Source organism: Nothobranchius furzeri, chromosome 14 (assembly GCF_043380555.1).
Source record: "Nothobranchius furzeri strain GRZ-AD chromosome 14, NfurGRZ-RIMD1, whole genome shotgun sequence".
Taxonomy (NCBI): Eukaryota; Metazoa; Chordata; class Actinopteri; order Cyprinodontiformes; family Nothobranchiidae; genus Nothobranchius; species Nothobranchius furzeri.
The window spans coordinates 41,513,805-41,584,960 of NC_091754.1; the positions used below are offsets into that span (position 1 = coordinate 41,513,805).

Here is a 71,156-nt window from a genome sequence, read left to right on the forward strand (position 1 = left end):
ACCAACCGAACCGAACATCACAGTAGGCAACAAACTGAAGAACACGGGAGTGATGATGGATGTCGAGATCCCAAAAGACAGGAACATCAGAAAAAAGGAACATGAGAATCTGGAGAAACGCCCAGTCCTGTAAGAGGACTGTAGAAAGTCAAGGCCTCAGTAGTTTAGACCAACCAGTGTGGCTCCAGCAGATGCAGGGACAACCTCAGAGAACTCTGTCCAGAAGAAAGCTGTTCTAGGAACAGCTAAAATACTGAGAAGAACCCTCAAGCAACCAGGCTTCTGTCTGAGGGCCTGATCTAGGAGTGAGAAGTGGATGATTCCTTTAGACCTTTAAGTCCTGTTTTTATGTAGTGCCTTCTAGAGTCCTGGAACCCCCCAAGGTGCTTTACAACACAGCAGTTATTAAAGAAACATTTCAACGGGTGAACGCTGCTGTCTAGCTGATCGTGTTGTTTTCCTGTTTCCTTCCTTGCTCGTCTGAAACTGCTTTTGTCCTTTTCTTTAATCGTTCACCAGCAGTTTGAAGGTGCGATCACATAAACTATTACAGAGGTTAGTTTAACCTTGTTCAATCGCAACCCTCAGCACGTCACCCAGAGCAGGTGTTTTCCTCTGACACGACTCCTGGATGGTCATTTGAACATCAGGGTCTAGAAAGTCATCTCCATCCATGTCACCAGCCCAGTCTATTTCTCTGAACACGACTCAGGACTGTTGTCTTTATTCCTGAAACGTTCCTCTGAGACGACAGTAGTATTACCTTTTGTTGGCTGAAAACTGGATTTGAAAGACTGTTTTCTATAACTGTCCCTTCCAGCAGCTGGGATCAACGACTATAAACCGATTTCATCCGATTTTCTGACCTCAGTGATCAGTCTCATGCGAGACAGTCACTCACCTGCAATAACAGGCAGCTGATGTGCAGAAACAAAAGTTGTCCACTAGATGGAGCTGTCACATGTAGCTGGTTCAGCTTCTCAAAGGGACATGAACGTTGCAAACATACGCACATCTTTTCATGTTTTTATTATCAAATTTATCGACACGAGAAAAATTTTCTCGATAAGAGTCCGAAATTGCGATAACGATAAATTTTCTATTTATTGGCCAACCCTATTCTGATTGGCTAACAACAACATGACTCTTCTGCTGCCACCTGTCTTGGGTAAAAATGCAACGTTGGTGTTTTGGCTCCACAAATAACTCAAGCCTGCCCCAACATGTTGTGGAGTTGATAATGGTTAGTGTGTGAATGGCTGTTGTGTTGTAAAGCAGCTTGGGGGGTTATAAAACTCTAGAAGGCAGGTCATTTATCTACATGCCATGAGATGCACATCCCTAAAAAAGAAAAGCAGGTTGAGTTTGGAACAGCAGTAGCTCAGGAAGTAGAGCGGGTCGTCCGGGAATCAGAAGGTTGCAGGTCCAACCAGATGATGCTCCTTAGGCAAGACACATAACCCACGTGGTGGTGGTCGGAGAGACCAGTGGCGCCAGTGTTTGGTCGGCCTTGTCTCTGTTCCCAGAGCAGCTGTGGCTACATCGTAGCTCATCTCCACCTGGGTGTGAATGTGTGTGTGAATAGGTGAATGACTGTGTAGTGAAGTGCCTTGGAGGGTTGTAGAACCCTAAGAAGGCGCTATACAAATACAGACCATTTACCATGTTTTGCAGAATATGCATCTGATCCCATTCTGAATGTAGGTCAAACTGCTCTCCAGATCTGCTCTATGAAGGCTAATCATACACGCATTCCTTCGAAATTTCCCCTCAACATGAAATTCTAGCATATCACAAAGCTAGAGCCTTTTCTGACCCACTTCCTTCTGTTCACACTTTATAAGTCAGAGTTTGCAGACGTGTTTCTATGAACAGAAACAACAGCACAGGCCAACCCTGCCATCTGATGGACAGTGACACTGCAGCAGGCTCCTCCTCTGTTCTGTTTGTTTCTGCAGATGAACAACATGCTGATCATCAGGATCAATCAGAATGACTCTGAAAATAAAACACACAGCAGGATATAAAGCCTTCATCCACATGTTCACACTATCACACAATTAGGATAATTACTGAACGTTGTAGGAGAGCTACAGTCAGGTCCATAAATACTGAGACATCGACACAATGCTAGCATTTTTGGCTCTATACACCACCACAATGGATATCCAATGAAACGAACAAGATGTGCTTTAACAGCAGACTGCCAGCTTTTATTTCAGGGTATTTACATCCAAATCAGGTGAACGGTGTAGGAATTACAACAGTTTGCATATGTGCCTCCCACTTGTTAAGGGACCAAAAGTAATGGGACAGAATAAGAACCATAAATCAAACTTACACGTTTCAATACTTGGTTGCAAATCCTTTGCAGTCAATTACAGCCTGAAGTCTGGAACACATGACATCACCAGACGTTGGGTTTCATCCCTGGTGATGCTCTGCCAGGCCTCTACTGCAACAGTCTTCAGTTCCTGCTTGTTCCTGGGGCATTTTCCCTTCAGTTTAGTCTTCAGCAAGTGAAATGCATGCTCAGTCAGATTCAGGTCAGGTGATTGACTTGACCATCGCAACACAGTCCACTTCTTTCCCTTCAAAAACTCTTTGGTTGCTTTTGCAGTATGCTTTGGGTCATTGTCCATCTGCACTGTGAAGCACCGTCCAGTGAGTTCTGAGGCATTTGGCTGAATATGAGCAGATAATATTGCCCGAAACACTTCAGAATCCATCGTGCTGCTTTTGTCAGCAGTCACATCGTCAATAAATACAGGAGAACCAGTTCCACTGGCAGCCATACATGCCCACGTCATGACACTTCCAGCACCATGCTTCACTGATGAGGTGGTATGGTTAGGATCATGAGCAGTTCCTTTCCGTCTCCATACTCTTCTCTTTCCATCACTCTGGTACAAGTTGGTCTTGGTCTCATCTGTCCATAGGATGTTGTTCCAGAACTGTGAAGGCTTTTTTAGATGTTGTTTGGCAAACTCTAATCTGGCCTTCCTGTTTTTGGGGCTCACCAATGGTTTACATCTTGTGGTGAACCCTCTGGTGGAGTCTTCTCTTGATTGTTGACTTTGACACAGATACACCTACCTCCTGGAGAGTGTTCTTGATCTAGCCAACTGTTGTGAAGGGCGTTTTCTTCACAAGGGAAAGGATTCTTCGGTCATCAACCACAGTTGTTTTCTGTGGTCTTCCAGGTCTTTTGGTGATGCTGAGCTCACCGGTGCGTTCCTTCTTTTTGAGAATGTTCCAAACTGTTGTTATGGCCACGCCTAATGCTTTTGCTATCTCTCTGATGGGTTTCTTTTGTTTTTTCAGCCTAATGATGGCTTGCTTCACTGACAGTGACAGCTCTTTGGATCTCATCTTAACAGTTGACAGCAGCAGATACCAAATGCAAATAGCACACTTGAAATGAACTCTGGACCTTTTCTCTGCTCATTGTAATTGGGATAATAAGGGAATCACACACACCTGGCCATGGAACAGCTGAGAAGCCAACTGTCCCATTACTTTTGGTCCCTTAACAAGTGGGAGGCACATATGCAAACTGTTGTAATTCCTACACCGTTCACCTGATTCGGATGTAAATACCCTCAAATAAAAGCTGACGGTCTTCAGTTAAAGCACATCTTGTTTGTTTCATTTGATATCCATTGTAGTGGTGTATAGAGCCAATAATGATAGCATTGTGTTGATGGACCTGACTGTAAACATGAAAGCTGTGGCTCAGCAGTCACCTGCAAATTTAAAGGTTTGATCCAAGAACAAGATCTTTGATGTATAGGCTGAATGGTGAGAAAACAAATCAGCGCCGAGGTGAAGGAACATTTTGTTATTTTGGTAGATAAAATAAAAAGTTCAAAAACATTTTTTTTCATGTTATTTCCTACCAGATTCAGATAAAGTGGTAGAAGAATGTTTGTATTTCAGCTCAGCAGAAGGACTAAATGCAGACTTCCACCTTGTCTGCTTACAAAAAAGCAGAACTTAAAATGGTTAAAAGCCAAATTTGACCATTTGTAGACCTGACTGAGGAATCAGAGCAAAACTGCAGGGTTGGTTGAAGAAAGTGTGTTTATTGTCCATCTTTGCTCTTTTTTGTTATTGTTTTTAAAGGTGCATTATGTAGAATGTAGAAGTAAAAATGGCATCCTTTGCTAAAATGTGGCTACTGCAACCACTTTAAACAACCCTGGGGCTGTCGTCAAATTACAGTTGTCGGCGCTACAGCATTAGCTTGCAGGGGACACGACGCCCCCACACTCACTGATGGTAAACAGTAGTTACGTCCCTCCCCCCTTTGTTTTGAAAGGAGAAAAACGGACAATCCAGACAGCCAGATATGAAACATTTCAGTATAACCTTCCTTCCAAATGCAATGAAACATTAGACTCTTCTGGGATTTTCTCACTGTAAAATTCTCACTACAATATTACATACGGCACCTTTAAAATATATGCTGTCCTAAGTGTATGAAGTTTTTATGTAAAGTAGCTTGTGGCTGAAGCAGCTAGGTTCACTGACAGCACCTTAAAGAACTTTTAAGATATTTGAATGATCTTAGGGAATTATGGAGATGGCTGTTGTTTCTGAGTTTTGAGTCTAGAATATTGAACCTTATCCAATTATTCAAATTGTCTGAGATTCTGATTCTGAATGTGAGGTTTTCATCAGCTATAAGCCACACTCATCACAATTCTAACAAATAAAAGCTGAAACAGCTGGATTTGCCTGGATTGAGTCCAAGGGCGTCAGTTTGTTTTCAGAATTGCTGGGGACAATAACCATACACTTGAGTGGGGTTTAAAAATTGCTGGGGACAATAAAGTAGGCTAGCACAGGGGTCGGCAATCCGCGGCTCTGGAGCCGCATGCGGCTCTTCCATCCATCTGATGCAACTCTCTGTGCTTGTAAAATAATAAATGGATATTTAAATAAAATGCTTTATATTTTACTGCATTAATTTTACACCTGTATGCCAATTCTAAATGTAAAGATTGTCTGCGTAAACCTGAACAGGTCCAACCCGGTCTGCGGTGGTTGACCGGTCACGCTTGTGCGTAATCATATAGGCACTTTATGAGCTGAAGAGGATGTGAGATTCTGGGCTTCTCCTCAGACGGCTCCTGGATTTGTCGCCACATTGGAGCCAGGAACAAGCGCTATTCAGCCAAAGTTTCATCATCAGGGAACATTTTCTAAGTGACAAGTCTCTCTGAGAGACAGGGTTTGGAAAACACTCGCTTTAGTGGGAGGAATCTTCCCGCATGCGCACTGCATGGTTCTCTGCGTGGCTCTGGGGTTAATCAAGTTTAATTGTTTCTCTTTGCAACAATCTTCACAAGAAGGCAAAACAGTTAAACGGCAGGTTACATATATTTCCATTTGACTGTTTATTTTGACAGATGAACTCAAGGATGTTGCTTGGTTTGAAAGAATTACCCCCACGCACACTTATGCACATGGATGAGCTGACATTTTAATCGTTAACGCACACGCGGAGGTAAAATATTCCCATCAGAACATCAGAGCTCTTTATACTGGACACTGTGTTCAGCGCGGCTCGGAGCGCCCCCGGTGGACAGTGAGATGAAGATCTGGGGTTCGCAGTGCAGCGCAGTGCAGAACCACGCGCATGCGATGATTTCCTCCCACTGAAGCGTTCTGGAAACCCGGTCTCTCTGAGGGATGTGTCACTTGGAAAATGTTCTTTTTATGAAATTATGAAACTTTGGCTGAACAGCGCTTGTTCCCGTCTTCCGCATGAAGCGTAGAGACATTTGATCACGCACAAAGTTTATGTGGAACAGAAGCGGTCGGGCCACGGCAGATGAAACGTTCCTAGCCTACATGAAGTGAAACTGTTTAATTGTAACATTAATGTGTTACTGGACACGCTGGTCTGGTTGGTTAGACCAGTGTTTGAAGTGGAAAACACACACACACACACACTCACTCACTCACTCACTCACTCACTCACTCACTCACTCACTCACTCACACACACACACACACACACACACACACACACACACACACACACACACACACACACACACACACACACACACACACACACACACACACACACACACCAATTAAAATATTAAATAATGCTGATAGCGTGGACTAGAAGACAGGTGATGGTTTACGTATTTAAATGATGATCAGGCTGCTGTAAAATGTAATCTCCATCCACATCCAGACACAATTATCCTCTAGTCTTTCTCTAGTCGCTCTGCTCTTGTCTGGGCTGATCAGCTGATGGTGCGCGCGCGCCTAACTAGCGGCTGATGCACATTTTACGCATTTGGAGAGGTGGACTGGATGCTGTGCGTTTACTGGAAGATGGTCCACTTAACGCACGGGTGTAGACTACATATTAATGACAAATGAATGAAAATTAAATTGTGAGTTTTAACTTCATATTTTATAAATAAAAAGGACGGGGGAAAACATTTATGATGTCTTTTTAAACGAAATTTTCTAGCGCGACCTGCCTGCTTCTTAAGGTCCGTCCAAAATTACCGTGGGAAACGGGTAATAATGGTTCTTTGATGGGAACAGATTGCCGACCCCTGGATAAGATCTGAGCTGGTAAAACAAAAATCCTCATCAGCAGGCGTTTTTGAAAGTGGGGGGGACACAGCTGCCAATCACAAATTTTGCCGGGGACATGTCCCCGGCGTCCCCGGTTAAAATGACGCCTATGATTGAGTCTGTCTCATAGGTTAGTTTCACCTTTTAAGCCGGATTAGTGACCTCCACGAATTGATTTTCCTGTTTCACCGAGTTTCACCTGCATGGAGCAACAACAAAAGTGTGACTTCAGGAGTCCGCCTCTAGGAGACGTTGTTTCCATGAAGAAAGGGGCGTGAGCACTGCGCATGCGCCATGTGGAACGTTACGGAGGTCGTGAAGCTGTAAACTGGACCTGCTTGTTCGGGTTCGCGTTGTTGAGCTAGACACGGGTGTTATTCTTGCCTGTGTGGCTGCGGACAAACCCCAAACGCCGCTGTAACTGATGACTTTGGCGCAGCGGATTGCATCCGCCGTGATGTGGATTAACACAGCGGGTATGTTGCTAGCTAGCAGCAGTTAGCTCGTTCGGGCTCCAGCATCCGTCCAGCTGTTCCGTCAATGGCACTGGGGCTCATCCACTCCCAGGCCAGTCCGGGGTAATGTGTGCATGCTTGGGCTTTAACCCACACACGTTCCAGCTCAGCTGTCATGACCCGGTTATTCAGGAGTTCAGCTCTAGCGCCCAGCTTCTAGCAGCCTGAGCTCGCCTCCCCAGCAGGTGAAGAGATGTTTGTCCAATGGAAGTGAAGGGTTGTTCGGCCTGCCGAAGATGACGGGCCGCTCCGAGCTGGAGGCGGATCATGGACACCGAGAGGACCGAACTTCTGAGTGGAAAAGTGTTTGTTGAACATGATGGACGCATCGGGAAGAGAGCCATGTCTGATTCAAGCTGACGTCTGAGGAGCATCAGTCTGGCTGAGAGAAGGAACCTCTCATCCGCAGCTTTAACGCGTCCTGACCTTCCCCAACCACTGCTGCTTCAGTCCATCACCAGATTAGAATGTGCTGGTAGGACACACACACACACACACACACACACACACACACACACACACACACACACACACACACACACACACACACACACACACACACACACACACACACACACACACACACACACACACACACACACACTCATACATACACACACACACACACACACACACTTACACACACACACACTTACACACACACACACTTACACACACACACACACACACACACACACACACACACACTCATACACACACACACACTCATACATACACACACACACACACACACACTCATACATACACACACATACAGACGGTTGTCTTTGTGTTTTTTCAGGTTCCTGTCCAGATCTAACCATGAGTAGGACTGAGAATCCTAAAGCGAGGCCGGTCCCCGTGGCCCTCACGCCCCAGCTGCCTCCCAGAGTCCACCGGCCCCTGTGTGTGTCGGTTTCATCTGACAGCAGCGGCCGATTCAAGGCTCTGGAGACGCAGGAGTGGAAAAACAATCTCAAGGCTCAGGTACATTAACAACTATTATTGTTTAGATCAGTGGTATTCAATTCCGGGCCTAGAGATCCAGTATCCACGTTTTAGTTTTATCTTTAATCAGCAGGTTTCTGCAGAGTCTGATGAGCTGCTGCACAGGTGAGTCAAGTGTGTTGAATCAGAGAAAACACTGAAAATGTGCTGCATGCCGGACGTTCCGGACTGTAATTGAATCCCCCTGGTCTAGATGACTGAAGCTGTTTCACACACATCACACAGGTTTTAATCCCCAAATAATCTCATCTGGTGTAAAGTTTGCAGATGGTTTTCATCAGTTACCTGAAAAGCAAAAGTCTGGTTGGGATTTAAACTCTCCCAGCGTGGTGAAGATGGCAACATGCCCTCCAGCTCCAGGTACCAGTTAAAAACCGAGGCCTCGACTAGCAGCAGCACTCTGCTCTGTGACTCTCACATGTTACTGTTTCACCTCAGCAGCACTAAACGCATCAGCGCAGAGCTTCAGTCTTGGCCTGAGTTTTCTTCATCTCGTCCCAGCATCACCAGCTGGAGGAGGAGCTGAACCCAGGCTGCTAAAGGCTCTGGTTCTGTTTGATGGGACCACAATCTGGGCCCATGCCTGACTTGCTGGGTTACTGTGCAGCTTTTTGGAGCCTGCAACACAGATTGATTCCTTTACTGTCTAAATATCAGTTCTTTTTTTTTTAACTAGATTGATGCTTGTCCAGGCTTAGCATCGGCTCAGTTAGCATAAACACACTGCACATAGAAACACTAAAACCTGTGTGTGTGTGTGTGTGTGTGTGTGTGTGTGTGTGTGTGTGTGTGTGTGTGTGTGTGTGTGTGTGTGTGTGTGTGTGTGTGTGTGTGTGTGTGTGTGTGTGTGTGCAGATGGAGCAGGCCCACAGTGCAGGAGCCGCCAGCAGCACAGGGTCTCTGGAGCGAGCCTCCCTGTTCTGCGCCTCGGCTTCCACGAGTAACTGCAGCTCCAGCCTGCCCAGTCCGGTGGAGATCCTCAACAAGAGTAAAACCTCCAGCCGCTTCTCGCTCTTCTCTCCATCCTGGAACAGCAGCTTTGAGTCTGAATCGACCACTCCGTCCCGCTCCGGCTCCAAGAAGCTGAGGAACTACAGTAGAAGAGCTGCCACTGGGCCGGCCGGAGCCAGGGCCCCTGATGCCCCAGATCCTAAACCCAGCGGCCCTGAACACTTCCAGTACTCTGAACCCGTCATCTCTAAAGTGACGGATTACATCTATGTGGGCAATCTGAACGCGGCGTACAACGGGCGTGCGCTGTGCCGCAACAACATCGACAGCATCATTGACATGAGCAGCGTGCCGGGAGAACCGGGACCCTCCCTGAGCCTCATACCCTGCACCTGCTCCAGAGGGGTTCGGCACAGCTGGTCCCGCCTTAAAGTGGATATTGCTGATGTGCCGGAGTCCCAGGGTGATGGCTCAGCACTCAAGGATTGCTGCTTTGAGGACATCAACGAGTGCATTAATGCCTCCACGGAGAAGAGGAAGCGCGTCCTCGTTCACTGTCGGGACGGTTTCTCTCTGGCGCCCACGTGCATCATCCAGTACCTGATGGTGAAGCAGAACATGAAGCTGATCGCTGCCTATGAGCTGCTGAGAGCCAAGTACCCGGTCAACATCAAAGAGTGCCACCAGAACGTGCTGGTGACCCTGGAGAAGACTCTGCGGCCCGGCTCCAACGTGGACCCCGAGTGCTTCAAACAGGCCATCTCACGTAAAATGGCCTGGATCTGACCCCCCCCGTTGATCCATTTTCCCAGAAGCCAACCAAGGGCAGCTGTACTTTTCCCAGATGTTCCTGGATATTATTGATCCCCATTTCAGTTGAGTGGTTGTGAGAATTTGTTGTATTTGTTTTCCGGGTGTACAAAAGTGGTTTAGTTGTCACCCCCACCCCATAACCTCAGCAGTTAGGCGCTGCAGCGGTCTGACCTGCAGTGTGTACAGCTTCTCTATACAGCAGTAGTACTGTGGTGGGTGTGTGAAGTCTTTGTGTTGTTTTTATTGATCAGGTGAAATTCTTCATGGATGATCTCAGGAGTTTTCTGATGTCACACAGCGTGGGAGCTCCACAAGACCAGGGTTCTCTGAGCCCGTAGGCACATTAGTGAGTAGAATCCACACCTGGACTATAATGTGAGCTGAGAACCAGATGCATCTTTCCACAGAACAATAGGCTACGATCGGGGGGTGGGGGGGTGGAGTTGATGCAATACTGATTTAAGTGGAATTACCTCTCAGGCAAAAAACCCAACACAGAAATGTCAGATGCACTTAAAACAATTGTTCCATTTTTGCTTTTTATGATGGTCAGATATGCTGCCTCCCTTCCCCCGCTGCATGTGTACATCAGGACTACAGAAGGGGGGGGTAATGGTACATGCACATGTACCCCGGTGTCACAGTGCAGGTGTCTCTGGTATCATGACGCATGCACAGGCGAGTGCCTAGTCAGATGTTACCTGAGTGAAAAGGTGAGTCAGCAGCTAGCTCCAGGAAGAAGAGTCTTCACACACAGGCGCTCGCCTAGTGAAATGTTTTTATTTCAAATTTTCACTTTAGAAAACATTCATTTGTGGTTTGCACCAAGTTAAAGCATTTTTCATTTTGTTCCTAGTTTACTGAGAGGTGAGCGTCTGGAGTCCATTATGACACGTTTACAGTTCAGACTTGAGTAGGGTTGGTTTTGGGACTAGGAGAGTTAAATCTCAAATGGAGGCAGACCTGGACCTTGGGCCATGTATACCATTACACCCCCAGCCGGAGGAACATGACAGTTTCATCTCTTCCCAGAACAATGATGTTTATGACAGTAGTTGGGTCATGCCATTATTATTACTGCTACAAGGTGCCAGAGTCTGACTGCTATTAAACTGGACAACAACCTGAAACTCCAGTGCTAGCTCGTCTGGGCGCTGATTAAAGTCCTAGCTGCACTCTCTCAGAATTCACTGAAATATGTGCTGAGCCTGGAAATGTTGACGTTATGTCAGCGTTGGCGTTCCTACCCAAAGTAGTTCTAACTGCAGAGTCAATTGTTTAATGATGCAACATGATTGTTTTACTCTGCAACGGGAGTCGTCGTTTTCCTCTTTGATATCTTTTCATCTCTATACTCCAGTTTGCACATGAATGGTCTTTGCACTGCGTGATGTTTTGAATCATGACAATGTGACCACTTGTTGGTTTTATCCAAAACAAATAAGTTGTAAGTAAGTTGTACAGAGCTGTCAACACACTCCAAGGATTTTTATTTTCTGAAATTTAATACAACAATAAAGGATGTGTGTGTGTGCGTGCACGTTCTTATTGCTACTGAAGCTGGTTTTATCTGGTTCCATGAGGAAGGAAAAACCTGCTAAAACGTTTCTTTTACTATTTTTTATTCTGTCATCAATCTGTGTTAACATCAGACCAGAACCAATGCACACAAATAAGTTACTCAATACAAATAATTCTGAGATGAGAAAGTAAACATTCCAATAAAGACGATCAGTACAAAGTTTCCCATATAAGGAACCCATCAGGTTGCATCAAGTCACTGACTAGTGTCAGAGTCTTTGCTGCAATCCTCATACTAAACAAGCATGTGGCGACAGTGGATAGGAAAACTCCCTTTTTAACAGGAAGAAACCTCCAGAGGATCCTGGCTCAGTATAAGCAGCCATCCACCACGACTCACTGGGGATGGAGAAGACAGAGCAGACACACACAAAATGCCAAGTTGTGTTTCTATGGCTACATTCTGATAGTAAATATTCTATTTAGTAAAAGATTAACTTTGTCTTTATCTCAGTGAATCTATAATGCAACAGGTGGACTAGTAGCACATCCCATGTCAAAGTAAAATGTTATCAGGAGAGGGAAAATGTTAAGTGGTTGGCAGCAGTGTGCAAGCTGGTTACCCCCTCCATGCGGCCCCCACAGCTCAGAACACCAGTGTAGCTTCTTCTGAGAAGGAAAGCAATTAGAATATAAAGTTAACAGAAAGCAGCAAATAATGCAATTAGAGAGAAAAGGATAGAAGAAAGTGGTGTATCCTCCAGCAGTCTAAGCCTATAGCAGCATAACTACAGAGATAACTGGATAACCTAGCCTTTTATTTGGAGGCAGGGCAAGGGAGAGCCGTCTTTACCGACTGTACACTCCACCTCCCTCTACTCCCCCACTTGCCCAGATCTGGGCTAACATCAGTTTCAACCATAGACCCTGTCAAATAAAAATGTTTTAAGCCTAGTCTTAAAAGCAGACAAGGTGTCTGCCTCATGGACTAAAGCTGGGAGCTGGTTCCACAGGAGAGGAGCCTGATAGCTAAAAGATCCGCCTACCATCCTATTTTTAGATATTCTGGTAACCACCAGTAAACCTGCAGTCTGAGACCGAAGTGCTCGGTTAGGAACGTATGGAACAATCAGGGATTAAGGATTACCACAAAGGATTAAGACAGTTCTGAAGGTAAAAGTGGGTCCAACTCGTTACTAGCAAGGTGTACCCAATAAAGTGGCCAGTGAGTGTAACTCCTCAGTAAAAACTCTTAAAAGCCAATGAAACCAAAGTGGAGCAACTGGGCAAGATGGCACAGATCCAACCATCTACATCTAATTAACACACACACACACACACTTCTGCCTTCTTCCTCATCTTTTTCATTCATCACCACAGACATATATAATGAATGAATGAAAGTGAATGAAGGAGCAAGACAGTGTACAGCAACAGGCAGAACTCCCGCAGATTCACCACAATGGTGGTTTTGGTGTGCCACCCTAAAATTTTCTCTGACCTTCTCTGGCAGCCCCCCCAAAACTTTTTGGGGACGCTGCAACACGACTACATCCTGAGAACCTGTACATAAATGCTGAGACAAGGGTGAGTCTCAGCATTCATGCCCAGGACAATCCAGACAGCTTTTCCTCTGCCCAACATGCCTTTTAGCTGATTTTTGGTTTTCTTGTTTATGAAATGACTCAGAAGAAAAGGGCATGTGTTTTCTCTCTCGCCAGCTCCTGTTAGCAGCTTCTTAATAGCATCCATTAAGTCCTTCTTAAATGACACCCCCTCTGACTGTCATCTGCCCTCCACCTGCTGCGTCTCCAACTTTCACCACTTCTACTCCCTGGTCCCTCAGTGAAGAGATGCCTGAGACTCCTACAAACCAGTTTATGTTGCTGAGTCCTTCTCCCTCTGTTCTCGTCGCCACTGTGAAGCTCATACACAGCCGTTGGGGTTAGAACAAAGCTTTAAAACAGAACAATAATAACAAATATGATTGTGTATTTGGGGCATGAAAGGATTTTGTCAGACTAAAGGCAGTCAGAAATGGAATTTCCTGGGCATGGAAGCCCATTGGTCTATAAAAAAATGACTCCCATAATTGGAAAGAGGGAGTTTCCTTTATCTTTAGGGAATACAATAAATAGGAAATGATTATGCTGGTAACTTAGCTGCTGCTCTTTCCATCTTCGACTAAAGGTAAGAAATGTCTCCTCTAGCACTTTTGAGAGTGAATCATAAATGTATAGTAATTGTGATGCGGCTCTAATCAAACATTTGAGGTGTTTTGCTGCCTGAGAGTTGGTTACAACAGATATGTTCCTTGTTTATGGTGAAGAGAAACCTGCTCTAAAGGTGGAATATATATCTAGGATTTGTGGGGTGAGTTTGTTGGTGCTGCATGTGGGAAATCAGCTAAGTGTGATGCTTTTAACTCTTTAAATGAGACAATCTAACTTCTGCACATACATTTGTCTGAAATTACACTATAGACTTGTTGGTTTGTACAGAATGTAGACACATAGGTACAAATACCTTCATCAGTTAAAAGGCTTAACTACTTTGCTGACTGAGTTCAATTCCAGACCATGGGCTCTTTTGAAATTCATTAAATACATTCTTATCACATGAGAATTTAACTATTTAAATAATAAAACATGATCTGAGAAGTGGTTAATGTTTTTGTCTTTTCACCCAATTTAATTTATTGTTTTCATCTTCAGAATAACTTTCCAAACACGCGTTTTACTGAGGAGATAAAATAAAAACATCAAACATCTTGTACTGCATTTCTGATTTGTTGAAGCGGGTTAATGCTGCTAGATATTATTTCAGACAGGATTGGGGAAAGCTTCAGACTATAGTTTAAAGCATTTCAGGGTGATTCCAGCTAACATCGTTTTTGCCGTATTTTGTCAATTCCTAAAGCTGCTGACAGTGTTGTCCCTATCAGAGCCTAATGGTGTATCCATGTATGTAATCAGAGCAGTTTGGATGCATTACAGAAAAACACAGAAAAAGCAAGTTCTAGATGGTGATTTTGTTGCTTTTGGTTAGTTTTATGAACATTTAGTAAACTTGGCTAAAATTATTTCAGTAAGAGAAGTCAGACAAACACAAACATAGAGACGGTGCAGTCTGTCATATATATTCCTATTTTTAGTTTATTATTTTAAGCCTATGAAGTTAACAGAGGACCGCACTTCCAGCTCAGACTGGAGGTTAAGAACATTTAGTGACTGTTTGCTCGTGTATAGGTCTCAACAAGGCTTCACACGACATGACACTTGGCTCTGACACTTGTACAAATACAGATATATATATATATATATATATATATATATATATATATATATATATATATATATATATATATACACACGGGGGGCTGGTGCCTATCTCCAGCGGTCAACGGGCAATCAGGCGGGGTACACCCTGGACAGAGAGCCACTCCATCGCAGATATATAGGAATAAGAGGGCTTCATGCTTCAACAAGGCCTCCAAATGTTTAAATCTGTTCTGAAGTTTTGTTAGCAAGTGAAGTCCTGCCTCTATTTTCAGACTTGTCCTTCTCATTTCTGAGATGTTTGTATTACCAGAGAATGTATCAGGTGTTTCCTCCCAACCCTTCAGAGGAGAGCCTGTTGATAACACGAGTCCCCAGAGGGACCAGCTGGACCTCAGATCCTCGTCTTTATAAAGAACCGAGGTTACTCCTGTGGATGGTTGTTGACACTGAGATCGGAGTTGTCTTTCTGTTAAGTGGAAATGTGCACGTGCGTGCGTACATGCGTGTGTGTGTGGGGGTGGGGGGTGGGGGTGGGGGGGGTGACAGGAGTTCAAGTCTTGTTCATTAACAATCATGAAATGCAAAGGTCTTGTCTCTGATTGGATAACAGCACTGTGACTCTTCCTCTGCCTCTGTTTGCTTTTCTGTCTTGGGTGAAAAATCCAACTTTGAAGTTTTATTTTCACAAATGTCACAAGCCTGAATGTGTTCTGCCATGTTGTGTAGCCAGCGCATATAGACATAGACATGACGTGGACTGGCGCTGTCTATTGGAGCTGCTATAGCGGTGGACCGCCATCTTTGATGGGTCTCCATTTGAAACTAGAAAACACTTTTATATATGATTTTTAACCAAATCAAACATGTAGTATGGCACGATAACCAAAATGTGTTTATTGAATTAGGGCAATGCATATTGACCAACATGTCAACAGAAGCATCAATTTAAATAAGCCATAATTAGCTCAATTGCTAATTCCCAACAGGTAGGCTAGAAAAGTCAATAGTAATCCCTCGTGGTCTGTTTTCAAAAGTGCACCGGTTGTTGCAACCGTAGGCAGCACAAAAAACGGGCCTGGTTGCCCACTCTGCTTAGATTCCAGTTGGGTTTAGCTAGTGAGGAACCCATCCAGTATGCTCTCCATTGCCCATTGGTGCGTCTATATTCATGTCTATGGTAGCAGTCACCCGGAACAAAGAAGAAATGGAGTGAGCCTCAGCTGACTCACTTCAGAATGAAACTGTGTACGGTGAAAACTAAACAGGACACAAAAAGACATCGACTTAGGTGCTCATTCCTAAAATAAATAGAATATAAATTAAAGTATGGTAGCTCAATAATACAAATTACAATGAAATATCCACATAACTGGTCAACCACTGCTTAAAACATGTTTCTTGCTCTGCTTTTCAAGGGCTGTAATGTCAAGAGCCGAGTGTCATGTCGTGTGAAGCCTTGTTGAGACCTGCACGGGCAAACGCGAACTAAATGTTCTTAACCTCCAGTCTGAGCAGGAAGTGCGGTCCTCTGTTAACTTCATAGGCTTAAAATAATAAACTAAAGACATTTATAGTTAGCTTTTCCTAGATGAGACGCGCTCTGTTCTCTGCTTCCCGTGGGCGGTCCTAAGCCACGTCGGGCAGGGCCATACTAACGCTCCCTGTCAAGTGGAAGAGACTGGCGGGTTCTGACCTGATCATTTTCATGTCTATGTCCTCCCCACTGCTAATGCAATGGGGGTTGGAGAGCATTTTCACATGCATCATGCATACACAGCTCAGAGTGAACATTCGCTTTTCAAAAAGAACAATTATTATACAGCTGCTCAGGGAATGAGACATTTAGTAATAAACCCATTTTTTTCTGTATTCTCTTCTTTTAGGGATCTGAAGTCAAACAAAAGCCAACATGTCCGAGTGAGTCATTCTGGGTCTCTCTTTGTTCACATGAATTTAGACCGACCAGACTAACAACTGATGAGATGGATTATGCTGTTTGTGCGGTTTAGTCACAACAAACGGATTTTCTTCTTTATTTTTTTTAGCAAAAAGATGTCCTCGAGTCGTAAACATTATCTGAAGGTAAAGTCTTCTTCATTAAAAAAAAAAACTCAGATGGTTTAAAAATGTCCAGAACAAGTTGAAACAGATGCTTCAGACTCATGAAAACTTTTGTATTTTAACGTGCTCACATATTTGTTGTCCTGTCTTCTTTTAGAGTTTGATGCTGTCCATCGCTAAAGGTTTATTGGAGGAGGAAGAAAGCATCCGAGAGGAGGAAAGGGAGCGGTACATGGCTGAAGCCTGCCCTGCCCTGTCCATACCCAGATCCCTTCAGGAGATGCAGGTCTGTCCCAAACTAGCATCCATTCCCAGTGGATGATTCCATGTTTAACAATCTTTCTTATCGAAATCACAAATAAAACCGAGGGTCAGGACAAGTGCTAGAATTGAGGGGAGATGTCCCAGTCCCAAGTGCTAGGGTTGTTCTATTCAATTTGGAAAATGTGCCTTGCCCAGGGACACTTCAGCATGCTTGTGACAAGGCACTGGTTTCCCCAATGCTGCTGATAGGCTCATTGGCGATAATGGGCTGTACTTGTCTAGTTTTACCAACCACTAGGAGTCACACTCACCCATTCACACACACTCACGCATTGTGGGGGCTACATGAGGTTTGGCATCTTGCCCAAGGATGCTATAACATGCCTTTGGGAGCCAATAATTGAACCACTAACCTTTCAATTGGCAGACGATCACTTCTCTAACTGAGCTAAAGGTAAGAATGTAAAAGTAGAGTGGGACATTGTAAAGCATCACATGGATAAATGAGAAACCATTTAGGCTGAGGCCAACAAGGACATCTACACAATGTAATTAGCATTTTCCCACAAACACTATGATAAATACAATACTTTCATCATCTCACGCATGTATTTGTATCTGTCCTAAAAGGAAATAACTACACAGTACCCAGCACAAACGAGTACACCCCATTACATTTGTCAGAAAACCTTTAGTTTCTTTTCAGAATCTAAATTTTCTATAAGTTACCAAACTACAGAATAGTCCCATAACTGTGGGCCATTGATTGCAAACAAGATTTGTTCATTTGCACAAACAAAAAAGTGATTTTCCTGACAAAGTCATTCAAGCCCATGTTGCAAAACTGAGTACACCCCAATTATACTCTTAGCTTTGTGAAAATTCTGGAAATTGTTCATTTGTTCATTGAGCTACTGATTCCATTTTAAAAGGGGTGTACTCATTTATGCTGAGTACTGCATAGAAAATCCTGCCTTAGAAACAATTATCACCCACGTGTGTCTGACTGTGTACTGACAATCACCTTCAACCTTTGCACATTTGTGAACTGTGTTACAATCATGTCTAACAAATGTTGTTTTTCTTTTTTCTGTAGGAGCTCTACAGGGAGTTGCACCATAAATGCGATGTCATCGATGAGGAAAGATATGACTTGGAAATGAAAGTCAACAAAGCCAACAAGGAGGTAGGTTTTCCAAAGAGTGAACACAAAGTGATCACTCTTGAAAAACTCTGTTGTCAGAGAGGAGCTTTGTTAGAAGGCAAGCAGATGACCTCCAACTACCATCAGCCTTTAGATGTAAGAGGAAGAGGAAACAGTTGTGGCCCAGCTCTCTGTTAACAAGCTTATGCAGTTCTTCCCAGCTGACTTATGATCAGAGGTTTTCTTATGTTCAGGAACATTTCCAGGCACTGGTACAAAATGACATATACCACACAATGTGTAAATTAAGTTCTTACGCACGGTATATACTCACATCTGTGCATAAGTACTGTCGATAAATGAGGCCCCTGGAATCCCCAAGACAACACAACAGTCATTCACCCACGCACACGCTGATAGTGATGAGCCACGTCATAGTCCGAGGTGCTATGGGCCACACTGACAAAGGCAAGGCTGCCGTACACACGCACCACCTGTCTCTCCAACTACCAATAGCAGAAAAGGAGGACGACGTGTGTTGCCCAACGGCACAACAATCACAACAGACTGAACTGGGAGCAAACCTATAACCCTCTGGTTACGGGACGGACACTTAACTTTTCCGCCATTGTTGCCATAGTTTTCAGTTACGTGTACGACTGGGACAACACTTGTGGATGGATTACCAATTTTTCTAAATGAAAGCTGGAAGGGGTATTTCTACTGAAACTGCCCCTCTGAAGATTACTAAAACGTCCTCAAAACACAACAAACATATCTGTTTGAACTGATAGGGCCCACTCATTTTGTTATGAAGTGAACAGGATAAGAATTAGATGGCATCAATTTTGAATTAACTATACTGAGTTAAATACTTAATTGGGATTTTCTACATTTGTTTGCTTTGACTTGGATTTAAAGGTAGATGTAAGGTGTTTTAAGTTCACTCAGAGAGAAGTGTTTGTGAATTGGTGAAATCCAAACAAACCGAATTTATTTGAGCTGACCAATATTAGGTGCTCGGGTATAGGGAGCCTAAGTCATGCCCATCTACTTCCGGACCAATGGGGCTAAAAACGCGATTGTCTAATTCTGCTTGTTATGTGCCATGGATTTCACATATGAGGTATTGAACTTTAAATACGCATTTTGATACCAAAAACGCACTTATTTTCGAACGGGGGGAAACGTTATTTTAGGTTTTGTGTGAAAATACGTCCAGGACTACAAATGGTTCATTGAACCAGACACTGAGAAAAACAAAGGACAATGACTGTAAGTTTAGCAAACTGAAAATCCTTCCTTCAGCAGGAAAGAACCATAAATCTGGCCACGTGGTAAGTAGCAGCTATGCTAGGGGAGACGAGATTCTGTGGTGACGTCATACATGCGACGTGGTGAATGTCTAATTTGTAGTCATGCTAATTAAGAACTTTTACAAGCTGATAAATATCAAAGTACGTGACTTACACCCATCATTACTTTTCATTTAAATTGCAGTACAACATATGTGTGATCCAAGGCGTAATGCAAAGTGGATTAGAAAATAAATCTTTTAGCCCCATTGACTTGATTTTTTCGTTTATCCAGGGACCCATGAGCCGACTGGAAAGGGAGGAGAATTAGGCTCCCTATAGTTTACTGTCACTGTTCTCTCTGCATTCCTACTCTCCAGATAGAGGACTTGAAAATCAAGGTTCAGGATGTGATGGGCAAGTTCAAGAAGCCTGTTCTGAAGAAAGTGCGCATGTCTGCTGACGCCATGCTTAAAGCTCTTCTGGGCTCCAAGCACACAGTCAATCTGGACCTGAGGGCCAACCTGAAACAGGTCAAGAAGGAGGTCAAAGAGGAGGTCAGTAATCTCACAAAATCAGAATGTGTGCTCTGTTGTTGTATTGCATTTTCCCAATTTTTAAAATATAAACATATTGCATAAATTGGTGTGATAATTTTGTAGGAAATAGTTTTATAAACACATTTTTTAACAAATAACACATTGTTAGTGTTTGGTTTGTGATCCAGTCCGTGGCTGGCTGAGGCTCGGTCAGAACTGGCCGGCACCAGTCCTGGTTCTTTACTTTACATGGGAGAAATGCTCAGAGCACCACCTCACCCCTGCTACTTGGATCTCAAGGAATAAACCATCAATCCTGCTCAATGGTCAACTTTCCTGGCAGGGTCACCCATGAAAACAGTGGGAATGTTAAAAATAAGAGGGACGTAGCTACTCTTTACCAACATTGAGTGTTGGGTTGCCATGTCTCCTGCGAGCTAACGCTCCAGTGCCAGCATTTTTATTTTGGCTGTGGCAGGCAAAAAGCTACAGAGTTGTTTAAAGAACCAAAGCCAGTAACAAGAACAGCCCAAAACTCTTGCACCCCTAAGAAGCCACAGCATCTTTTTGTTTTACTCTAACATTAGGCAAAGAAGGTTAGAGGTTAATGTTGAGCTAACAATGCTAATGCAGAATTAGAAGCAAGTAGTCAGCTATAAAATATTTCAAGCTAATTTTTCAAGTACCATCAACTCAATATTACAGTGAAACTTACGTGTGAAGAGAATAATGAGTCGATCTTGATGTTTTACTGTCTTCAATGAGTCGTACAGAACCATAACGGCAAGCTAACAGCAAGATGTTAAATACAACACTTCCTCTATGCTGGAGACATATAACTGTAATAAGTGTAGTAAGTGCTCCCTACATTAAAACACCCAAGAGTGCTAGCACCAGCAATAAAAACTTATTTATCTACTTATCAAATTACTGTGTATGACTTTGTCATGTCGGAGTTTAGTTTTCTAACCCACATGCAGAATCAGAGCCGGAGACGAAGGTAAGAAAAAAAAATTAAACAATGATGAGAACGGAGAGTCACTCTCGAGGAAGCTCTGACGTTAAAGGGCAGAATCTGACGGGAGAAAAAGATCAGGGAGATGAGGAGCTGGTAACGGGAGAGGAATTGAAGCAAATTGAAACAGTCTTACTTTAGAGAGGAGATCCGTAGATGCTGAGGAGGGAGTGGGTCAGGCCTGAGGTGGAGGGAAGCTGAAGTAGGGTCCAGATCTTGAAGGCGAGTAATGGAGATAATATTTCCCAAGACATTGAGCGAGGCAGGCGGGGGGTGAGAGCGAGTGGGAGAGCCGGCCGGCAGAGCAGAACGAGACGAGGTGGGTAAAAATCCTTAGGTTATGTCTGGAGAGGTGGTGAGAGTGAATATCTGCTGAGGAAAGTTAGCAATCACTAGAAGTACAAAAAATCACAAAGAGAGCTCGAGATTTGGTCGTGTACCCAAACGAGTTAATCATCCGACGTCGTGTAGGTCTCAGACTGCTCCTTTTATACCAGCCGGTGATTGCAGCTGAATGGCTGCAGCCGGGCAGCTTTCCGACACCGCCCACCTGCAGGAAAGAGGTTAGTCTGGAGAATAGTGGGCCATTCCCATCTGTACCAGGTCGGCCCGTGCCGGGTAGCGTAGGTTGTTTACATATCTGGGTGGCCTGGTATTTTTCCGGGCCAACCAAGGCTCATTCTCAGCCCTCTTCTCGAGGGGGTCTGCTTCAGGCCGACCAGGGCCAACACACCCACTGCTGACAGCAAATTCACACCTTCCATTAGAGCAAGCCTCTGATTGGTGGGTAGAATCAGCCCACATGGGCTTAAGGCAAGGATGTGTGGAATCAACCGAGCCAGGCTGGGGCCGACTGGGGCTACCCGGCCCGGGCCGACCTGGTACAGATGGGAATGGCTCATAATATACCTCAGGCCGTGACAGACTTGCTCTTTCTTGTCATCTAGAACCTTCTGCAGAAGGAACACCATGGTGTTCCAACAATTCCAGCAATTCTAGCATACTTTAGAATAAACAGATTGTCAAGCAAAGGTCCCATAAAAGCCTGTCATCAAAGTGACCAAGGCCTGTTGACACACAAACAATCCAACAACATTTTATATAAAATAGAAAAACAAAGAAAAAGAATGATGAGAATTATAAAAGATGTGTGGAATCGGAAATGCAAATACAAGTCAAAGTATAGATAAGAAGCCATCATGCAAGGTAAAGAGTAGCTGAGGGACAGTTGAGAGATTTTATGAGCTTTTCTAGGGAAAATATTCATATTACATTGTCTATAATTATAATAAGCACTGAGGGTGGGAAATTAGTGATCTGTTCGCCTAAACATGTATCAGCCCTAATTTCTTGATGTCTCACTGTTTCAGGAAAAGGAACTTCGTGACGTTGGTGACTGGCGAAAAAATATTGAGGACAAATCTGGAATGGATGGGAGAAAGAAGATGTTTGAAGCTGAGGCTTAAAGTAACTAATTCAGTATTTTTGAACTCTTCCACGAACTTAAATGGTTCCTTTGTCTTTGAAAGTGCACAAGTTCAGGTTTTGATATACCCAACAAAGCTGTACAATCTGAATAAATAAACAAAAACAACTGAAGTCATTCTGTTTTACTGTAGCCGTGTGTTTGGCAGTCACAGCAGGTAGTTTTTTTAGTGTTCTGGTTTACCAAAATATCCCAATGGTGTGTACTGTGTTTTAATCTGTACAGCACTGTGGTCAGCTGCCATGCTGTTTTGAAATGTGCTTATAAATACATTTGGTATGGTATGGTGTTCATAAAATCTGAGAGACATTAGGTAGAAACCTGTAATTCAACATTATAGGATTCAAAGCTTTATGGTCAGTATGTGCAGAAGGAAGAAGATCCCTTTTGGCTTCTTCAGAACGTGATCTTCGCTTTTCGCTGGAGCGGTTCGCAGCCGAGTGTGAAGCAGCCGGGATGAGAATCAGCTACTCTAAGGCCCTGTCCACACGTAGCCGGGGATCTGCCAAAACGTAGATATTTTTCTAAGTTTTGGCTTGTCATCCACACGAAAACGGAGTTTTTTCACACGAAAACGGATCTTTTTAAAAATTCCGGCCAAAGTGAAGATCTGCGTTTTCTCCGTTTTGGGTGTCTGTGTGTGGACGGACAAAACCGGAGTTTTAAGGTCCGCAACGTCACTTTCCGCGACAAAAAATGCTGACATCACGTGTGCGACCTGTGTTTACACTAGCCGACAGCATGGATGCCCTCAGAGCTACGCTCGCTTTATCAATTGTCCAAGCGCTTTTTGCTTGTTTGTTTTTGCAAGCAGAATTACTGCTCCTAGCGGAAGACTACAGACGAAGGACGAGGTTAAGAAAGGGGGAAGTACTGCCGCCTACAGGTCTGGCATGTCCTTAACAACGTATTTATCCGGGTACGTGTGGACAGAGTTTTTTTTTTTAAACGAGGTGGTGTGGATGCAAGTTTTTGGAGGGGCGGATATTCGTTTAAAAAAATCCCGGCTACGTGTGGACTAGACCTAAATCTGAGACCATGGTCTTGATTCGGAATTTGGAAAAGGGTAGAATGCCTTCTCCGGGTCAGGGATGAGGTCCTGCCCCAAGTGGAGGAGTTTAAGTATCTCGGGGTCTTGTTCTCGAGTGAGGGAAACCTGGAGCGTGAGATTGATGGGCGGATTGGTGCTGCATCTGCAGTGATGCGGGCGTTGTACCGATCTGTCGTGATGAAGAGAGAGCTGAGTCAGAAGGCAAAGCTTTTGATTTACCGGTTGATCTACGTTCCTACCCTCGCCTATGGTCATTAGCTTTGGGTAGTGACCGAAAGAACGAGATTGTGGATACAAGCGGCCGAAAAGAGTTATCTCCGCAGAGTGGCTATGTCACGATGTGGAGGGAAGGTGAGGGAGGAAGAGCGGATCCTTCAGGCAGGTAAATCAACCCAGGCCAGACAGCAGCAGACATTTGGTTCCTTTTTAATGGTCAGGAGTGCAGACACGACAGGGTAGACAGATGTGAACATAAACTGACATGTAACGAGTACGAACCGACAAAACCTCACGCAACACACAAGGCTTATATACACACTGGGATGGGTAATCAGTTAACAAGAGGCAGGTGAACACAATTAAGGAAAAACTCAAGGCACAGGGGAGCAATAATGTGACAATACCCCCTTCTCAAGGGCGGCCCCTGACGCCCAGCAGCACCCGCTCACGGGCAACACACAAAAACACAAGTCACCAATGTCACTGAGAGTCAGGGGACCAGCATCCAAGGGCGGGACAAAGCCACAGGGCACAGGAATTCGATACCACTGGAACCAGGAGCACAGGAATACAAACTCGAAAGACAGGATCTCTCAAGCGGGGCAAAGCAGGAACCTCTGCTAACCAGCTGTAACAAAGGTAGCCAGAGGAGCAGCAGGAGGACAAGTAGGCATGGGGCAATCCAGCAGCAGCGACGTAACGCCCCTCCGACCCACCAGAAGGAGAGGAGGCATCCAGAGAAGAGACACCGCACCGAAAGCGCAGACCCAGAAGGCGAAGACGCAGCACCTCGAAGCCTGACCCAACAGGAACACAGAGGTGCTCACAGTGCCAAAACCACTGGTAAATGGTTTACTGACCATGGTATTACTGTGCTCTATTGGCCTGCCAACTTTCCTGACCTGAACCCCATAGAGAATCTGTGGGATATTGTGAAGAGAAAGTTGAGAGACACAAGACCCAACACTCTGGATGAGCTTAAGGCTGCTATCGAAGCATCCTGGGCCTCCATAACACCTCAGCAGTGCCACAGGCTGATTGCCTCCATGCTACGCCGCATTGAAGCAGTCATTTCTGCTAAAGGATTCCCGACCAAGTATTGAGTGCATAACTGAACATAATTATTTGAAGGTTGACTTTTTTGAATTAAAACCACTTTTCTTTTATCGGTCAGATGAAATATGCTAATTTTTTTAGATAGGAGTTTTGGGTTTTCATGAGCTGTACGCCAAAATCAATATTAGAAACAATAAAAGGCTTTCGTGTCTGCTCATTTTCTCTCTGGTAAGTTCTGTCTGTTTTTGAGCATGACGTGTGGACGAGCTTGCGCTGCAGTGCTTGTCACTGGCGCAGCCGGGCAGCGTGGCGCACACTCCACGTTTTTTGCGGTCAATAGATCAATTTGATCTGCTAGTTAAAACGTTTCTTGTGAGGTGAAGAAGAAGGAAGCAGGCAGGAGTTTCTCTGGAGGGCTGGGAGATGCAGGAAGATCAGAGACAGACAGGACAGGAAGATAGGAAAATAAAAACCAAGAAAACAAAACAAAGTTCTTAAAAAAATGTAGGTAGATTTATCCCACTACACGTTTGTACCTGTATAAAGCACTAATTTATCAGCATGCAGTATTTATGTAGTTGATACAATTCAGATCACCTTCAAAACTCTGTCCCATGCCCAGGGACGTATCTAAGCATTTTGGGGGCCGAGGCAAAATAGACCCCTGCCAGGTATTTTAAGTTGAGGTGCTATCGGTTTATATATTAGACTTTTTATATTTGCAATAAAGTCCAAAGGTGAAGAATTTATTACTTGATTGTTCAAGCTACCTCACAGAAGTGATCTGTTGTTAAAAAGTTAAAATAAAAAGGTAATTAAATAAAAAATAAGGAACATTCAGGAACAGTTTTTTCCTTTTCTTTTCTTCTTTTTTTAAATGTATCGAAAGTATCGGATTGGGGCTCGGTATCGGCAGATTCTCAAAATCAAATGACTCTGACTCGAGGGCAAAAAAAACCTGATCAGGACATCCCTATTTACAATAATGAATACTGAACGGTGAAATGAAATACGTAAAAATTCATATAAGTATGAACAAGGGGTTTAATGAAATGTTTTGATTAATCTCTGCTTAAGTTAATACGTTTGAAATGAATGTGTCCTTGCAGTGATATGTTTGTTTTATAATCAGTCTACTTGACAAGCTCACACACACGTACATACACACACAAGGGTACAGTAAATGTCATGACACATAGAGATTTTCTTATCCACAAAATCAGAGCATCTTCTATCTGAAGAAGGAGTGTTTCTGAGGTTTGTTTGGTAAAACCTCCATAACATGGCACGTTGTGATTTGCCAGAAAATTAACCTTTGAATGAATAAAACTTACATCATTTCCTGAGTTATTCAGTTCAGTTGTGTCGAGTTGAGTTTTTGAGCAGAAATTCGGAGTGGTCTTTCCAGAGGAAACTCTTTTGAAACATCTCTTTGACACACTGTCAAACCTGTTTGCACGGTGCAGCTGACACAGCAAGACTCCTTAAGAGTCCATCCTCAGACGCAACCAACCTTCATGCTGTTGTGACCAGGAGACGACTCTGGACTGACCTGGTCGCATTGCGGTTAATCTACGAACTCCAGTGCCTTGGGGTCACCCAACCCCCCGGCATCTCGGATCCATGGGTCTCCTCAGGGTATGTAGACACAACGAGATTGCATATGATGCCATTTTATTAATAATCAACTCTCTAGTTTATAGCAGACCAAATTCTTTTACACCCAGAACTCACAGTTTCTTCCAGATACAAAGGTTCTGATAAACATTACAATCCATCCACACGTATTCATCCATCACACATTGTTATTCATAACTTGTCATGTATTATTAGTCTAGAAAATAAAATTCATTTGGTACAAACCCTGAGTGTTAGGTGTTGTGCTAAAGGGGTAACATAAAAACTGATGAGGAGAAAGGAGGGGTGAGTGTAAATAAAAGATATTTGTTTTTACAAGGGCAACGAAAATACACAGTCCTAGACTGGAAAAGTTCAAACGAAAAACACACTCTAATCTATCTAGACAAAAACACACGACGGAGATAACTCAAAACACCTGGGACAAATGGTCCCAGGGGAGAAATCACGAGAATAGTTATAGATAAAAGAAAATAAATCGCCGGAACTAATCAACTAAAAACAAAATCTCAACGGCTAGCAATATTCAAAAAGACTAAACGAAAAGCGAGCTATCAAAGCTGAAAATGAAACGAAAAATACCTAACTGGGGCCGAACCAAACGGGATCTCTAAACAAACACACACAGCTACTAATCACTATAATCCAACTTGATTGGGTTGATCTTTACAGTATGCTCTGATGGGAAACAGGCTTCAACACAAACGATTGTTTTCCGCTTGGTCCTAGAGCTCAACCAGTGTCAATTTAATATAGTGTAATATTGTTTTTGGATGATAAAAAGTGCAGGGGTCAAAACTTCTTCCCCCGTAGCTGAGTTTGGTTGGAGGGCCTGCTCTAGGAAGGGCTCTGGTCCTCCCAAAGTCTTCCATTTAAGGGTTAGGGAGGCCGCTGTGCTGTTAGGAACCTTAAGTGCAGCAGAGATGTTTTTGTAACCTTGGCCAGGTCGGTGCCTTGCTTGTTCCTTTGACCTCTTGATTCTCATTTGCTCTGACATGCACTGTGAGCTGTAAGGTCTTATACACATAGGTGTGTGGCTTTCCTAATCAAGTCCAATCAGTATAATCAAACTCAGCTGGACTCCAATGAAGGTGTAGGACTGTGTGTCCACCAACAACGACGCTGTTGTTGGGCCAACCAATCACAGATGTGCCCTCTCCGTTGTGTTCAACAGCTAATTAAAAAATTGGGCTTTACTCCGTCTGTCGTGGCATGCTGGTGGTAGAGCCCTTGCATCTTTAGAAAATGTTGTGTCTCCATACATCTGCAAATAAAGAAGTATAAAACAGAGTTTAGACACTCACCCTTTAATTAACATTTCCCAGTCCTCTTCAGTGTCAACAATATGCAAATGTTAGTGGCAGGGATGCTAACCACAGAACAATGCTGGCCTGACCTACTGCTGACATCCTCTTTGGACTATTAAGCTTGGTTTATGCTTGACGCATTTACTTTCCGCTTGGTGATGCGGCTCGCGGATGGAACACACTTCACAACTCTCAGCATTTATGGTTCATGCGGCTTGTCTCTGCGGTGAGCCAATATTCTCCCAAACTGTAGGGGGCAGCGTGGAGCTCTACAGCATGCATCCAACACTACACCATAGTAGAAGTAGACATTACTGTTGTTTATAACAGTTGTTAATGAAAGTTGAGAGCCAACTCAGCTCTTTCAGAATTGGTGGAGTGTTCTTGTTTCCACCAGAATCACCGCTTTTCTGTTTATTCCCCGTCCTTGCCTTCACACATCGGTCCCTCATGTTTTTCCAGCGTCCTCTTAACAGCGTCCTCGTCTTTTCCGACAGTGCGAGCTATTTCTCTCCAAGAATTATTAACAACATGTTGATCATGGTGATCTTGGAGAGCTGATTCATACAAATGTCTGTATTTACGAACTCTGCCATAACTAGTTCTTGCCAGTCCGCCATGTTTTTCCGTGTTCGAACGTCCGCGTGGTTAGAAAATTTCCTAGGTGTGCGGTGCAGAAAGTTTGGGTCGTGCAGAGGCGTGGCGTGGTTGTTAAAATGACGCAACTTTGCCGCGCGGAGCCGTGCGAACCTCGCGGACGCGTCAAGCATAAACCAAGCTTTATGGGGTTGTGTTTAACCCTTAACCAGGTCTCATGGGCCAAAATGGACCCCAACTAAGTTTCATATCCTTTGACTCAAAGAACAGTAAAAGGATTGTTCTAGAACCCCTTTAAGGTCCTGCTACAGTGTTTCAGCCAGCGTTTGGTCTGACAATGAAATCATCACTTTAGTTTGTGTTTTTCCTGCTTTCTATCAAATCCCTCAGTTTTGAATTTTTAAGAAAAGAAAAGTAAGAAAACGACTGCACTTCAGTACATTTGAATCACTTCTGTAAGCTCGATGGCACAAGATAAAGTGAATAAGAATCTCAAAGGGTGGGTTATTTATAATGTGGTGAGCAGGGGAAGGGGACAGATGACTCTGGACTGTATTTCATGACCTTGCCAGCTCATTGGTTTGACCGGTAATCCACTTCCATAAAAAGAAAGTGGAGGGTTTTGAGGGCTGTCAATATATACCATCTTAACATCTCATCTGCCCGGGACTCAGTCTGCATCTCTGGGATTCAAACAACTGTCTGGTTAAAGTAAGGACACTTTCTCCATTATTATGCTTGTTGACTGGTGGTTGCTTGCATGACAGTCAGTTTAAATGTTCTTATTTTGTTGGTGCAGCTGTTCAAACGTGGGAATACCCTCAATAGATGTCAGAAAGCATACAGATGTTTGACCAATTGTTTCATCACACTATCAGTTTGATGTGTAAAGGTTGTAGTGGTTGGATGCCAACAGTTAACTTAGTCATCAACTGTTAATGATTTCTTTCCCCACACAGAACGGTGGAATTATCAGTGAATGTGTTTTTTGCAGCAGATATTTTACACTATTAATTTTACTGTAACACCTGGGGCAGGTGTGGCCCAGGAGCGCCACTTTGATTGCAGAATCTATTTCTGCATGTCAGAGAGACCCTGAGCAGGACAGAGGACCTGTGATCTAAAAACTGATGCATGAGTGTGCACTAACAGGTACATTTGAGTTGTAGTTCAAAGAACCACTTAAACAAAAGGCATTGGCCTTCAACAGTCAGCCTCTGGAGGAGCAGGTTTCTGTCTTGATAAGTTCTCAGGCTCCTTGCTGTAACACCAGCGATGAACAGTCTGAGGATGAGGCACGCTGAAAAGCAACACCTCTACAAGGCACCAAATGGAAAACCGATCTCTTCGTGTTTATCCTCCTGTCAGCGCCGCAGAAAGTCGTGTTCACAAGAAGACCCAGTCTAATCTAGTTCAGCTGCCAGCTTCAGCCCTCAGACTTCAAGTTAAATGACAGTTTAATCCCTGTGTCCCACATTTAGCTTGTGTTCTCACAAAGCATTCTGATATTTAAGGAACATTCCTTTGGACAGTTCCTTTTTCAGCCTGTGAAGGTTTCAAGCAAGACCAAAGCTGTACATCAAGTTTTTAGTTTTAACACATTTTGACTGAATGGAAGCATTTTATAAGTAAGACGCTCTAAAAAAGTTATGATAATGATATTTGTGGAACAGCACCTTTAAAATCAGTCATCAAGTTGCACACTAGCACTTTTAAGATAAAACCACAAACGAGAGGCACAGTAAAACAATAAAAACATCAACGTTTCACTAAGGTAAACCTAAAGCAGGACCTAAAGTTTGGTGGGGTTCTTTTTGGACTGAGATGCTTCCCCATCACCTTGTGTTTGTTCCACCCAGTGTGAAACAGCTGAACAGAGTGTGTGCTACGGAGGTCGGCATAGCGATGAGTTATTTTTGTGACTTGCTGTGATATCTTGGACATCTGACGGACATTCTCCAGTGTCAGATTGCGGTGATTCCCTGAGTCTTTTCTCCAGAGACAATCCTGCAGTCAGAGGTGGGATTTACAAAAGGTCAGCTATGGCTTCATGCTACAATAGCCCCCTATAGGGGATATGCTATGCAAAACTCACTTTTTACATCTTATTTTGCTGTCATATGGATCACTTCTGCCTCTAGAAACACTTCAAACATGAATACAATCAAAATCCCTGTTTGTGAATAAGGAACCTTAGCTTACCCCCTCGCCTGTTGATGCTGGAGGAGCAGTGGCTCTACTCTGAGCCCCTCCCAGATATAAAAGCTGCTCACCTCATAGTACCCAATCAAGGGTAAGGGTGGACGTCACCTGCAGCAGCTTGTTTTCTTTAAAATTAGAGCCCTGAAACGGCTCATTTTGGACGGTACTGAAAATTTCAGGGCTAGAGCTGCTGAGGTCGCTTTCTGTGAGACGGATAAACAAAATAAAGAAAATGATCTTTTAAATCCCGCCTCTCAAGATAATAATCATGAGGCACTTCGCAGAACATAAGATAAAAAAAACTTCAAAAAAATGAATAAAAATATGGTTTTAGAAGAAAAATATATATATAAAAAAGAAAGATTTGTGATTAAAAATGCTAGGAAAGAGAAAGGATTGGGAAAGAGGGAAATCAGCGGATTCCGGGAAAGATGGAATTGTTAGAAAAAGCAGAACAATGAGAGGGAGATGAAGGTCACACAAAGTCAGCTTGAACAGGTGAGTTTTCATCTTTAAGGTAAAGAGCTTCATAGACATGAACACTGGCCTACCTGTCTGGTCATCTTTCTATCGACTTTGCAGGGATTCACTATTCTTCACTGTAGGAAAAAACACCATTTATCACAGAGATACCCGCAGGCCGCAGGGTGGGGTGCTTCCAGGTAACCTCCAGTGGTACTTACATGGTTTTAGGAGGACAGTGTTCCTGCCTGAATTAGTCTAATAATAAAAAGATGAATACATTTGCGTTGTCAAATTTTTGCATAAAGCCTCTTTATGTTGCATGTTTGTATCCTGATGAAGGGCTGAGTCGTCGTAGCTGATCCAGTAAATAGGTGGAAGTGTGTTTATCAGCGATGGACCAGAGACACACAGCCCAGTGCCCATGGCTGGACTTTAGGGATGTACGTATCGATACTGAAGCACTGATCGCTATTTGTGTTTTGGAGTTGATACTCTCAGTTAAGCATCAATTTTAAAATCATTTTATTTATGAATTTTGGGGACATGTAAAAAAAAAAGATGCTTCTTTGGTCAGAACTACTTCTTCTTCCACCAACCATTGTGCTGAGTATGGGCACAGTATAAATACCTTAAGCCCTCACGGGGGGCGCACACTGCCTTCCCTTCTGTTAACGCTGCAGCTGGACCCTCACGGCTAGCAGAGCGTAAACGGTCATGTGTGGAGCTACTTGAGTGCTGCTAACAGCGATGAAGAAGTGTGTTAACAGTAGGAAGACTGTGAGGAATTGCAGTAACACCACAAACCTCATTAAACAGCTATAAATAAATCATAAGACAGAATATGAAGGAGAGGTGCTGCTGGTGTGGAACAGACATCTCTCTTGGAGTCTTGGTGCTACAGGCAGGTGTTATCCAGGTCCAAAGGGTGAGCACATGGAGCGTTTACGATGTTTAGTGTGGTCGCTGACTTCAGGAACATTGTTTTACATCCGTCCGCTGCAGGCTTTGGTTTTTGTGCTATTATTCTAACTAGTCTCCTGTATTTTTAAAACGAAGGCATCCCATTCATTCAAATTTGAATTTAAAACAAACGGAACACTAAAGGTAAACAATACAATTATTAGCTGCATGAATTTTAGTTGGAGTGTTGCCAGCCTGTGAAATCCCAGATGTTTAATGAGCCCGTTTTTAGTCAGGTGGGGTTTAATATAGAGAATATTGGTTTAAAGATTATTAAATAAACCAATAGTTATTAAAATGTACAGTACTTAAAATAAAACTGTGATTAATTAAAAAAAATATGCTGATGAAGGTTCTCAGTCATCCAGGCCATGGTAATCCAGAAGGGTTAAAATGGAGGCAACTGGACTTCTTTGGTTTCTTGAAGATGTTTTACTTCTCATCCGAGGAGCTTTGTTAATTCTGACTGAAATATGGGAGCATTGAGTTGATAAGTTGTAGCTGTCTGTTGTTGTTTAACTAGCAGAAACTACTCTGAGTACCCCTCCTCTCCATCCCCTGATGAGTTGTTGGCCTCTACTGAGAGGGAGTCGCCGTGTTGACTAGATGCAGGAAGGTGTGACCTAGACTGAAACTGCTTAGGAATGAGATTCAAAGCTGCATTATTGGTACTGAAAAGGTGAAATCTAAGCCCCTCCCCTATTTAAAGTGTTTTTTTTTCCCACATTTGACATAGACAGCTTTCTTACTCCTCTCACAAACCATCTATCTTCTCTGTCCAGAATGTGTCCCTTGTCATTTTCAAAGGTGTGTCCCTTGTCCATCAGGTGAAGGTGGACTGCTGAGTCCTGACCTGAAGAGGTGGCTCTCCTGTGTTTTGCCATGTTCTTGTGTAATTGTTGTTTGTTTCCCCGGAGTAAACATCTGGACAGTCCTCTCTACACTGGACTGCATTAACAACACCACTGAGCTTCTGTTTGGGTGTTTTGTCTTTTGGACTGAGGGTGTTGTTGGGTTTAAAGTTTACCAGGATGTTGTGTTTGGAGAAGAGTCTTCTACGTTTCTCTGAGACTCCTGACTTTTATGGGATGGTGCCTTTGCGCCTGTTGGCCTTTTATTGGCTGGTTGCTGCTTTAGATGCTTTTCCAGACTACTTTGCAGATTTCACAAAGGCCCAGTTATGGTATCTGCAATTCTGGAGCGCTTTCTTGATGTGTTTTTCTTCCTTTTGTTTTCCTTCAGTCTTTGAGGGAATGTTCTCAGCCCGATGGTATGAAGTCCTGATGACTGACACTTTGTGCTCCAGTGGGTGATGTGAGTCGAAATGCAAATGCTGGTCTGTGTGATTTGGTTTCCTGTAGACTTCCATCTTGTGCAGTTTGCGCAGCACAGTCCAAGAAGGGCAGTATGTTGTTGTGGGCATCCTCCCTGGTGAACTTGGTGTTCTTGTCCACGGCATTGATGTGCTTGGTAAAGTATTTTGTTGTCCGTGACTTCAATTAGTGATTTTCATTTTGGGACTCTGGTAATTAGTCCTAAAGTTGAAGTGGTAGCAGCCGGCTATTTCTCCTTCTCTGATGTTATTGAGCAGAGAACTTCTCACACCAATTGTGTTCTGGTGCTAAATACGAGAGTGTGTGATGAGTGGAGGACTCAGGGAAGTGCAGCGGTACAGCAAGACCAACAACCAGTTGGCCCAATAGGTGCTTTCAATCCGAAACGAGTTATCAGCAATGTTTTTTAGACAAATGTGAAAGAAGCAGTTTATTATTATTTTTGAATCTCCACAGTATATTTACAGCTATACCATATTAGAACGTTTTTAAGAGGCATGAAAATAAATGCTTAAGCAAATTTATTTTTCAAATTTGTGGTTGCAGCTTTAATTTGGGGGATTGTTACCACGGCTGCTGGCCTGTTCAGCATAATGCTATTCATCAGAACAGAACCATTGTGTGGTGAACCAGACCTATAAACACCTGGCTAGATTTGTGCACCACATTTAATTTGTGCTTGGACTCGATCAAGATATGTTCATCTAACAAAGTAACAATTGATCTTTTGATGCATTCTCATTTAAGCAATGTGTGTGCAGTCAATTGCTCTGGTTGTAAATCGTGTTCATTGTTACATTGTTATGTGCACATACCTGCCACAATCCCGCGTTTCAACAGGATTATCCAAAGAACCTCAATCATGGCAGAAAATTCCATCTTTCCGCAGATACATGCTCTCTGTACTGCTGCAGTTGCGTTAACCGTTAATGCTAGCGTGTTACCGAAGGTATTTTTATGCACAACTTTGGGCATGTTTCTGTCACACACTTAATCATTTCCCAGCAAGCTCACTAAACATTGCCAATATTTGCAGAAATGTTTTTATGCCAACTTTCAATCTGACGTAGCAGGGCTGTGCACGTGTCTACGATCATTAGTGATGCATTTGGAATGTTGCATGGAAAAGGATGTCTGCCAGGTGTTTGAGTGTTTTCAGCCTTCATACATGAGCATACAACTGAAGTAAAACTTTTAAAACATTTTCTTTAGTTAAAGCTATGCTTTTATTTAATGGTCATATTGAATTTATGAATTTTATTTATTTATTTACATTTAGACAAACTAACTAAGGGAATAAAATTCTGGTGCACAGAAAAATTAATTGTATGGGTGTTTCTTAAAATTGCAAACAAGCTGGAGATAAATAAGAAAATAATAAATAAAATTATTAATGATAGTTAGTAAGCAAGAAATGTCTACATATAGAAACTATATATATACATATGTACAGTGGTGTGAAAAACTCGTTGCCCCTTCCTGATTTACTTACTACCGTTGGGGAATCTTCTTCGGCGGTTCGGCATGCGTTTTCATTTTTATGCTGACGACTGTCAGATCTACCTCCCCCTTCAGCGGGGCGTCGATGGGTCAGTATCAAAGCTTGTAGATGCCTTAGAGGATGTGCGCTTCTGGATGGCTACAAACTTTACATCTGAATGACGCTAAGACTGAAGTAATTGTACTTAGCCCTGGCATGTCTACACGCCCATGCGATGCTGTGAATCTGGGCCCTTTAGCATCCAACATGAAGACCACCATCCGAAATTTGGGAGTGCAACTGGACTCAGCCCTTAAATTCGACGCGCAAATCAACCAGGTTGTGCGATCGTGTTTTTTTAACTTATGCTGACTAGCCAGAATTAAGGCCCTGCTGTCCAGAGTACATCTAGAGACTGTCACACATGCTTTTGTTCTTTCAAGGCTCAACTCAGTAGCGGTTTTAGGCACGGGCAGACAGGGCAGTTGCCCGGGGCGGCATTTTTTCATGACACAAAAGGGGCGCACAAGCGCGGAGTAAAAAAAAAAAAAAAAGGAAATCTGCGCGCACCGAGGTTTTCTATTATCTGTCATATGACAGTGTCTGGATTGGAAACAGCAAGTTGGCGCCCCCTGCAGCTGCAGGCGCTCCTGCTGACTGAGAACGTTCACGTGCACTGTGTGTCTATGAAGAACAGGAAGGGGAGGGGTGCGGCGGGGGAATTCACCTCTGCGTCTTTCCCAAATGAAATGAGCGTTCAGGGGCTGAATCAACTGTATTAACATGGCTAAAGTCAATCACATCTTAACGTTCTTCCATATTTCATTCATAATATCACAAACACAGGCCTATCATTCTTTCAGGTTTCTCTGAATTGTGTGAAATGGCCGAATAAAAAAAGGAAAAACAAAACGATTTTGTGGTCACCCACCCATCAAGGTCAAATTGTTTAGTCCTGACTAAAGGAAACTTACTGAGTCAGGAGCCAAACAGAAGAGATGAACATAAAAAGGCTAAAACCACCAGGTGCCCCATTCAGGGGGGAAAGGAAAAAAAAGAAAAAAGAGGAGAAAGATAAAGGTATGTACACTCTCATAATGCATGTTTTCAATTTTTTGAACCAGTTAACTGGGATTTTAACGGTTAAATGCGGTCAACTAATTGCTAACAGAGCTAATAGGGCTGAAATATTGAAACGAATATTAAAATGGTTCGAAAAAAGTCCTTGAATCGTTTTTTACTGATTCAAACTAGGATTTGTTAAATGCTCACTGCAGCCTGTGGCCTGCCTGAACAACAACAAACACATGTTGATCATGTTCACATAATAATAAATAAAACAACTCTACAAGCAGAAGAAAACACCCCAGTCACCACTAACTATGCTGTTTATTTATTGCAGATGGCTGCACTGATTATTTTTACATGATTTCTGTAAAAGTTGGCATTTTTGGTAGTCTACAGTTTTTTATGTCAGTTTAAATTACAATTTCAGAGGCAATTCTAAAATATTATGGATCATGATAAAGATCTATTGGAGATCTACCCCAACTTTTGGACTGCTCTGCCAGTCACTGTGGCTCAAGCTGAGAAGAGCTTTTCAAAACTTGATCAAGTCATACCTGAGGTCAACTATGTTTCAGGGGCGGCTCACTAACCTGGCTCTGATTAGTATCAATCACTCAGTAGGGGAGCAGATTTCATGTGATGACATTATTGATGACTTTGCATCAAGGTTAGGTTTTAATTTTAGTTTGTGTTTTCTATTCTAAGTGCAATGCTGTAGTGATTATCTTTAGTTTGTCATGTGTGAAATATTTTTGCTATTTAGAATATTTATTATAAATTATGTTCATATATTCTTAATATTTAGTTATTGTTTGTTTTTGTATATTTGATTCTATATATTTTGATACAGTATATAATGTATAGTGCTTTACATTCTGACAACTTCATAGTAATTAATGTAAATATGTGCAACTTAGAAAAATGAATGTTCAATAGTCGTTCTAATAAAACATGCCTGTTTGTAGAAAACATGTGTGTGTTCATGCAGGTGGGGTGGCGTGGTGGTGGTGGTGGTGGGTGGGGGCGGTTGGGGGGGGGGGTTGGCGCTCAAAGGGGGCCTCGCCCGGGGAGTAATTCGATGTAGAACCGCCACTGGCTCAACTACTGCAATGCATGCATTGGATTTTGTTCTCTCCCTAAATAATAAAATCCATCATTTCAAAACTGCATTTTGTGTTTACTTGTGTTATCTTGGACTAATGGTTAAATGTGTTTGATGATCAGAAACATTTTGTGTGACAAACATGCAAAAGAATAAGAAATCAGGAAGGGAGCAAAGAGTTTTTCACACCACTGTATTTATATAGCTTATAACTATATATAATTTATATATTTCTCTGTCTCTCTGTCTCTGTCTCTGTGTGTGTATATATTTCTATTTATTATTATTTAAAAGAGTGTTAAAATGCAGGATTGGAGCTTGAATGCAAAACTTTTATCAGGCAAAAACAATTTGAATTCATTGCTGTTGTGTTTTGTCTTTGAACAGATAATATCAGGATCCTACAGTCAACATGGCCTCTGAGTGAGTAAAGTGTTTCCCCCTGATTGGGAGTTGTTCTCCATTATCTAACAGATGTGTTCAAATGGCTACTCATCCATCCTCCCTCTGCTAGAAAATAAAATAGAGTACTGAGCGAATGTTTTGGGCAGGTGGGCAACAATACTGTAAACACAGAGGGCTTTCACGTGTGGTGTGATCAGCTGTTGTTGATCACACAGCTGTGGAGGGAACTGGACAGGAAGGTTGTTCCAAACATCTGGTGGAACTAACCACAGCTCTTCTGTGGATGTAGGCTTCCTCACATCCTTCTGTCTCTTCATGTGATCTCTGACACCGGGGATCAGTGCTCTGTGGGTGCCAGACCACCACTTCCAGGACTTTTCTAAATGACTTGGCTGGATGTTTGGGCTCACTCACTTTACATTATGTAAATTCATCACTTATATTTCCAGAAGTATTATATATTTACAGCATTCTTTCCACACCTGCCTAAAACTTTTGCACAGTGCTGTCCATTTTAACAGGTTGACTAAAAGCAGTGAGTTTGTAAAGGAAGGCTTGCACATCCATATTTAGGTTCTTGTGTGTTTGGAATTTTTCATATTAAAACATAATTAATCTGATGTCAAAGTTCAGCATGTTGCGTAAAGCAGTGGTACTCAGTGGACGGCCCGCAGGCCGGGTCTGGCACTTCTGGAATGATGCAGGGAGTAAAAAACCATTGGGCTATGAAATCGCACGGCTACACCACTTTTATTTAGAAAATGACCAGGGATTTTACACTGACACCATGTGTGATTTCCTGTCTAGCCCTATGTTAACTGCGGAAATTGACGTGTCTCAAAAATGGCTTTCAGCAAAAATAAAAAAACACTTAGCGGCACAACAGCGCGCCGCTTCTGGGACAAGCCTAAAAATGGCTGCGTTGTGGCTGGTTTGAATCACCCACAAAATTCTGTTTGAAGCGGTGATGCCCCCCCCCCCCCCCCCCCCCCCCCCACCCACACACACACACACACACCTGGATCAGTCCACTCAGTCGGACCTGTCGCTCAGTTACAATAGGAACACTACATTCCTGTCGGATCACTGCTTCAGTCATCAGTCGTCTATCTGAACAGCAGCTCCCCCCGCTGGACCGGACCTTTACACCAGCACCAGGATTGATGACATAAATGGACTTTTGCACCATATTCTGTCGTTTAACGCATTACTTTTATGTGTTTAATATGTCTGAATGTGACTTTATAAGAAGAATGAACAAGCTGATTTTAAATGTACTTTTTTATATCTAGAATGTTTTAGAGATGTCATAATATGAGGAGGGCCAGTTCCTGATGATATTGTAACACTTCATTGTTAAGCCTGTCAATGAACAAATAGAAACACAATCACAGCACAATAAAGATCCTAAAATCTTCTGATGGCCCTTGTTTCTGGTGGTCTAGCCCAGCTGTGCCCCCGCCCAAACCCTCTAATCGAGCAGAAAATCAACCTTTCAGATCAGACATGTTAAAGTCAAGAGCCCCAGAAATGCTTGCTTAGGATTCTATTGAACTCTACTTTTACTTATATTGTTAAATGTTAAATAAATAACTTATTTAATGTTTTGTGTTTTATGTCCAAATGTACTTAAAATGTTAGAGACCTTCTAAGATTATTTATTTAATCACATTTCTGTTTGCAGGAAACGACTGTCTGCGAGGCGTAAGCACACTTTGAAGGTAAGAATCTAAAATTCACAATATTTTTCTCATGAAGTACGTCTGACATGATCAGGGGCGCAGATAGGATTTTCTAACTGGGGGGACAAAGCTCCAATGTACCCTCCCCCAAACACATACACCCACACGCACACACACACACACACGTACACATATACAAACTATTGCAAGAGCCTTAACTAGAGCTCAGTCGATTTGTGTAATTTCATCCAATGGTTTATGTAAAAATCAACACTTTTATATACGTGCTTGAAGCCATTATGCAACAAAGCTCTGCCTGATCAACACTATCCAAGTCAGTCATTTGTTATTCTCCCAATCAGTTACTAATCAAACCTCATGCTTTATGCAAAACATTAAATGATTTTCAGCATACCAATCTTTACAGAAAACATAAAGCCCTAAAAAACTGCACATAAAATATATTTTAAAAACAATATTCACTTATCACTTAGAGCAGTGGTTCCCAAACATTTCAGCCTGACCAACAGATGTTCCTTAGTATTTTTACTTCGTTTAGAAATTTTCATTATGTTTGGAACGTTTTTATTTATATATAACTATATTAATCTCTTTTTAAATTTTATATTTTACTTTTTGTGATTATGTGGCACACTTGACTTCCATACCTAATGCATCCATCTGCCCCTTTTTACGGCTTTTCTTTTTACATTGTCGCTACGTCTGTCACGTTAGCGGTATTTTACCATCATTTCTACATCCATCACGTCCTAAAGAAGGTTAAACAAACATCAAACCCAACGTCTAGAGCTTGTAAACTCCACACACCTCTCGTGCAGCACCAGCTGTCTGATGCTGCAGCAGCGTCAATCTTCCCGGCTGGATGAGTGAATTTCTTCATCAGAGTCAATAATCTGCTTCATAATCAGAGTCAGTCATTACCAGACAAAGTGATCAGTCAGCAAAGACCAGAGCTGCCGACAATTATACGATTTATCTAACATTTGCGCTCTTCATGCTGCGCGCATCTCCTCCTCTCCCCGACTGGGAGCCTCATGGCGGGAGGCGATTTTCAAACTCTAAAAACTCCCAAAACTTTGCTCAGCCTGAAGGTTCCACATCTACACTATCTTCTGGTGTAAAGTAGTAACTTCATGAGGGATCATATTTGTAGATGAGACTTGTTAAAGTCAGCAATGAGGCTTTGGCGCTTTTAACGAGTAAGTCCCAACACTGACAACAACGTACTGAATCTAGAACCCACATGCATAAACAGACAGATCGGTCCCACCTTACACTGATGGTCTTTTTTAAATACGCAGTAATCGTTGTTTGTCTTTTTCACTTCATCCTGCATCCTAGCAGCAACCACTTTGGCGCCTCTGGAGTCGTTGTTTGTTTACGTCATGCTGCATTCAATGTAATTGGAAAAAGGAGTTTCAAGCGCTTAACCTCTGATTTTGTTTTCTTTCTGGCCTTAGTGCGGGGGGACGAATCGGGGTCGATCTGAATCTGTGGGGGACAGATCCCCCATCCCCCACCCTATCTGCGTGCCTGGACATGATTGTATAGGAACCTAAGAAACACCCTGAAGGCCATTTGGGTCTACGTAGTGGTTACTCAGGCCCACGTTTAAGGGAACAGAATTTTCTTTTCTATTCAGAATTGTAACAATCAAAGAGTAACACATGCATTTATCTATATTACTTTGCAGAATGTAACAGGTTTATTCCCAGCGTCACTTCCTTGGCAACAGCACTTTCTGTCTCCACCGATGGATGCTCTGCAGAACAGATACACTGGTTCTATCTCAGCAACAAACCTTTACTGCAAAAAAGTAAAAAAAAAAAGATAAATAAATAAAATGTATCTCATTTTCCAGATGTGGGGGGTGGGCTCAAGAAGTACAGCAAAGATTATTGTGGTTTAAAATGCATCTGCGTATCTTTATCCAGGGTTGGGTTGAAGAGGTAGAAGTTATCTCCACCAACACTCTCCAGCTGTTCCAAAGAGTGGAGGCCAGACAGGATATTTGCTTCTGATTCTTTTCCCAACGAAACATGTCAGAAAAACCTCCAGAGGAAGTCACTAGTAAACATCCCAATCAGATGCACAAACAACGTTAGCTGTGTCTTTTCATCAGGAGAATCAGCAGCTCTAGCCCAAGCTCCTTTCAGGAGGATGCTGATGAGGATGCTCATTCATGACAATGTTTCATGTCTTGTGACATTCACAGGCTCACAATTTAAACTGACCAGTAAATCAAGAGATCTTCCTTTCAGCTCAGAATGAAGCAAAGCATCCATAATTACTGTAGAAGGAGCTGAGCCAGAAACATCGGAGTCTTATAGCAGTCTTATATTTCTAGTGCAATACCTAAACCAGCCACAAGAGGGTGTGTTTTTCTCAGGAAGACCATGATTCTGAGTCAAGTACTGCAGAAGAAATCTCATTAGCTGAAATATAAACAAGATGATGCATTTTGTCCTCTACAAGGGACAAACCTGACCAGGTAACAAGTGGCAGATTTTTGTACAGCAAACCAAATGCAACCTTTGCTTCCTTTGAACTGCAGCTGATTAAAGTCGGGCGTAAGAACCCGTTCTACTGTGCTGTAGTCTATCGTCCACCTGGTCCAAACAGTTCTTTCCTTCAAGAGTTTAGTGACTTTCTATTCTCCACTGTGAAGCTGTCCAGACTGGTGATTGTTGGTGACTTTAACATCCACGTTGATGATCCCTCGGACCAATTTTACATCAATTTCTCCAGCCTCCTGGACTCTTTCAGCTTTACCCAGCATGTTTCTGTCTCCACACACACACTAGGGGGCACACTCTAGACCTTGTTTTTACCCTGAGTCTAAATGCTGACAATGTTTGTCCTGAGGATGTTTATATTTCAGATCACCATTGCATTTTCTTTAACTTGTCAGTTTCTGCGTCCCCACCTCCTGCTCGCCGTATGGTTAGTTCTCGTTTTTTTAATGAGAGCACAGCTAGCAATTTTTCTGCTGCTTTTGATTCACCCTGTTCTTCTGATAACGACCCAGATTCCTTAACTTCTCAGTTTAACGAGCACTGCCTCTCCATTCTGGACAACATCTGTCCTGTCAGAACCAGATCAGTTCCTGCAGTGAACCCTACTCCCTGGTTTAATGACAGCCTTCGCAGCCTGAAGCGCCAATGCAGAAAATTGAGCACTTGTGGAAGAAAACCCATCTCCACATCCATCTGCTGCACCTAAAGGATCTTCTGGCATCCTTTAACTCTGCAGTCAGAGACGCGAGGTTTTCCTATTTCTCCAACCTGGTGTCCCAGAGCAAAGGGAACCCCAAGGTGCTGTTTAACACCATCAGCAGCATCGTGTCTCCTGCCTCTCCTACAGCCTCCATCCACTCTGTTGCAGACTGTGAGAACTTTCTGTCTTTCTTTGTGGACAAAGTCAATAAGGTTAGATCTAGCATCTCTCCTTCAGCCTTATCGCCGCCTCTCCCGACTCCAACCAGGCCCATCATCCTAGATAGCTTTGCTCCTGTTTCTTTGCCTGAGTTAACCAAACTAGTTAACTCTATGAAGACCTCTGCATGCCCCCTCCACATCTTACCCTCATCTTTGTTTAAAAGTGCTTTTCAGTCCATCGGTCCCAGCGTGCTCTCTATAATTAATGCTTCTCTGGTTTCTTGTCAGGTCCCTGCTTACTTTAAGAACTGTAATCCACCCTCTTCTTAAAAAACCGAGTCTTGACCCCTCTCTCCATAGCAGCTTCAGACCCATCTCTAAACTTCCGTTCATCTCCAAGATCTTGGAAAAGGTTGTGGCAGCTTCACTGGCTGCCAGTCAACTTCAGGGTTCATTTCAAGATCCTGGTTCTGGTCTATAGGGCCTTACATGGACAAGCACCATCTTACATTGGTGCTCTTCTTAGTCCTTACACCCCCAGTAGGTCCCTGAGGTCCAGTGACCAAAGCCTACTGGTTGTACAGCACACCAGGCTAAAGACCAAAGGTGACAGATCATTTGCTGCTGTGGCCCCCAGACTCTGGACCTCTCTCCCCCTGAGCCTGAGATCAGTGGACTCAGTGGTCTCCTTTCAAAAGCAGCTGAAGACTCACTTGTTCAAGCTGGCTTTTGTATGACCTTCTTCACCACTCTCACTTTATTCTGCTCTCCCCACCTATTCTACCTTCCTCAGCATCCACTGATTTCCCTCTTTCCTATTCACTCTCTTTCTTAACATTTTTTAATCACAATTGTCTATTTTTTGCTCATTTTAGATATATTTTTAACCATTTTCTAATTTTTTTTTTAGTTTTTACATTTTTTGTTTTTGTGAAGCGCCTCGTGATTTTTATCTTGAGAGGTGCTGTAGAAATGATACTTTCTTCTTCTTCTTCAACTGTTTAATTTATTTGAATTTGCTCACATTTTATTTCTGTTTTGTAATTTCATAGCAACTCTTCTCAAATCTGTCTCATTTCTATCACATCAGAAAAGCTATTGAGAGGTCTGAGATATTTTCAGAGAGCACTTGTTCTGCAGATTGTTGAAAACTGTTAAACTCAAATGACAAAAGAGTGGGACCTGTCAATTCACCTCAGAAAATGAAGTACATTTGGGAACGCTTTGGGAACTTCTTTTAGCATCAACATCGCAATATTGCATTTAAGGAGCCACAGCTGTAAATATAATCCCTCATGAAGTTATTACTTTACACCAGAAGATAGTGGAGATGTGTAATGTCTGAGCAACACTTTGGGTGTTTCTATTGAAATTTTCTGAGTTTATAGTTTGAAAACTTCTCCTCATCCTCAGGAGAGGAGACGAGCAGAGAGCACAGAGGTCAAATATTATATTAGAAAGGAGAAACTCACAATACCGACAGGTCTGTTCATGATGACAAAGCTCTTTGGTAATGGCTGACTCTGATACTAAAGAGGAATATTCAACCTCTGATGAAGATATTCACTTGTCCAGTGAAAAAGGTGACGCTGCAGCTGCGCAGCAGCAACAGTCTGCATGCTTCAAGAGAATAAACACGCTTCACACACACCAAAGCTTATTTCACTGTGTTTAGGACATGGTGGGTGTAGAAAGGACAGTGCTAATAGTCACAGACTTTACTGGAATGTAAAAAAAAAAACAAAACAAAAGAAGCGGTGCAGATGTGGATTCAAAAGTAAAACGTGCGTCACATCATTGATTAGAATATTCCAGCACTTAGCATTACTAAAAGGGGAAAACTTTACTTTTGACATCAGTGCCAATGTTCTATATTTTTTAAAGCAAAGAGCAAGATGTCGCATGAGGGATGAAATGAAGACGGGGTTCATCTGATGGCCTGTTTTGGTCGTGTTTTTTTTTTCTTGATTTTTGGTGTTTTGGACAAAACCCGGAAATGCACTTTTGGGTCATTTTTGGCCAAAAAAGTTAGGTAGCCAAATTTTCGGCGTATCCCTTAAAACTAGCTATATAGACCCATTCATGGTGCTCTCACATTAGCTCAGTATGGTCAGGTATGGGATCAGAATTTGGTTTCATACTTGGGTCACGTATGAGTTTTCCGTACTGAGGCGACTATTAGTCATCACATACTGGTAATATTCATTCTGAGCCATCCCCGTGGGGAGCCGTGATCTGTGGCTGCGCTCGGGAACTATTTAGTGGTTTAACCCCAATCCAACTTCTTAAAGCGAAGTGTAAAGCAGGGAGACATTTTGTCCCATTTTTAATGTCTTTGGTATGACTCGACCGGGATTTGAACCCCAATCTTCCAATCCCAGGGCGAACACTCTACTACTAGGCCTCTGAGAAGGTCAAAATGAATAAAACCCTTTTGTAGACCCTTATATAGACCAATATTGACACTTATGTAGACCCTTTTATAGACCAATATAGACACTTATGTAGACCCTTTTATAGACCAATATAGACACTTATGTAGACCCATTATGTAGACACTTATGTAGACCCTTATATAGACCAATAAAGACCCATTATGTAGACCCTTAAATAGACCAATATAGACACTTATGTAGACACTTATATAGACCAATATAGACCCATTATGTAGACCCTTATATAGACCAATATAGACACTTATGTAGACACTTATATAGACCAATATAGACCCATTATGTAGACCCTTATATAGACCAATAAAGACCCATTATGTAGACCCTTATATAGACCAATATAGACACTTATGTAGACCCTTAAATAGACCAATATAGACACTTATGTAGACCCTTAAATAGACCAATATAGACACTTATGTAGACACTTATATAGACCAATATAGACCCATTATGTAGACCCTTATATAGACCAATATAGACCCATTATGTAGACCCTTAAATAAACCAATATAGACCCATTATGTAGACCCTTATTGGCCCCTACTGAGCCTGTAAGAATGAATGTTTTGTATTGTTGACTTTCATATCAGGACTTTTTTACTGTGATTTGTATAAAAATCTGAATATCATCAATGTTTTTACATGTCTCTAATTTAATTGTTTGTTTATCTGTGCCACTGTGGTTAGTCATTCATGTGATACTTATGTGATTAAATGTCCATTTCCAGAGCTGTATGCTGGTTGTGGCAAATAATTTGCTGGAGGTTGAGTCTCAGGCAAAAGCTGCAGAACGGGAGAAGTTCTTGGCAGAGAAATGCCCTCCTCTAGAGCTACCATACTCCAGGGAAGAGCTTATTGTAAGAAAACCTTTTCGGTTTGTGAAATTCACACAATGATTGATTAAAAAAAATAACAATAACATTTTATGAAATAAATAATCTTTATAGTTTTTGTTTTGTCTCCAGGAACTTTGCAATAAACTTCATGAGGAGGTTAACAACAGTGAAGAGGAGAGATACTGCATAGAGTTCAAATTAAACTTAGTGCTCGATGAGGTAAGTCATCAAGTCATCACCTGAAACTGACTTGGGATCAAATTCTAACCTGAGGAGCTGAAAACTCAGGCCTCCTCTGTTCTGAAGCAGTGATGACTACATTTAGGAAATAAAAGATTAAATGATTCCCACATTTTAATGGGAGGGGTTTACATATTTTACTTTATTTTCATGAAATCGTGTCCAGGACAAATTTCAGGTTTTTGTTATAAAACAGACAATAAAGTTATCTATATATCTATACCTCACATAACCTTTGACCCTTATCTAAAAAGCTGTCAGCTGTTCCTTACAATAGACTAAAAACCTGAGTTTCCAATTGTAAAAAAAGTAGTTCTAGGTCCCCTTTAAAGAAATGTGGACTTTATTAGTAAATATAATGAGTGGACTTGAGAAGCGGCCAGACCTCCTACTGAAATACCCCAGCTTGACCACAGAGTGTCACTATAGTTCTTTCTTTGATCCAGTCTGAGCCCGAGTCATTGACTCCAAGTGTCTGCCTCTGTCGAATGAAGCAACAACTGTTTTACAGTAGTTTATATTCGGCTCTTATTGTTAATTAAGCAGTTGTTATAATATATGATAATATATTCAGTTTAATTACATAGAGCCAGGTTAGAACTAAGTAATTTCAAGCACTGTACAAAAAGCAACACCTTCATATCAGGTCCAGATTAGTGGAAAGTAGAAAGAAAATTCCATTTCAACAGGAAGAATCCAGGATGGGTGGCCTTCATCTTCAGTCAAAGGGGCCTGAGAGGACAGGAAAGACACAAACACAGAACAGTTGGACACTCACGCAGGCTTTTAACCGGCCCCACTCCTTATGGTTGCACATGACTACGTCATGGCTCTAGAGATAATCTTATCAGACAATCCTACTTTGTGTGGTGTGTTATAAGCGCTCTGGTCTGCTCAGAAGCATTTCAGGCACACTCCTATCATAAATCTGTGCTTTTAATCATGTTGTCTTGGTCTGAAACTCGAGGACAATTGAACATGCTACAGTTGAATGTGACATGTAGCCAATCAGAAAGCCAGCTAAAAAAGCGAGCAGCACACGTCTCCTCCACCATGTTTGTTTATTCTGAAGCCTCCTTTATCTCATGAGAGTTCCAGTCTGAGCGTGAAACGTTTGCATGTGACATCAGTTTGTAAGCAGAGTTGCTTCACATAAAGTGTGCGACCAAAATTAGTATATCTGTGAGTTATTCTCACCATGTGTGAGGTCTCTCATGCCTACATTTTCAAAATCCTGCCATGTGAATTCTGGCTTAAGTGGCTCGTGTCCAAAACCCGTAGCCTCGGGCTTTGAATTAAAGAAAAGAGAATGAGAGAATCACAGGTTTTTATTTCTCTGAGACATGCTCGTAGTCTGATTCACTGAATTGTAGAGTATCATTACTTTGCAATGGAAATTTATCCTGTGATTTCTGATCATTTGTCCTGCTGCAAGCATTTTTAAAATTAAGAGTAGCTGTCCGAGCACTGAACCCTGTGGAGCCCCATGACTCAAAGCCTTCTTCTTTCCCCAAAACCTCCTGAAAGGTCAGGGACCTCAATATCAAGATTGTGGATCTTCGAGGCAAGTTTAAGAGACCCCGGCTGAAGAAAGTGCGCATGTCTGCTGACGCCATGCTGAAGGCTCTGTTGGGTTCAAAGCACACGGTCAACATGGACCTAAGAGCCAACCTGAAGCAGGTCAAGAAGGAGGTCAAAGAGGAGGTGAGCTTCTCTCAAACTGAATTCCTCTATGGTGACAGGAACCAGAAAAGTTTGATGCGGATTGCTCTTATATTAGATAGGTTTCAGTCTGTGAACTGAGATAACTCTGGTGTCTTTTCACAGGACAAGCAGCTGCGTGATGTGGGAGACTGGCGTAAGAACATTGAAGACAAGTCGGACAGGAAGAAGATGTTTGACAGTTAAATGTTAAAACTGCTGCTGTTGTGACTGACCCATTTTACTGAAAGGTGGCATTAAACCAGATATTTTCATAAAGGGGATGAAACATGGTGGCTCTTAGAGAGAAAAGTGTTATTTTGTCAGTTATAAAATCATACTGAGAAACTTGGTCAAGCCCAAGTTTTATATCCAAATAAACAACTTCTTATTTTTCAGCTGATGGAGATTTGTTCAGGATAGACAAAAAAAAAAGCTCTTTAGTTATTTCCAAGTGTAGCTGGGATTTTGTCTCTATGGTGATTTATTTAAGGTTAATTGTTAACGTCACACAAGAACAAAATCAATCACATTTGACTAATTAGAAAGATATTTATGGTGTTGTTAATATTACAGTTCATAGTTTAAAACTTACCTGTTTCTTGGAGAAAGAGCCATGGGCGTTGTCTTGAAAGTATTGTTGTTAGTAAATATTTTTTGATGTTCTTCTGAAGTCCGCACAATTTGAAAGTAAAGTAATTGTACTAAAGTACAGAATATCCATGGATTTAAATGTTTATTCAATCACATCATGTTGTGATGTTTTACTCTCAAATTAAATACAGAAGCTTCCTTCTGCTTTTCTTCTTTGTCTTGTTGAGTTCTTTTGATATGTAATGACGGATTTTATTAATTTGGGTAAATTTTGAATTTTAACCAGGATATGAAAAAGTAGATAAAGGGTGACTCTGATGCATGTTTACGCTCCATTACGAGGAAAAAGTGGAGGAACATAAAGACATCTGTGTTCACCTGGATGGCAGACTGAACAGGACAGACATCAGTGAAGCTCCACACAAGAAGCAACAGAGCATACTGGACTTCTTTAGGAATCTTTTCGCAGCAAGATGTTGTAAATCTCCTGTCTGTTGTACAGACTCATCTGCAGTCATCTGCTGGGCAGCAGCATCAAAGCCAGTGGTTGTAAAAGGCTAAACAAGCTGATACAAAAGCTGCTTCTGTTCCAAGGATGGCTCTAGGACCTCTGGGGCTGGTTGGACAAAAGGGAACACTTCATAAAATGAAGAACATGATGGACAACCCAGAGCATCCTCTCCACAAGACAGTAAGTCAACAACAGACTGTCTTCAGTCAGAGGCTTCTTCAGATCTACTGGAAGACAGAGTATCCTTCCTGCCCACAGTCAGAACCTGGCACAATGTCTCTTTGAAGAAACTCACTCAAAAACATACTCACTGTATGACTTTCTACAGCATCTAATGGTCATCTAACCCTAAGCATTAGAATAAAAAGGAGTTGTTAAATATAGTTTGAGACTAAGTCCTGCCAGCAACAACCCCAACAATGTCAGACCAGCCATTCCTCTGAATTGCAGTGTGTTATATTTGACCTCTGCTTAAGACTGTATCATGTGGTCAGATAACAGCTGCTTTTTTACTTAGACTAACACATCCAGATTAGAAATCAGGAAGAGAACCATATGCTTAGAGATTTAAAATCAGCACCAACCCACCTATGTGAAACTGGCTAAAGTACAACTGACTCGTGCTCTCACAGAGACATCCTCTCTTTATCTTTTTGTCTAACCAGGTAAAACCTTTTCCTATATCTCTGTTTTCTATCTACTGAAGATCTATTGTGTGTCCTTTTCCATCATTATACTCAACACTGGTGCTCCACAAGGTTGTGTTCTGAACTCCATCATGTACTCCCTGCTCATTTGATTGCTCTGCAAGCTATCCTGGCAATCATGTTGTAGAGTTTGCAGATGACCCCACTGTTATTGTTTTGACCTCCAACAATGAAATAAAGGAGGGTAATGGACTGCTGTTGTACAGCAAGTACAGGAATATTGCTAAGATTAGAAGCATCCTTTCCAGGAGTGATGCTGAAAAACTAGTTCATGCATTTATTACATCAAGACAGGATTACTGTAATTCATTACTCTCAGGAAGTCCACAGAATGTAGTTAAAAGTCTTCAGCTTGTCCAAAATGCTGCAGCTAGAGTTCTGATGAGAATTAAAAAGAGAGATCATATCTCTCCTGTCTTAGCTTCCCTACATTGGCTGCCTGTTAAATTCAGAATAGATTTTAAGATCCTTCTTCTCACATATAAAAAACTTAATAATCAAGCTCCATCATACATCAGTGACCTGATTGTTCCATACGTTCCTAATTGAGCACTTCACTCTCAGACTGCAGGTTTACTAGTGGTTCCCAGAATATCTACAATTAGGATGGGAGGCAAATCTTTTAGTTATCAGGCTCCTCTCCTGTGGAACCAGCTCCCAGCTTTAGTCTGTGAGGCAGACACTTTGTCTACTTTTAAGAATAGGCTCAAAACATTTTTATTTGACATGGCCTGTGGTTAAAATCTGATGTTAGCCTAGATCTGGACAAGTGGGGAGTAGAGGGAGGTGGAGTGTACAGTCGGTAAAGACGGCTCTCCCTTGCCCTGCCTCCAACATTCCTCCATCTAAAAGGCTAGGTTATCCAGAGTTATCTCTGTAGTTATGCTGCTATAGGCTTAGACTGCTGGAGGATACACTGACCACTTTCCACACTCTACTACTTTCTTCTACAATCTGCTCTCTAACTGCATTATTTCTTGCAATTTCAGCTGTTAACTTTATTTTTTCTCTAAGTGATTTTCTCCCCAGAAGAAGCTACAATGATGTTCTACTGAGCTGTGGTGGCCTCATGGAGGGGGCCATCGTCTAGCACACTGCTGCTAACCACTTAAACATTCTCCCTCTCCTGATAACATTTTGCTTTTCTTGACGTTGGATGTGCTACTACTAGTTTACCTGTTTAATTATAGATTCACTAGGATAAATACAATAAAGTTTATCTCTCACCAAATAGAATATTTACTAAGAAATCACAATGTAACCATAAACACATTGCTTTGTGTGTGTGTGTGTGTGCGCGCGTAAGGTGTGTGTGCGTGTGCGTGTGTGTGTGTGTGTGTGTGTGTGTGTGTGTGTGTGTGTGTGTGTGTGTGTGTCTAATCGATCCCCAGTGAGTCGTGGAGGATGGCTGCTTATATTGAGCCAGGATCCTCTGGAGGTTTCTTCCTGTTAAAAGGAAGTATTCCTTTCCACTGTCGCTGCATGCTTGCTTAGTATGAGGATTGCCGTAAAGACACTGACACTAGTCAGTGACTTTACAGCAATCTGCTGGGTTCCTTATATAGGAAACATTTTTTCTGATTGGCCTAAGAACTGACCTGTATTGGAATGTTTATTATGTGAAGCGCCTTGAGACGACTCTTGTCATGCTTTGGCGCGTTATAAATAAAATTTAATTGAATTGAATTGAAGTAACATAAGCATCTAAGACGTAGTGGTGTACTTCAGCAGGACATGCTGAATCTAAAATCTGATGTCTGAAGAAGACGAAAAGGTTCGCAGGAGATTTTCCTCTGGTAAACTTTAGGGTGCGATTATAGGATTTCTGCATTTGGCCTTATGTTGGATTGTGGAGGAGTTAAGGATTAACTTGACACGAGGTATGTTTCGTTGAAAACTTTAGTCACCCCAACACTGACTCGAGTAAGGTCTAGCTGCAGCCCCAGCCAATACAAACCACGCCCCCTACAAAACACACCCCTACAAAAGTCGCCTGCGTGTTCGAAGACAAGAGAACTCACATGCGTGTTGCAACACCAGATGGAAATGACAGTTCAGGTAAAGACAGATTTATATTTTTACAACTTGTGAAGATTTTTTACGTAAAATTTGAACGTTTAAGAGATAGTTTGATAGATAGGGCATTAGTGATTTTTTCTGAAACACGTTTATATAAAATTAAGCATTATTGGCAGTGGGGGAAGACGTCATGGACGCAAAACATTTTTTATATAATTTTCAATGGGCTACATTCAAGCCTTTTGGCCAAAATAAACGCAACAATAGGCAATTTATTTGACCATTTACGACTCCTCATGGAATGTGTCTACCTGAAACGCCGAGGATCCGAGTTCGGAACCAGTTAGGAACATCCGATATTCCATCTCCACTTGTGATTTGTTATTTTTTTTTTACTATTGATATTTTTTTACAATAATGATATATATTTTTTACATTAAAACAGTAATAAGAAGCCTACATTTTTATTATAAAACGTCCAAATGAGACGCGCTGAAAGACGTTGATGTCACGGCCAGAAAAGACGTCGGTTCAACTTTCATATTGGAACTATTTTTCAACCATGACAGAACGTGTCGGTTTGACGTTGTTTCATCTGTCATTAAACGTTCGAATGTTTGCTAGGACAGTAAGATTGTTTCTACAGTGGGGCAAAAAAGTATTTAGTCAACCACCAATTGTGCAGGTTCTCCCACTTAAAATGATGACAGAGGTCAGTAATTTACATAATAGGTACACTTCAACTGTGAGAGACAGAATGTGAAAAAAAAAATCCATGAATTCACATGGCAGGATTTAAAAAAAAATGTATTTGTAAATGAGGGTGGAAAATAAGTATTTGGTCACTTCAAACAAGAAAAATCTCTGGCTCTCACAGACCTGTAACGTCTTCTTTAAGAAGCTTTTCTGTCCTCCACTCGTTACCTGTATTAATGGCACCTGTTTGAACTCATTATCTGTATTAAAGACACCTGTCCACAGCCTCAAACAGTCAGACTCCAAACTCCACTATGGCCAAGACCAAAGAGCTTTCGAAGGACACCAGGAAAAGAATTGTAGACCTGCACCAGACTGGGAAGAGTGAATCTACAATAGGCAAGCAGCTTGGTGTGAAAAAATCAACTGGGGGAGCAATTATCAGAAAATGGAAGACATTCAAGACCACTGATAATCTCCCTCGATCTGGGGCTCCACACAAGATCTCATCCCGTGGGGTCAAAATGATCATGAGAACAGTGAGCAAGAATCCCAGAACCACACGGGGGGACCTGATGAATGACCTGCAGAGCGCTGGGACCACAGTAACAAAGATCACCATCAGTAACACACTAAAATGGCAGGGAATCAAATCCTGCTGAAGCCGAAGCAGAAGCTGTGTTGTTCTGTGTGAAAACGAAGCGGTACAAGTTATAATGCTGCAGGATTTCATAGTTGTATCTTCTCAGCAGCAGCACTGCAGGTGCTCTCCATGTCCAACATGTGCGTAAGCCAGGTGCTTATTCAACTTAAAGTTGCGCTAATTTTTCCGCTAAGTTTTTTTAATACAAATCCCAAAGATTGTGTGGAAAGTTGCTTACGCAGTTTTCCGACCCCGTTTTGTGCGTAAGCAAGCTTGATAAATGAGGCCCCAGATCGTTTTGCTGTGGGAAATTGTTAGTGACAGAAACCTCAATAACGACATGACTCTTGATAGATCTGTAAGTAAATTAGGTTTTGTTCTTGGGTATCCTGAAGGTATTTTAACACCCCTCCATGCTAAACAAGCATAGTGCTGTAACGTGAGGAAATATGGGTTTTCTGGCACAATGGTGGTGTTGGACGCAGCGAGGTCAAAGCTGGGTCATTGAGAACTTTCACCCACAGATTAAGACCTGAACGCCAGCGAGTCTGGGAGGAAACCATAACATCAGCCACCTGCGGTACCAGAAGAAGGAGTTCTCATGGACAAGTAGTCATAACAAATCAAAACATAAAGTTTAAACTTCTTTTTCTTGATTTTAATGTTAAAGTAACCATTATCATTTTGCTCATTATAAATGTGTTTAATCAAATGAATGGTTCTTATGCTTTGGGGTAATTATAATGGATTAATGAATCCACACTTAAGTAGATAATGTTGAATGTTTGGTACTGACCTTCACACACACCCACACACATCTTCCCACAGTAAACTCCAGACACATTTGATGACGCACACGTTTGCTTTGAGAAGAGAAAGGTTTTTGGTAAGTTTCAGTCTTATGATTGCAGTTCGTGCTTGACAACGAAAGAGAACAGACCTGAAAACCAAAGGGGGGACAGAGCCTGTTGGCTCATTCCCCCCCCCCCCCCCCCCCTTTTCACGCTGTTTCTGCCAAGCCAGGCAGAATAGCTGAATCGCAACTTCTAACGCAGACTCATTACAGAGTCTTTTGATTTCTGAGTGAATTAACTGAAGAAAGCGCGTCAACAAAACGCTTTACCATCAACGTGTACCGAGGGCAACTCTGGACCGGTTCCGTTCGACACCTACGTCTTCCCTGTCAGCCGTTGAGTGTCATCTGGATGAACCACAACATCCTCCACGGCCCGGATCTGAAAGAGGGTCCACAAGAGTTCGGTGAGACAGCACACGGTGTTTAGCGTTTGGATGCATTTTTTCCAACTAAACCTAAGTTTATTCAAACCATCACTTTTAACTCAGACACCTGTTTCTTCCTGAAGCAAAATCAGATGCACACACGCATCCATCTCACATCATATCACTCTCACAACTCACAACATTCTCAATCTTCATAAATTCACCAGAAGGTCTATTTGAGCAAGAACAGCATATCAACTGTTAAAGATTGTCCCACAAAGTCACCAATGTTGATTGTATTTCCTGTTTGTCAATTTTCAAAATCATTAGTTTAATTTGAAGAATTAAAACTTTTAATCGTCAAACTGGTTTCCTCATTGAACTGAAACACAGACACTCAGATATTATCGGCAGTTTATCGATGAAAACAACCTTTGAGTCTTCTGAACAATATAAAACTTGGTTATTGAATATTAAAAATTAATATTCCGAATTAATACGTAGCATGGTTCCTCTTTCATAAAAGAGCATAAAACCACAATGCTACAGTGCAAAGGGCAACAGCAAAAAGGAAGAATCTTTTTTTTACCAGGAAGAATCCTCCTGGCAAACAAAAACCAGGTTCAGCATTAGAAGTCAAAATATTCCTGTAACGTCAGTCCGAGAGGCCAGGGAAAAGACATAGACGGGCATCCTCTCTAGATTCCCTTCTGTGTCTCTTAGCGCCCTCATGTGTCCTTTGTCTGCGTCTCAATTATGTGCCTTAATGTTGTTACCCTTTTAATCATTCCTCCCAGGTCAGCTCCAGCCTCTTTGTCCCTAGCTCAGTGTATGTGTGTGTGTGTGTGTGTGTGCGTGTGCGTGTGCGTGTGTGTGTGTGTGTGTGTGTGTGTGTGTGTGTGTGTGTGTGTGTGTGTGTGTGTGTGTGCGTGTCCTCCCCAACTCAGTGTATGTGTGCGTGTGTGTGTGCGTGTCCTCCCCAACTCAGTGTAAGTGTGTGTGTGTGCGTGTCCTCCCCAACTTGGTGTATGTGTGTGTGTGTGTGTGTGTGTGTGTGTGTGTGTGTGTATTATGTCCTCCTCCAGCTAGTTTGTGTGAGCCCTTCCCTCTGTCTTTAGATTTTGTTGTTTAGTTTTGTGTTTAGGTATTTGCCCTCCTCTGTTTCTGTTTTCCCAGTCAGATTATTAGATTCACCTGTCTTCCCTCCAGCCCTCACTCCACACACCTGCTGCCATTTTCCCTAATTACTCCTCCCTGTGTATATAAGCCCTGTCTTGTCTCTGTCTTGTGTCAGTTCATTGTTTGTATTCTGCCAGTCTCGTCTCTCGTCTTGGATTATTAGGGTTTTTGGTCTTCTCGTGTTCTCTAGGGTTTTGGATTTCTAGATCGTTATCTGGATTTTGGATTTTGGATCCCAACCTTTGGACTTATTTTTGTTCTCCGTAAAATAAAGGATGTTTCTTATTCATCATCTCTGCGTCGTGTCATCCTGGGTACTGCATTTTGGGTCCTACCAACATCGCAACGTGACAAGAAGGGTTGGACCAGTTGTCATTTCAAATTATTTTTCTTGGAGGAAACCTCTCATCATGGATGATGTTGGAGCAGCTTTGATATGGCAAATGCAAACATATGATGCCAAGACTAAGTTTCATAAAGTACTTTTGGGTTCAACAGTCTTGGGTTTGTGTGCTTATGTATTTGAGAAAGACGCTTACATCCAATATCAAATACAGGCCAAAGCGTATTATGTTTGTGTGTGCTTCTCTACATCCTTATTGTTGGCACCTTTCGGTCAATGAAAGAAAGACCCACAATGGTCACAGAAATAACTTGAATTTGACAAAGGCAATAACAAATAAATATTTGATGAAATCTAACCAATTATAATCAGACCTTGCTTTTCAACCGTGCTTCAATGGAATTAAAATTAATAAGTAAATTAATGGACCAAGCCTGGACAAAATGATGGTATCCCTAGAAAAGACTGAAAAAAATGTGACCAAAGGGATATGTTAATTCAATGTGTGTCCACTATTTAGCATCACAGGTGTGTACAATCTTGTAAGCAGCCGTTTCACACTCGTCTGAGAACCCCCCCCCCCAGCAAGAGTTGAAGGTCAGAACCAGATGAAGCTAGGAGGACCCCTTCATCTGCATAATGAGATTCTCCTGCCACCAAACTCCACACCCTCAACACCACGGCTGCACCTAGAAATCCTGTCAATAAACGTTATGAACAGGACCGGTGACAAAGGGCAGCCCTGGCAGAGTCCAGCCCTCACTGGGAACAGGTTCGACTTACTGTCGGCCATGCGGACCAAACTCACACTCCTCATTTACAGGAACTGAATTGCCGTTAGCAAAAGACCATCCACCCCATACTCCTGGAGTTTCCCCCACAAGGTGCCTCTGGGGACACGGTCATAAGCCTTCTCCAAATCCACAAAACACGTGTGGATTGGTTGGGCAAACTCCATTAACCTAGCAAAGATAAAGAGTTGGTCTACAGTTCCACGGCCAGGACAAAAACCACATCGCTCCTCCTCTATCTGAGATTCAACTATCGACCGGACCCTCCTCTCCCGTGCCCTGGTGTAGACCTTTCCCAGGAGGCTGAGGAGTTTGATCCCCTGTAATTGGAACACCCTCTGGTCCCCCTTTATAAAAATAGGGACCACCACCCCGGTCTGTCACTCCACAGGAACTGCTCTCGATGACCACGCAATGTTCCAGAAACCAAGAGGACTCTGGAACCAAGACAATCCTACAACATCCAAAGTCTTGAGATAACCAGGTTGGATCTCATCCACCCCAGGGGTCCGCCGCTGCGTAGTTGTTTGACTACGTCAGTGACTTCTGCCCTAGAGATTGGACAGTCCATCCCCAGGTCTCCCGGCTCTGGTTCCTCCTCGGAATGCGCGTAGGTGGGATTGAGGAGCTACTCAAAGTATTCCTTCCACCGCCTAACTATAGCCCCAGTTTAATTCAACAGCTCCCCATCCCCACCATAAACAGTGTGAGCAAGTTGATGCCTTCCTTCGCTGAGGCGTCGCATGGCTTGCCAGAACCTCTTTGGAGCCGATCGATAGTCTTTCTCCATGATCTTGCCAAACTACTCCCAAGCCTGAGATTTAGCTTCAGCAACCGCCACTGACCCCCTTGGCCCTCCGGTACTTGTCTGCTGCCTCCAGAGACCCACGGACCAGCCATGCCCTGTAGGCCTCCTTCTTCAGCTTGACAGCTCCCCTAACCTCTGGTGTCCACCAGCGGGTACGGGGGTTACTGTCACGGCATGCTTCTCCCCGCTGAGCTTGTTTATTCCAGTTATGGACCCACACAGAGCCGGGTTAAATAAAACTCAGAGAAAAGCCCAAATCTGTATGTTGGTGAAGGTTTTCACTCATTAAAGGCATTGATATCACCCTGGGTCCAGAAAAAAACTCCAACTGGACTTCCCTTAGTTTCATTATTTAAACAGAAATAAGCAAAGCACCAAACTTTTAGACTGTCAAAGCTTCAATATGAAGCTAGTTTATTAATTGGTCCCCTGATTCTTTGTCCAGAGAGCCGATAGGTCTTTGACCAGGACAATTAAACCTCTAATCAGCATCAACGGCAATGAGAGAGCGAGCAAGAGAGAGAGTGGAGTTCTCTGCAGCTTCAAAGCTCCTTACTCAAAGATGTACAGTCTGTACTGAAATGTCTGACTCGTTTTAGTCTGAATTCAGTCAGTAGATAAAGGGTGAAAAGGGCTAAGATTTTGCTTTTGAAGTTGATGAATGAGAAGAACTTGGAGCTTTGCATTCTTGTAGCTGCTGAAACGTTTCTGTGTCTGAAGAGTAATGGAGCATCTGTCTTCCACAGGCTCGCGCCACTGACATGGGTACATATCTTTACCCTTAAGCTAATATAATGTTGCCGATCAGACCGGTGTGACTGTCAAACGAGGGATAACGAACGTTTAACTAAAACAGTTTGGGCTGTTACTCTTGGAGACATTTGTGTCCTTTTTTGGAGAGACACCGTCAACAAATGTGTCATGTTCAGAGAAGAAACCTCAAAGATGAAGTCAAAAACAAAGTCCAGCATCCTTCAGTTTCCTGTCAGTAAAACTGCAGATTCAATCAAGTCATTGAGTCTCGTGATAACAAACACCTTCCTGTCTAACTGAAATCACACCCTCATAGTGCAACAGCTCACACGGACACCAGGCCCTGCTGCAGCCAGGCAGCGATTTGGATGCATCTCTTTCGACGGATCGCCGTCTCCAACGAGCAGTCCAAGATGAAATGCTAACCAGAGCAGCAACGGGTCTTAGTGATATTTATAGATAGAAGAAATGCAAGCTTGTTTAAACTTGATTTGGACCAATAGTTAAATGTGACATCATGGAGTCATTTCTCTCTTCTGAGCCTGTTTCTGAGCTCACAGGAGTCTGGAGACTGCAGGTTCATCACACTTCGGAAGTTTTCCCTGAACTTTTCTGTTTATTTTAGTGAGTCGTGTTTGATAACAGAGCAGGGTTCTGGTTCTGGTCCATCTTCAGAGTTCAGGTGAGCATCAAATATTCTTAGTCATGGTTTCTATTTCTATGTGCAGGATGTGTATTTTAAGTAAAACAGGGTTTTGGTCCTTCAGATGAATCGGTGCCTGCTGGACTTAATTATCATTCAGTTATTCTTATTAGATCCAGCAATGTGACAACTTATATCCATGGATCTGCCAATTTGTTATCTAATATCAGGCTTAGAATAAATCAGCAGCTGGGCCAGAACAAGATGATGAATTTTATTTTGGTCCTCTGGTACCAGTGTATAACTCCTTGGTTTAACTGGTACACATCCTTGTACACAATAACACCAATGCAATACTCAGTATGTGTTCAACACCTGTGCACTACCAGATTTACATAGTATGTCTGTATCCATTACAGAATGCTGTATCGTTCTGGAACCCAAGTTTTTTCTTATTTGTGGTTTTTAGTGGTTGAAGGTTACAGCAATAGATTACTGCCTATGTGTACTTACATGCACCTTTGTTATCCTTCTTCTTCCAATTATTCTCTTAAGTGTTGGTGCTGCAAGTGAATTTCCCCACTATGGGATCAATAAAGTCTATTCTACCAGATTCCACATTGATAAAAGTTACCGTACTTAAGGGTGAATGGTCTGGTCTGAAGTCAGCAGCATGTCTCTGTGATGTGAGTTCTGTTGGTTTCAGTGATGGTAGGAGTTCATCTACTCCTAAATCTATGAGTCTCTGCAGCAAATGCAACAACATCTGAATCATTCTGAAACAAGTGGTGCTCAGGTTTCAACAAGTTGCCTCATGAATTTTAAAATTGAGATACGCTATTTTAAAAATGGTTTCTTCTTCTTCTTTAGCTTCAATGCAGAATTTTCTCTGAAAATGGTTTCATGACCTGTAAGATCACCATCGACAGCAATTCAACCCAAGGAGGCTTCTAGGAATGCCAGTTTCAGTATCAACACTGACATGTTCCTTCTTAAGGGTGAAATTCCCGCCCACGGAGTGAGAAGCTCTTGGTGTCCATCTTTGCTCAGCCCCATCTTCATCTGATGTACAGCGAACGTGAATGATCATCTTCCTTTTTATAGTGCTAGTGGCAATAAGCAGAGTCCTGAGACGAAGTCATGCTCCTCCTTGATGATGTCTCATCTACCGGGTGAAGTTGGGGGGACGGGGATATTTCAGGAGCTTGATGACCGATTGGACTGAGGATCCTGCATTTCCATAAACAGCAGCTCCATAACCATATCCGAACCCTTGTATATATACACCCTGGCTTTGATTCCTTTCTCACTGCCACTGCTGCCCTCCTCACAGACTTTCCATTTCTTTGTAGGTGAGACTGATTTCCCTTTCTTCCTCCTCCTTTCCTGTGCATGTTTCTGCAAAGCGGCTGAACGCATATTAAACAGCTTTGTTGAATCTAGTTGTGTTTTTGAGGAAATGCATTTCTATTCCCAGATCCATGAAAGGAAAGTGATTCATAAAAGGAGGGAGAGGGCAGGTTGCTGCACAAAGTAGATTGTGTTTTGTGCTTTTGTAACTCTGAGCTTTTTTGGAAAACTGTATATTTTGTCTGCAAACTAAAGTCTGTAGGTGGCGGAGTTCAGAAATAGGACGTTTCTTGTGATTGTTGTGACTTTTCAAGTTCCCTGCATCCCCTAACCCTAACCAACCCTCAAAAACAGAGGAGTTACTTTGAATCCAAAGTGTGAGACGATTTGAGTTTGTTGTAAATCACAAACAGGAGGGAAATCTTGTACACTCGTATTTAGGAGAAAACAGAACTATAAGAATTTTTGTAAGTCCAAAATGCATTTTCATTGCAGAAATTTTCATTCTAGTCATGAGGGATGTTTTTGATCAGCTGAAATAGCTTCAGATGTGATTTAGAACGTCCTGAAACCTGATGCTAGGTCTGGCCGCGCTGTTTAGACTGGTGTGGTTTAGGAGTGTGTGTGTGTGTGTGTGTGTGTGTGTGTGTGTGTGTGTGTGTGTGTGTGTGTGTGTGTGTGTGCGTGTGTGTGTGCTGACTATTGCTGAAGCAGCACTTTCTGTTGGAGAGTTGCATTTTATTTTATTTTTCTGGCAAAGGACTTGAAGTGTTAACTCTGGAAAACGGCTCGGTTCTGACCACCTGTAACGAGTTTATCTGAGCCCAAGCATCGGTGGTGACATTTGACCCCCAACCCCCCGATTTAGACCTGTCGCCACTCAGCTACTCATGGGATGTTTGACTGGGCCACATTGGGACACAGCAGGACTTCTTCTAATATGAAAATGATTTAGAGTTGATCTTGTTTTTGTTTGTTTTTTCATGCAGGCTGTAAGGAAAACAAACTGTCAACATGTCTGAGTAAGTCCTGATTTTATTAATTTTAAACCAACAGTGTAGTGTGAAATATGAAAATTTAAATAAAAGCATTAAGGCAGATTAACATGGGTCTGATGGCTTCACCGTCACCAAAACTATTACAGCTAAATGATAACTATTAGCAACGTTTACAGTGTTACTGCACAAAGTGCAACAAAATAATGCAGAAGCTTTGATTACATTTAAATGTGCACTAGAGCCTCTTAGAAGACCTCATTTTGTTTCTCAGGTTAAGGTTAAAATTTAAATGTGGAGAAAACAATACAAAATGTTGAAAAATTGCAAAATAATAATTCAAAATAAGATCAACATTTTTAAAATATGTTTTTCTGATTTAAAAAAGTTCTAGCTCAAAAACATCCAGAAAAAAGTCAGAATTTCTAAAAGGACAAAAAGAAGCTGAAGGTTCTGGCGAGTCTTTATTGGTTAAAGAGGGCTGGTGCCCAGCATGGTTTAGTTTGAACTCTGGCTCCTGCAGAGCCTGATGAGCTGCTGAGCAGAGAAACAATGAAAACATGCTGGACCATCCAGGACCAGGATTGAAAACCACTGGTCTAAGGTGTGACCTTCACTTCCTCAAAGGAACTCAGAGATTCCTTCATAATAAGAGTCCTAAATGTGCACACATCACAAAACATCCTAAACCTAAGAGTATGGGTGTGACAGAGGTCAAATACTGTTATTGTGTTACAGAAAGAGCCAGAAATGTAGAAAAAAATTGTTCATTCCTAAACGTGCCATGATGTATAAAGTTACCTTGTTTGGCTTACATAAGGCATCATAGGTCTGGTTTTGTTTTCATTCATTTGAAACAGGAAACAAACAACACAAAAAACAATAAAATAAAAGGAAAAAATAATATCAAAGCAGTTTTACTATATCTGCAAACAAGCTAGCTTTTAAACGCAGCCACAGATCTCTCACCCCACCGGTCGGATGTCATCCCAGGCCACGCCCCCCCGATGGGAATGAGCATTGCCAGAGGAAACTAGATTCACCATTTTTTAGGACCAAATGTCTTTTGTTGTCCTCTACTTCAAATGGTGATTGTCTCTTTGGGACTCTGGTAGTTTGTCCTAAAGCTGAAGCGGTAGCAGCCGGCTGTTTCTCCTTCTCTGATATTATTCATTGGAGAACATCTCACGCCAGTGCTGTTCTGTTACTAAATACGTCAGTGTGCGATGACTGGAGGACCCAGGGAAGTGCGGCAGATTAGCGAGACTGACAACTGGATGGTCCAGTCATTGGTTTCGGTTCGAAACGTTTTATTGGCGGAGGTCTTAAGACAAATTTGAGAGAACCACTTCATTATACACATTTTTTTTGTTTCTTTCTAAAATGTGTATGTCAAGAAGCATGAAAACAACATTTAAAGCTAGATTGTGTTGCAGATTAGCCACTGTAGCTTTAAAACAAAACAAACAAGTTAAACTGAGGAAACCATGAATGTAAAAGAAGCATTTAGAATAATGCTGAAGGTCAGAGGGCATAGGAGAAAATGAGGGGACTCATGATCACATGAAAAACATTTTTGGCAAATGAGTGAAAATGATAACAAGGAGAGGAATAGAAACTTCTGATGGATGAAGAGAACATCAGGAAAATGTAGGAGAACTGAAATAGCTACAAACTTTTCCCTGATCAACGTTCTAAAGTGTTCTATGGAAGATATTTTGCCTCCACCTTCACACATGTAAACACTAAGCACAGTTTCTCTTCACAGGAAAAAGTTGACGTCCAGCCGCAGGCATCACCTGAAGGTAAAGTCAGCTGATTTGATGGCTCCAATGGTTCAGACCAGCGAAATGAAGTCTGGTTATTTTTTATGTAACACAGGAAGTCAGAGTTATGTTGTAGTTTAATACTTTAATACACAGGTGTCCAACTCCGGTCCTCCAGGGCCGCTATCCTACATGTTTTTGTGTTTTCCCTGTTTCAACACACCTGATTTCAATCAGCAGGTGATTAACTGGCTTCTGGAGAGCATGCAAACAAATTGACATCGTGCTTAAATCCAATCACAGTACAGGGTGAGACTATCACTTACACAGACTTCTATACAGTCGGTTCCTGAGCGAGGGAAAGCTCCGGATTGCTGCTTTAAGGAAAATTGTTTCTGCTTTTGTTTTTGAGTCTGAATATATTGAAACTGTGACGCCCTAGATCATCTTTGAGACCCATCTGCTGAGTTTGAGAGCAGCTGCAGCTGCTCTGTGTGGGAGGAGGTCACGCCGGGGCGTTTTTAATTACTACTCAGATTCTGTTTGGTATTCAATCTTTGGCCAGACAGCTATCCAGTGGCTGTTTTTTAAGACTGCGGTGCTTAAATGGCAGACTAGGAGTGAAAGAAGTGATGGTAGGAAGGAGAGGGAGACATATGTCAGCTTTCATTAGAGGTTTACCCTGAGCTCACAAGAAATCCTTGTTTTGATGTTGATAGTGGAGAACGTAAGGTTTTGATTTTAACTCCCTGAAAGCAACTAAAGCCGATAAGTAACCAATAAGGTTCTGCTAACTGGCCTAAACATCATAACATCGTGTGTTGTAAAGGATCACAGAGCAGGGAGACAGTTGGTCCACACTGATCACATGTTTGTCTCACCTGGATTTCATCAGCGTGAAATGAAAACGAATGGCGTTCATCTAGAAAAGAGCGTGCCCGGGGTGGGGTGGGCCTCTGTAGAGATGTGCTGAAGTCCAGGACAGTGTTGGGAATGTTTCTTTTAAAAAGTAATTAGTTATACTTCCTGTTAGTTATACTCTGTTTTGCTGCTGGACTTCTGTCCTTGTCTATAACAAACACCCTTTTCAAGCTCAAAGGTGTCTTAATGTGCTCTTGGACACTCAGGTGAAGAGAGGGGCGGAGCTGTCAACTGATCACTACCTAGTGGTGAGTTGGTTTTGCTGATGGGTGAAGAAGCCTGTCAAACCTGGCAGGCCTAAACGTATTGTGAGGGTTCTGTTGGGAACGTCTGGCAGAGTCTCCTGTCAAAAAGAGCTTCAATTCCCACCTCAGACAGAATTTCAAACACATTCCGAGGAAAGTGGGGGACGCTGAGTCTGAGTTGGCCATGTTCCATGTTCCCATTGTCGAGTCGAATGACCGGAGCTGTGGCTGCAGGGTTGTTGGTGCTTGTTGGGGTGGCAACCCTCAAACACTTCAGTGTCCACCGGCGGTTAGGGATGCTGTCAAGCTGAAGAAAGAGTCTGTATGGCCTGTGGGACTCCAGTGCAGTATCACGTGGACATCATAGGCAGTTCCACTGGATTGGAAGTCTGGGGTGGAGGTCCCCCTATTTAAAAAGGGAGACTGCAGGGTGTGTTCTAACTACAGAGGGATCACACTTCTGAGCCCCTTTTCAGGGGTTCTGGAGACGAAGGTCCGTCGAAATGTCGAACCTCCGATTCAGGAGGAACAATGTGGTGTTCGTCCTCACCATGAAACACTGGACCAGCTCTATACCCTTAGGGGGGTTCTGGAGGGTGCGTGGGAGTTTGCCTAACCAATCTACAGTTACTTTGTGGATTTGGAGAAGTTCTTTGACTGCATCTCTCTGGGGCCCCTGTGGGGGTACTCCAGGAGTATGGGGCACCAGGCCCTCTGATATGGGTGGTTAGGTCCCTGTATGACCGGTGTCAGAGCTTGGTCCACATTGCCGGCAGTAAGTTGAGCTAATTTCCAGTGAGAGTTGGAATCCACCAAGGCTGTTGTTTGTCACAGACTCTGATCATAACTTTTATGGACAGGATTTCCAAGCACAGCCAAGGTAAATGGTAAAATGACCTGTATTTGATATAGCGCCTTCTAGAGTCCTGGACCCCCCCTCCTCCAAAAGGCGCTTTACAACACAATCAGTAATTCACCCATTCACACACCCATTCACAAACTGGTGGGGATGAGCTACAATGTAGCCACAGCTGCCCTGGGGCGCACTGACAGAGGCGAGGCGGTGGCGCCAGTGCTCGGCAGCCTCGCCTCTGTCAGTGCGCCCCAGGGCAGCTGTGGCTACATTGTAGCTCATCCCCACCAGTGTGTGAATGTGTGTGTGAATGGGACTGATTGTGTTGTAAAGCGCCTTGGGGGGTTCCAGGACTCTTGAAGGCGCTATATCAAATACAGGCCATTTTACCATTTTTCAGTCTGTTTCCCTTTAAAATTTTAAAGAAAGAATGTCTCTAGCATGTTCCATTTATCACCTCACCAGTCCAAGGACTGCTGGACATCATACCCAGCTTCTCGTCACCCTGAATGGAAACAGAAAAAGGATTGGTGGAGTCATTCCCACCCCAAACTACAAGTGTTTTTAACTATATCTAAATCCACTGAATAATAAAACATATTCATCCCACTGTTCATGTTCCCTGCAGAGTTTGATTCTTCAGATTGCTGCAACTTGGCTGGAACAGGAGAAGAAGGATGTCATCGCAGCCAAGGAGGCTTACATGTCTGAGCATTGTCCTCCAGCAGACCTGAGTGGAGACCAGGCTACCCTCATGGTTAGAGATGTGATCTTCAGTCAGCATCTTGGTCTTGCTTGATTTAGAGGAGCTGATCTCTTTTGGCGTGACTGTTGAACTTTACCCACGTCTGTGTCCTCACACACTCATTAGGACTTGTTTCAGTCAGTAACCTCCACATCTCCTTTTCCAACTAGGAGACCTGCAAAAAACTGCAAGCTCTCATTGACAAAATTGATGAGGAGAGATACGACCTGGAGGCCAAAGTGGGCAAGGCTGATAAAGAGGTACACCCCCTGCAGCTGTGCAGAAGTGGCTAACAGCTTTTACAAAACATCTCCACTGCATGATTTTAGTAACAGCCAATCATGACTGGATTACATCAACAGAAAGCCATGCTCCTCCTCCTGTCGAACTGACCCCAAATACTCTTGAGCTCTAAGTCTTTTGACATCTTTCATCTTTATGTTGGCTGCTCAAATGCTTGTGGCTTCCTCTTGGTCACTCTCAGATTGAAGACCTGAAGATCAAAGTGGTAGACCTGGCTGGAGTGAAGAAGCCAGCTCTGAAAAAGGTGCGTATGTCAGCCGACGCCATGCTCAAAGCTCTGCTGGGCTCCAAACACACGGTCAACATGGACTTGAGGGCGAACCTGAAGCAGGTGAAGAAGGAGGTCAAAGAGGAGGTGAGTGTTTTGCCAGGGAGGGGTGAGCTCGTTCGTTTGCAGGAGAGATGTTTTGCTGAAGGTGGACTGTTTGTGTGCTGCAGCCTGCAGAGGCAGTCGGTGACTGGCGTAAGAACATTGAAGACAAAGCAGACAGGAAGAAGATGTTCGAGAGCGCCTAAAGACCCTGACTCTTGTTCTGTCTTTGCTCGGGGCTTTTTGGGAAGGGAATTTCTGGCATTTTACAGTTAATTGAAATATCGTTTGTTTCATTAAATCTGTGTGTTTCAGCTTGCTCTGTTGTTGTACTTTGGTATACTGACTTAGGAGGCTGTAGCTGAGGAGGAGTGGTCGTTGACCAACAAAAAGCCTTTAGATCAAACCCCAACCTCCTCAGTCCAAGTGCTGGAGAGTTGTTGGGTGCAATACTGAACTGGCTGATGTTTCTCAGACTGTGGTTTGATGAAGGAATCAGCTCAAACGAATAAACGATACAGCATCTGATGCTCCCTGGAGCCAGATGCGTTCGGCTCTGCACCCCACTGTGACTCTCTTCCTGTTCCTAATGTTTTCTAATAAACATGTCCTGTTTCCTAAGCATGCTGTCAGGAGATATTTCGTCTTTGCCTCAGAGATGCACAACACTGCAAGTCAAGCTAGGCTTTGAGCAGTATGGAAAATACTCATTGTTTCAAATGGGGCAAAATGATCTTGTTTGAATTTTTGAAGGTTAAATGTGCACCAAGAGAGCAGTGGCGGTGGCGGGGGGTGGGGGGTGGGGTGGGGGGGGGGCTATAGCTACCCCTGGATTAGTCATTGCACCCCCAAGTAAATATTGGCTTTTCTTTTTTACAATTTAATTTTAATTTAACGTGTGGATGTGATAATATTTAACAAACAAAACAAAAATAATCAGTAAATTATCATATGGATAGTAAAAACTGAAACCAAAACAGAAAATTGATGTTAACCTTTGACCTCATTCTCCACCTGTGAACGAGTGAAAGGCAGATCTAGTGGTAAGATGGATCGGGTTTTGTTGCCCACATTTCCACGGGTTCAGTCAGAAATGAATGAATCCTTGGAAGTGATCTCAGACCCACAAAAACCTACGGATCTGGATGAAGAGAGTCAACCCTCAACCGCCGCAGCAGTCGAGGGTTTTGCCGCTGGGAATGCTAACACTAACGTTAGCTAACCTTGCAACACTATAGATGGTTTTCTGTGTGGCTGTATGTGTTTATGATTTCATGGAGAAGTCAGCGATTGTTCATATGTTTATGATGTATATTAATGATTGTTTCAGGTGTTGTTGAGGTGTTGTGCACGCATGTGTATCTGCTAGTGTTGAAGGTGTTTTAGAGAACAGTAGGTGCGCATGACCACTTCCTTCATAGCACCCTCAATAAAAAGACTAGCTCCTTCATAGCACCTGCAGAAAAACATTTCTGGAGCCGCCACTGTAAGAGAGAGTTTAGCTACATGGTCTAAAAATCAGAGCTACTGTTGCGTGTTGTTGCAGGGAGCATTTGATTGAAATTCTTTTTGCGGTACTTTGCACGTCAGTGAGGAAAAAGACATAATATCCACATTCCTTCCATGTCAAAAATATCTGCTGTCTTTACCACTAAAACCAACGCCAGCCTCACTTCTAAGTGAGTGCATACAAGCAAACGCTTTAAGTAAAATGGGAATCTAAACTTGAGTTGTGTCAGTTTTGTGATTAAAGCAGCAAATAAATGACATTTTCACTCACTAATGTTAGGATGATAACTTTAAAATGTGGAGCAAAGCTAACCACGCTCAGGATTTCCAGCATGCAGAAACAATCAGATCAAGAACCAACAAACAAGAGTTCTGCAACAAAAAAGCAAAGTCAAATTCATGCTGGACGTTTTGTAAATTAAGTATTTAAAATTGCACAAATAAATCCAATAGACCTGCATTTATCTCTTAAACAGCTGATAATAACTTCTGTCTGATCCTGAAGGAGAATAAGGGACATAAACTAAACTTGTGACTTTGCAGCATTTATTCCAAGGCTTTCTCAAGCAATTTAGTAGAGGTAAGAGCAGTTTATTTAATTCTTGTACACATTCAGGTTCTTGTTTCTGTTTCCTGCTGATTAATGAAACTTGTTCTGTGTCTCAGTTGCTGGGAGTCCAGTCAACACCGTCCCCTTGGAGAAAAAGGTACGTTCTCATGAATGCTTGACATTTCTGCATACCCATGAAGTAAAACCCGATTTTAAATTTGTGTAAACACATCAGCGGACAACATGCCTTTCAGGTTTCTGATCTGTTCCAAGTTCATTTGTTTACTTGTTATTGTTGAATTATGATCGGTCACTTTCACATGCAGGCTAAATGTGTCTTCTGCCCCTATTTCCAGCATTAGCTGTTAATATCAAATAGACAAAGAAAAGCTAATATTAAAAAACAGTCAGATCTACTTCACAGTCAGTGTGTTTTCATGCTCATCAGAAAACCAAAGTATTGCCCTAAAAAGTTTTAGGCGTTCATGCTGGAGACAGTTTGATGTCCCATTTCAGTCATAATGTGAACAGCCACACAAAAAAATGTCAGATTTACTCTAAAAATTACAACTGAGCATCAAGGCCTGCAGTGTGAACTAGGGATGGAGGGATGCACCCATCTGAATCAGTGGTTTGTTCATAGCAGTAGCGATGCGACTGCACTGATAGCTTCAGGTTGCATCGGTTATAACTGCAATTTATCACAACGTATATTTCCATGAGTGTCTCTTGTCAATAAAAGCATCATCAACCTCTTAGCAGAAGCTAAGTGGTGCGCACTGTGCAGCCACAGTGGTACAACATGAACCGACGTACGTGCTTCCTGTATTTGCCAAAGTAAAACTAACTTCTCTGTGAGACACGGGGTATTTCTCAATGTCAAGAAACCTTGCCTTGATGTCTTGGTCCCGCCCCGGTTGCCTAGGACACACGTCATCAAGGACTGCCAAGGCGTGTTCCAATCTTCATATTCTATTGAGGCGTCTGTTCTCCGTTTGTTAGCAGTTTAGCTAGCTGAACAAGGATACACGGAAGGTGCCTTGTAGCCTGGCCTTGGTAAAAAATTTCCCAGCATACATCGCTGTATTTTCTAAAAGATGGCAGATCAGGACCCAGCTGCTACTTCAGGGGAAAATTTCCAGTTTCAATGTGTAAAGGGTTAAATTTACATGTCATTTAATGAACTATGAGATATGAGATTCCATACGAAATATGGAATCAATCTGATGGACCTTTGGGTACCTTTAACCACAAGAATGGAACTTTTTATTGCAGGGATTAGATAACCACTTCGTATTAACTCAGAGACAACAGAAGAGAGAGTCAAGTTGTAAAAGTTTAAAGATTTATTACCAAACAAATTAAAACTAGACTAACTTTAAAAACTAAACATATGATGTAACTAAGGTGAAGTGAGACGGAGAATGGTGTAGTGTGGAATGTTGTTCAGATCCAGCAAATTCAAAGAAACGATTAGTTCTGACGGGAGTGAAGGTGATGTCTTCTCGCTAAGCTTTGATTTGGAGATTCATAAACACATTAAGACGCCATGTTGTCGGCCTACGTACCCTTAGTGGAAGTCTCCATTAGATCAGGAATGTCGAGGTCCAGCTTGACCCTCTCTGGAACCGAAGCCGGTAGGAAAAGCAACGGTTGCCGACCAGACCAGTCTTTGAGATACTTCCGGATCACGACAGTTTTGTTGGCATCTAGTGAGACCCAAACCTGGGTCGTGATGGTTCAGCCTTTATTCTGAAAGGAACCGTTGCAGCAGGTGGAAGGGCAACAGATTTTATCCAGCTTGTCGTTGGTTCTTTCGGTTGAAGAGGAAAGTTACAGATTGGCCACTTCGTCAACTTCTCTAGAACACTTTGAACTGGCATTAAAGATGACGTGTGCATAGTTTTATACTTTGGATGTTTTGGTTTACGGTCGAATGAAAAGATGACAGATTTACCAAACACCACCAAAACCACGCCTCCGTCAGATCTGGCAGATTCTGATTGGATCAGTAAAAGCAATGTGTCATGTCTTAACACTAGTGTGATCAATCTCTAGTGGAAACATTTAAAGTCATATTACTTATTATATTCTGTAGGATTATAATATCAAGTAATTAATATTTTGATTTCACAGATTGGTCACATCTTATTATTGACTAACACTTTGTTTGATTAGCTTATTAAAAATAGAGTTCTTTCATTTATTAAAAAGAAAGAGTCCTTTGTCCTCATTCTTCTCTTGAGCTGGAAAGAAAACAGTTTAGAACCAAATGCATGACCTTGAACAATATCTCATGCAGATTAGTTCTGTGTCAGAGGAGAGGGGGAAATGACTTTTGGGTGGAAAACAGTCATTTCATTCTGTTACACATGTAAGTCAACTAATTGTAGCTATGGGGCTGATTTCTAAGATGTTTTTTAAATCCACAGCTGTTAGCTATGGTTGGTTTGTTGTTCATGTTGTTTATGTATTTAGCAGACACTTTTGTCCAAAGCGACTTACAAGTGAAAATCAGCATGTTGCCCTTGAGGCTAACAACAACAACAACTTGACATCGATCATGGAGAGGAAGGAACAAGGAGTGGACAGTATAGAGGGGGGTCGGGTGCAGGGAGGGTGCTAGTTAAGAAGATGCCCGATTGGAAAAGCTTGTGAGGACTGTACCAAGTTGAGGAATAGGAGAGGGGGATAATGATCTGTGAATGATTAAAAACACATTGTTTAGCGGTTTAGATTTTAATTGATTGTGGGGGACAACTTTATTCAGTCCCTCCGGGATTTCCGTCACGGGTCTCTGTGAAATAAATTGTGACTTTTGAGCCTCACAGCAGTGAGAGACAGAGAGAAACAGCTTATGTCAGAGGCTCTTTAACTATAACCCCTGCAGGCTGATTCTATCCGCCGATCTGTGGTGTGCGAACATGTGGTTTTGAGCCGGCCAATCAGCCGACAGTGGGTGTGCCAGCCCTGTTTGGCCCCAGAGCGCCTCGGGAAGAGGGC

General features: G+C 42.5%; 5 protein-coding genes across 6 annotated transcripts in view; all 5 read left to right on the forward strand.

Annotated features, from left to right (window-relative positions):
• Positions 1-7,391: 7,391 nt before the first annotated feature.
• On the forward strand, positions 7,392-10,080 carry LOC107389484 (dual specificity protein phosphatase MPK-4). Its single transcript, XM_015965632.3, has 3 exons — positions 7,392-7,598; positions 7,926-8,110; positions 8,987-10,080. Exons 2-3 carry the CDS (start codon positions 7,946-7,948, stop codon positions 9,866-9,868), a joined length of 1,047 nt encoding a protein of 348 aa, XP_015821118.1. The 5' UTR covers positions 7,392-7,598; positions 7,926-7,945; the 3' UTR covers positions 9,869-10,080.
• A 3,446-nt stretch (positions 10,081-13,526) lies between these two features.
• On the forward strand, positions 13,527-22,614 carry LOC107389482 (troponin I, fast skeletal muscle). The gene is made up of 7 exons (XM_015965629.3): positions 13,527-13,606; positions 16,581-16,614; positions 16,743-16,779; positions 16,916-17,044; positions 18,119-18,208; positions 19,842-20,018; positions 22,386-22,614. Exons 2-7 carry the CDS (start codon positions 16,607-16,609, stop codon positions 22,479-22,481), a joined length of 537 nt encoding a protein of 178 aa, XP_015821115.1. The 5' UTR covers positions 13,527-13,606; positions 16,581-16,606; the 3' UTR covers positions 22,482-22,614.
• A 6,313-nt stretch (positions 22,615-28,927) lies between these two features.
• On the forward strand, positions 28,928-48,490 carry LOC107389483 (troponin I, fast skeletal muscle). The gene is made up of 7 exons (XM_015965631.3): positions 28,928-29,080; positions 37,368-37,403; positions 39,070-39,106; positions 45,650-45,778; positions 45,887-45,976; positions 47,525-47,701; positions 47,825-48,490. The coding sequence occupies exons 2-7, from the start codon at positions 37,393-37,395 to the stop codon at positions 47,903-47,905; spliced, it is 525 nt and encodes a 174-aa protein (XP_015821117.1). The 5' UTR covers positions 28,928-29,080; positions 37,368-37,392; the 3' UTR covers positions 47,906-48,490.
• Positions 48,491-59,725: 11,235 nt separating this feature from the next.
• On the forward strand, positions 59,726-66,413 carry LOC107389481 (troponin I, fast skeletal muscle). Of its 2 annotated transcripts, none has more exons than XM_015965628.3 (7): positions 59,726-59,958; positions 60,946-60,978; positions 62,720-62,756; positions 65,365-65,493; positions 65,652-65,741; positions 65,966-66,139; positions 66,223-66,413. In XM_015965628.3, exons 2-7 carry the CDS (start codon positions 60,971-60,973, stop codon positions 66,298-66,300), a joined length of 516 nt encoding a protein of 171 aa, XP_015821114.1. In that variant the 5' UTR covers positions 59,726-59,958; positions 60,946-60,970; the 3' UTR covers positions 66,301-66,413. The 2 variants fall into 2 exon arrangements, with proteins under 2 accessions (XP_015821114.1, XP_054602484.1); XM_054746509.2 differs by having other exon boundaries at positions 59,833-59,954.
• Positions 66,414-67,952: 1,539 nt separating this feature from the next.
• LOC107389480 (troponin I, fast skeletal muscle) overlaps positions 67,953-71,156 on the forward strand; it is a 12,004-nt gene continuing 8,800 nt past the window's right edge. The window contains exons 1-2 of the mRNA XM_015965626.3: positions 67,953-68,183; positions 68,270-68,310. The gene's annotated coding sequence lies outside the window, so the exon portion shown is untranslated. The remainder of the gene's footprint in view (positions 68,184-68,269; positions 68,311-71,156) is intronic.

Excerpts from the sequence above, each read along its gene's own strand:
- LOC107389484 (XM_015965632.3), top strand. The coding sequence starts at position 7,946 with ATGAGTAGGACTGAGAATCCTAAAGCGAGGCCGGTCCCCGTGGCCCTC. Across the intron at positions 8,111-8,986 it reads AAAACAATCTCAAGGCTCAG|ATGGAGCAGGCCCACAGTGC; the intron begins GTACATTAACAA and ends GTGTGTGTGCAG.
- LOC107389482 (XM_015965629.3), top strand. Across the intron at positions 17,045-18,118 it reads GATCCCTTCAGGAGATGCAG|GAGCTCTACAGGGAGTTGCA; the intron begins GTCTGTCCCAAA and ends TTTTTTCTGTAG. Across the intron at positions 18,209-19,841 it reads TCAACAAAGCCAACAAGGAG|ATAGAGGACTTGAAAATCAA; the intron begins GTAGGTTTTCCA and ends CCTACTCTCCAG.
- LOC107389481 (XM_015965628.3), top strand. Across the intron at positions 65,742-65,965 it reads TGGGCAAGGCTGATAAAGAG|ATTGAAGACCTGAAGATCAA; the intron begins GTACACCCCCTG and ends GGTCACTCTCAG. Across the intron at positions 66,140-66,222 it reads AGAAGGAGGTCAAAGAGGAG|CCTGCAGAGGCAGTCGGTGA; the intron begins GTGAGTGTTTTG and ends TGTGTGCTGCAG.
- LOC107389483 (XM_015965631.3), top strand. Across the intron at positions 45,779-45,886 it reads ACTCCAGGGAAGAGCTTATT|GAACTTTGCAATAAACTTCA; the intron begins GTAAGAAAACCT and ends TTTTGTCTCCAG. Across the intron at positions 47,702-47,824 it reads AGAAGGAGGTCAAAGAGGAG|GACAAGCAGCTGCGTGATGT; the intron begins GTGAGCTTCTCT and ends GTCTTTTCACAG.